This window comes from Pangasianodon hypophthalmus, chromosome 10 (genome assembly GCF_027358585.1).
Source record: "Pangasianodon hypophthalmus isolate fPanHyp1 chromosome 10, fPanHyp1.pri, whole genome shotgun sequence".
NCBI lineage: Eukaryota > Metazoa > Chordata > Actinopteri > Siluriformes > Pangasiidae > Pangasianodon > Pangasianodon hypophthalmus.
Window position 1 is genome coordinate 26,676,911 of NC_069719.1, and position 72,089 is coordinate 26,748,999.

At 39.2% G+C, this 72,089-nt stretch overlaps 2 protein-coding genes across 3 annotated transcripts; one reads left to right on the plus strand and one right to left on the minus strand.

Annotated features, from left to right (window-relative positions):
• Positions 1 to 568: 568 nt before the first annotated feature.
• Positions 569 to 42,786, minus strand: si:dkey-288a3.2 (protein phosphatase 1 regulatory subunit 37). Its single transcript, XM_053237324.1, has 11 exons — positions 42,332 to 42,786; positions 41,133 to 41,230; positions 34,907 to 34,952; positions 32,374 to 32,474; positions 31,738 to 31,857; positions 28,734 to 28,881; positions 25,206 to 25,361; positions 24,973 to 25,085; positions 22,281 to 22,422; positions 22,016 to 22,182; positions 569 to 1,449 (listed from the first exon to the last, which is right to left on the minus strand). Exons 1-11 carry the CDS (start codon positions 42,471 to 42,473, stop codon positions 1,246 to 1,248), a joined length of 1,437 nt encoding a protein of 478 aa, XP_053093299.1. The 5' UTR covers positions 42,474 to 42,786; the 3' UTR covers positions 569 to 1,245.
• Positions 42,787 to 43,869: 1,083 nt separating this feature from the next.
• vrk1 (VRK serine/threonine kinase 1) lies at positions 43,870 to 57,710 on the plus strand. 2 transcript variants are annotated; one of them, XM_026926048.3, is made up of 13 exons: positions 43,870 to 44,011; positions 46,146 to 46,311; positions 46,398 to 46,453; positions 47,148 to 47,217; positions 47,735 to 47,822; positions 47,908 to 48,016; positions 48,489 to 48,581; positions 49,650 to 49,782; positions 49,889 to 50,009; positions 50,961 to 51,019; positions 53,598 to 53,770; positions 55,809 to 55,902; positions 57,413 to 57,710. In XM_026926048.3, the coding sequence occupies exons 2-13, from the start codon at positions 46,152 to 46,154 to the stop codon at positions 57,556 to 57,558; spliced, it is 1,302 nt and encodes a 433-aa protein (XP_026781849.3). In that variant the 5' UTR covers positions 43,870 to 44,011; positions 46,146 to 46,151; the 3' UTR covers positions 57,559 to 57,710. The 2 variants fall into 2 exon arrangements, with proteins under 2 accessions (XP_026781849.3, XP_053093782.1); XM_053237807.1 differs by lacking the exon at positions 43,870 to 44,011 and adding an exon at positions 45,266 to 45,391.
• The last annotated feature ends 14,379 nt before the right edge of the window (positions 57,711 to 72,089 follow it).

A 72,089-nucleotide genomic window follows, 5' to 3' on the forward strand; every position in this document is an offset into this window, starting at 1 on the left:
GTGTGTGCGTCTTGATCTACACATCTACACACACTTCTCTACACACACCTGTCAATCAAAACACATCTGAGTAATCTGGGATTCTCCAAGACGAGTGTTTGAACCCCTGAAAACTGTACTTTTTTTTTTTTTCCTCTAAATTTGCATTGCATGGGATTAGACATCCACCGCTCAGAGTTCTGCCCTGGATGTGATTTTTTTTTCCTTCCTCCAGTCAAACAATTAAAGATCCATTAAGAAATGTCTCGGCTATAAATTCAGAATCGCTCCTGATAATCTCCTTCAACGAAAAATAATTAAACATTTATAGACAAATTGTTATTTAGTCGCTAATTTAATAACACGAGTTAAGAGAATGAAATATAAATGAATAAAAATTGCACTGTACTAATAAACACTAATTATACTACACTGTTTATGTTACAGGCTTGCAACTTAAATATGATATACTTAGCCCTTTTTCTATACAGAGAATAAATTTCATATTTTTCCAGGCTGTAAACATGAATCTGGTTTAATAAGTGAGTTTATGGAAGATCAGTAATTAAAAAAAAAAAAAAAAAAAAAATGTTCTGTTACATTCAGTAAATACAACGCCTTTTCCAAAAACAATACCTAGTTTTATAGTTACACACAGCTCCAAGTTTCAGTGGAGCTCATTTCTTTCTTTAAAGTGGCGTTCAGCGTGGAGTGTAACCCGCTAAACACGCTAATCGCAGTCTCAGATACGAGCTGAACAAACGAGCAGACGTAAACCGCGGCCTCCTCGTCCTCACATATGTTCGTCTTCCCACGCGCCGCATTTCTCTCCTCGAGCGAGTGAACAGAAATGTCGTTTTTCTGTAAACTATGCGGTGTTCTACTACATTTACGCACACACTCATACACACTCACGCACACTCATACACACTCACACACTTTGGTCTTTCTCTTTGAGCGAGCGAGTATTATCGAAGGTGGAAGCCTGGCAAACAGGATTGACTACACACCGCTCTAATAAAGTGATCTAGCTAGACTGAAAGAGCGCAAGAGAACGAAAAGGTTTCTGTTTGTTTCGAGGCCATTCACATTTGGAAGCAGGCTCGTAAAAATTGCTTTTTCTGAAAGTGGCACAAAAAAAAAAAAAAAAAAAAAACCTCGGCAGGAACATTAGGCTGGAAACAGCAGGGAGGCCAGGGCTTCATTAGGGAGAGAGGCTTCAGCTTTATTACGTGGATTTGGAGTTTAGCATTATTTGCAACGGAATTATTGTTCTTCTACGCTTGCAAGTGTTTGGGTGGGGACTTGGGGAGCTGCGGCTTCACCGTCATTATCTTTCCCGTCGTCGTTGTCACGCGTTAAAAGCGTAGCAGAGCGCCGGTCCGTCTCCGAGGCCGCCGCAGCATTCGCCGCACACAGATCAGAGATCCTGCTCAGTAGATTCTTCTGGGTTTCAATCAGAAACTCGTCCTGCGAACAAGAAAACAGCGTGAATATTTAACGCGGCGCGGCTCAGTCGTACCGTTTTTAGTTATTCATCAGTTTGACTTCAGGAGGGATTCATATGTGAAAGAACAAGGCTGTAAACACAGATGCTTCTGCTGAATCTGATGAAGAACAAAAGAAAGAAAGAAAAAGAAACACACACACATACACACACATACACAGTAGTAGTGGGTGGGGAGCTGGCTGGCGGACAGCATGGGCGACACACGCACACTTCCCTGCTCATAAATTATCACCGGGGATGACGAGGCCTCCGAAGCCACCGGTGTGTTTTTAGCGGTCGAACCCCACCGTGCCAACCTCCCGACCCCGGCGGAGCGATGCCATGGCGATGCCCGCCGTGCCAGCCTGTTTTCAGCAGAGCAGTTAATAAAGAGATTGATTATCAGGCTGTCAGGAAGTGACAGTTGGACAGGGGCCGCTCCCCGTGAGTGACAGAGGGCACGATCGGCTCGCTGCAGCAGCAGCGCCGCGCCACCCGCACAGTGCCAACGCGGGGAGGGAAACCCGCCGCGGGCACAGCCACCGCCTTCTGGAGCAGCAGCTCCACGGCTGCAAAACACACCTCCGCTGCCAGAGTCAGAGTTCGGCTCTGCCATGCGCTCCCTTCCGCTTGGCTCGCATACTCCTCACATATACACACTGAGCTTAGGCCTCGGCTGCTTCTCCAGGAGACTCATCAACATCTGGGCCAGCGCTCAAAAAGTTACGCAGGAAACTTCCCTCACAACTGCTGACCTTTTCTAGGTCAATTATTTGATTGGATGACTCGTGGTGGTTTGTGACCTTCAGACCAGGGCTCGATGCACGGAGATGTCACTGTCCCACGTTTTTAAAGAAAAGAAAAACCTCGTCCTGAAAAACAGGCATCTCCATTTTCATTCGCGTTGAAATTATATCATTATATCGCTAATTATCAATATTTTCATTCCATTCACATTCACAGCCGCATCAGACGTACGTTCTTCATTGTTGTGTCAAACCAAGTTACGACCCGACCCACTCTCCTGAAACCAATTCTGCGTTCCATTGGGTTCGAGGTCTCAGTATGTTTATGAGAAGATCCTACATAAACTACACTCTCTTTGTAGAAATTTCCTGACAGCTTAGAGGTGATTTCTCAACCTTCCAGTCAAAGTGGAATTACGGTCTAATTATAATCATTTATTGACACATCGGAGGAAACTGTTGACATTCCTGACAGTTGCATCTCACTTCCACTGTCACTGTGCCTTTACACTGTTTATATAAAAGATTTAATGGCGACTTGCTAGCTAATTCAGTCATTAGCTAGTTGAAACTCTGTATTCATATTTGCTAGTCGCTTAGCAACAGTGTTCTCACAACTTGAACCACTTAAATGGCGATGAATCGTGTTCGTCTTACATTGAGAGCACAAAGTTACAATTTACATTTGAATGAAACGAAGAAACTTCGCAAATCGACTGTACGCTAATATTATGAATGACAGATTTGCTAATGTGACTCTGAAATTATACAATTATTACAGGTCTGTAAACACGTTTAAACATTACACACAGCACCTTTAATGGTTAATTACACTGAGTTACTAATTAGCTATTACATTAGTAGGTTGTCTAGCTAGCTTCTTTCAGATATTCAGGGTTTTTGTGCCAACTTGGGCTAGTTTTGGAACAAGGATGCAGGTGGAAAAAGTGTATTTTTTTGGTGAATTTAAAAATTGTCAGCAGCCTTCAAGACCTTGTTTTAAATCAAACAATTGAAATAAAAACAAACCAATTTCTGCAAATAAAGAGAAAGTGGTAGCACAGACAGTTTGTGAGATTGGGAGAGGGAAGAAAGTATTTTGGATTATGGAGTAGATAGTGGTCATAGCAGGTGATGATTAAAAAAAAAAAAAAAAAGGCAAATTGCAGATACTTCAAATCAGAAATGCGTGCACACCACTGTGAACTTGCTTATCATGCACAGACTGAGGAAAAAAGATGAAAAATGCATCTCACTTTTGCCAACTTTTTGGGCTAGTCTTAAGTATTTTTGCATTTTTTTTCTAGATATAATTGGGCTGGAAATTTTGCTAAGACCTGGCAATAATCCCCCTTATAATTATTTTTACAATCTGACCACTGCTTTATGGACGCATCACAGCTGGGAATCTTGAATGTCATGGATTTCGAGGCCGTATGAAGTAGCGAAGGTGCACGCTGAAGACGAGGGAAGGATGGGGAGGTGTTTGGAATCGTCCTAATTAATGATTTAACACCTCTCAGGTACATGTACACAGTCAGACACACTTTCGGTCCTGCTTTGTCTGTCCTCTCGGTTGAGATGCTGTCTGCGCGTTACGGCAGCGCGTTTGAAGTCGCGCTCGTCTGTCTCCTGTTGGCCGCGTCCCCCTTTTTTTTAATGAAACATAAGCTTTAATAGCGTCACTGGGAGAAGCGGGTGATAAAAGGCGAGGCTGCGAGCTAGCGCGCCTGTTTCCTCACGAGCGTACTGTTCAAACAGCGCATTGTTCAAAGACAATGCATGCAAAAGACGCACAGAAGGGGGGTGCTGGGTGGGTGGAAAAGATGAACAGAGGGGGGGAGAAAAGCAGCACCCTGTCTTCAGCGAGATCAAACCATCTTGCAGGTAAAATATACAAAATATATATATATATATATATATATATATATATATATATATATATACAACGAAGGGTCTCCTGATTTGACCAGGATCACAGATGAGGAAACCGTCTAGCGTGACATGTTAGAGAGCACGAGAGAGACGAGTAAACCATCAGGCCTCGTGATGAAAAGCTGTGTAACGCTCTCCGGGCCTTTACGAACGCTTTGATGGGTTGTGATGTTAAGAAACTCTCAGCCTGTGAACGCAAACAGGAGAGGACACAAAGTGTGCGGACGTTGCTTTACTTGAAGTTTAAGCCCTTTAAAAGCTCACAAAGCTCAGCAAGACCACTTCAGAGGAACGTGCGATCGTGCTATATCTCCAGGTATCAAAAACATTCACTGGTGTCGCGAGAAGTCTTTTCAGACTTCGCTGAGCTTCACAGCAGTCGATACTTGTTTGTGAACATCTACAGGGAAGGCTCTCTATCCTACACCAGAACGACGCAGATGGACAAGAGGCTCAGTGGCATGAGCTCCTTCTGGCACCGTGCCACTTACCCGGGCTCTTTTTTTTTGTTTGCCAGGCTTCTAAACTAATCGGGATAAAAGCAGGTTCCTGCCGGCCACGAATTATAAAGTCATTAACGAGTACAAATAAGGCTGTGCGTTGAGGGGCAGCGAGAGCAGGCCGATGCAGAGCGCCAGGGGTTTCGGGGGTCTCAGAGCCGAATGAGCCTTTACACAAACACTCACAGGCAGTGCCAATCAAACACTATGGCTCTGTGTGTGTGTGTATGTGTGTGTGCTCACTGGTCCATTATAATCCATCCATATTTATTCTTGTAATAACTGATAAAGTATAAATCACTCGTATCTCCCATTATGTAATCTGACTGAACACAAACGATCAGCACTATCTCTCGGTATCTCTTCCTTCTCTTCCTTGATATTATTTAAGGTCTCCGTTGCACAGCGGCGATAAAAAAAAAAAAAAAAAGGAGATGTTTAAGTTGCTCTGCTCTGGTCTTGGCAACTAAACTAGCTCATTTGTTAGCTCTGCATTCCCTCAGACAGCCTTATAAATGGAGGCACTATCCAATTATTACAGGGGCTAAAAGTAGAGCTGCGGCACGCCAGAGCAGAATCTATCACCGCCGTATATATATATATATGTGTGTGTGTGTGTGTGTGTGTGTGTGTGTGTGTGTATAGAGTTGTACATACACAAAGATTTAAAGTAAAAATCTAAAGTACACATGCTCCAACTGACATTACTGATCATGTATTCATCGATATATATGTGTGTGTGTGTGTGTGTGTGTGTGTGTGAGTGTGTGTGTGATGTAAAAGGCTACTTTGGAAACTTTCTGATAATTGGCTTCTTAAAAAGAGGGCCTCATTTTTAACTGTGTCACCATGGCTGGTGGATGACAATTAATCTGTTTTCCACTGTTTTCTTGGCATCTGTGCCAATTACTTTATATGCTAATATATGTAAATTACCAAACATTTCAGATGCCAGTAACAAGTAGGCCTACGCATGCGTCGCGTTTTATTATTTTTATTTTTTGCATTTAAAAAATGCGTTCTGTCGTTGCACTTTTATCCACGTTAATGTCAGTATGGATTGAATAAGATAGGAGTATGACTTAAAAAGAAATGTAGCTGTTATTTGTGAGAAATAGAAATTATTATTGTTATTATTATTATTATTATTATTATTATTATTAATTTTGTTGAGGAAAATAATGATCTTATTTAAGACGAGTGCTTCATTGCCACTCTATATAATACAGTATAATAATAATAATAATAATAATAATAATAATAATATATGAAAAAAATAAAATCCACAATCAAACAAGCTGCAAATTGCATTTTTCCTCATTGTTATTAAACAAGTCTTAGCTATTTTGTGGTGTTTGATTGTGTTGTGACTTTATTATTATAAGACAGAAAGAAAAGAGTGGCTGATAAAATGTAGCTTAAATAAAATGTACTTAAAATGTCTGGATCTTTCTACTCAATAACATAAAGAGCTGTAATTACCAGCACTTTATTTCCTCCTTCAGTCTCTTCTACACACACTGTCGTGTTTATCTATCCATCTTATTCCACATATACGTCGGAAAGCGTCTCGTCTGCCTCCGACTGTAGATGTCACTGTTGTACACGAAATGGATGTTCAGGCACAGGATCGTGAAATGGATGTGACTCGAAATGAGATTTGTGGGTGTTTTTTTTTTTTTAAGTGTTTCTAATTTGATCATTTTTTTCACTTTTAAGGTAAAAGTAATTTTGTTTGCGAACATAAGTGTCCACACAAATACAGAGAGAAAGTCTCAGTATACAGCGCAGCTGTCCAATCTTTATTTAATTTGAAAACGTAGCCTACTTTAGTCCAACTTCAATCATTTTTTTTTTTCAATCATTATTTGAGCTCAGCTCAAATCTGTGTACAGTTGCAGTTAATGTTGTGAAATGTCCGGAAAACAAGTTATCGCTTACGTTATAGCAGCTATAAAGAGTCGTTCCCGCACCAGGCTTTCTTTTTTCTCTCTTGAAGTTAATAAAACAAAAAAACAAAAGCAAAAAATACAATGTAGCATGTCATGTTACCAAGAACTAGCAAAGAATCCTGAAGACTTTACTGCGGCGGAAAACCTCCTGCTGCAAAGTGCTGACACTTTTCCATAAATGTTATAAATAAATAAACAGAAAGCTGCCCCATATCAACATTTACATGTTTTTCTTTGTTAAATAACAACACAGTTTTTAAATATAGTTCATCATTTGTAAGTTTTTGCTATAAAAACGACAACGTATTAGAACCAGTACATTAATATGAACCTGTGCAGCCGGGACTACTGAACTGTTGTCAGAGCTGCTGTTGTAGAATGTTAATCAACACCTTCTGACCAATCAGATTTGAGAATTCAACAGCGTTGTGGTGTAATAAAGTATAAATGATGCTGCTGTAGACGCGGAAAACTGTTTCTCAAAAAGAAAAACAAAAAAGCTCACTTCAAAAATGACACACAAAAGTTTATAAAATGCTTTTAAACTTCAGCCAACCCAGATGAATAGTTAGTTCCATTTTATTTCATGACTGATTCTCATAATTAGCACATTAACATATTGTTAAGGACGACGGGAATGAAAAAAAAAAAATCTGATAACTGTTAGTAATGAGGACACTCGCAGAAAGCGTGGCACGCAAATGTGACATCGTGTCAAAATAAAGTTACTGCGATGAAAACAAGTGCACTGTTCCTGAGACATCGTATCTCGTATTTCCCATCTTTCAGATACATTCACATTTCAGCGCACGCACCCAGTGTGTGAATGATGTGCACTTCACGAGGTCCAGCCTCTGCTCTTTCTCCAAAAAAAAAAAAAAAGTATCTTTCAGTCGTCTATTATCAATTTGCTTTCATCTGTGCATTACATGCGGTGTGAAATTTCACCCCAGCACCAGTAATTAAGGTGAGCCCCGGCGCTTAAGAGAGCCGTGATTTGCAGCGATTATCAGGCGCGAGTGCTGGAAAACGACCCCGCTGTGACCTCTGGGGCGGACTCGAGTGCTACCGACTGCAGCCGCTGCTTATTTAATTGATCTCCACAGCTTCACATTCAAATATCATGGCAGAACAGAGAAGCTCCAGACGGGTTTTGTTCCCCGAGTGTGGCGGAGAGAGATGATTTTTGTCGTGCAGTTTTGACCTGATGGCTTCTCGTGCTGCAAAACCCTTTTGTTTGTTCACCCCGTGACTCGCGCTACGTTTCTAACATCAGTCTCAGACATTTAATGAATCTCAGGTGGTGAGATATTAGCTCGAGGAGGAGATGGCTATAATTGTTTCTTGAAGCAAGTGAATGTAAAGGCCAGATGTTGTTATTCGCTGGGCTTTGAAAGGAATAAAACACTTCGAGACATGCTGTTATGGGAAAATAATCAACGGCAGGGTGGTGTGATAAAGCAGAGTCACTGTTACCACACTGATGATGATTATTTTCCAAGTAACAGCACATCAGAAAGTGTGGTATGCCTCTTCTACCAGAAAAAAAATCACCATTATGTAATTTTTAGTTGAAAAACAAAAAAATCGTGCTTTTTATCTGTTTATAGTTACATTTCATGTCCAAGAAACAAGTTAGTTCCTGTTATCACTTAGCAGCTGTTCCCTCACCAGACTCTCTCTCTCTCTCTCTCTCTCTCTCTCTCTCTTAAAAAAAAAAAAAAAAAAAAAAAAAAAAAAAAAAAAAAAAAAAAACACAGCTTGTCATGTTAATGAGAAACTGTAAAGAATAAACTCCTCCGTCCTGAAGACTTTTCCATGGCGGAAAACCTACTGACCGTTACAAAGTGCTGGAACTGGAGACTCCTTCCATTAATGTTATATAAACATCTCCTTACAAATATCAACTTTTATAAGTTTTTTTTTGTTAAATAACAACTTTTTTTAAACCTGTTTATTAGGCTTAGATTTTGGATATCGTTCGCCTGTGAATGAGCCGTTACTATAGAAACGGCAACGTTTTAAAACGAGCGCATTAAAATAAACTTATGAGGTCATCTGATTGTTAAAAAACAAAAGTAGCACTGGAATTCAGTATAACAAAATGTAATATTGTACTCAGCAGTGAAAAAGACTGAGAAATGAGAGATAGAAAGCGATGAGCATCGTGCATTGTGAATAAGGAAGAGAGGAAGCGATGGAACCGTGGTGCTGATTTTAATGACTCATTTTAATGCATGCCATGAAGATTAGGAGTCAGTGACGGCAAAGCACCATCTGTGACCTGGATGTATGTAGATATATGTTCCTTCTCTCTCAGAGAGCGTTGGCATGGCAAGGTTATTTCAGGTGGACGACTAAACATGAAGAGACTTCATTACCAAGAGCAATACTGAGGCTCTGAACTGACCAGATCTTTGATTTCTGTAGAGAATATCATCTCTAGGAAAGAGTTTTGAGCACGAATTGTCATTGCAGTGTGATGGGTTCGGCTATGAAATCCTAATGCTTGATTACATTCTGTGTATTTTTTAGTTGGATGAAAAGTGACACAAAGTGAATCATTCAGTGAAAAAACAAACTTCCTGTCATTAATTATATGGAAGAAAACACTGATTTGCCAGGTAACTCATCATTAAACTCTGGAACTGTGTTAGGAATGCACGCTCTTTAAAAGTTTTCCTTCACGATACACAATATTGATCACAATTTTTAGTGTCACCAAATCGAAAAAAAACAGCATTTTATACAAAACAGCACTCATGAAACTAATAAAATGTAATCGTGATGTTAAATGTAGCAGGTAGGTGTGTAGTAGAGTCTGCAGCGAGAGGGTGTGACGTGACACACCTGTATTTCACATCCAATGCCCTATTTATGCTCTCTCTCTCTCAGAGCAGTGTGTGTGTGTGTGTGTGTGTGTGTGTCGAGAGCTGAGTAAAGACGAAGCCGAGAGAGTTTTACATTGCTGCCCGCTGACAGAGCCAAGGGGCATGAGAATCAATAAATAAAATCCCACATGCAATCTTAATCTAGGTCTGCTACATTCCTTGAGAACACATGCTGTTGAGATTTTTACATTAATATATACCACAGCACTGTTTAATTCTCAAATCTGATTGGTTGTTTACTTTCTCTAACAGCACCTCTGTCGGTAGTTCCGGCTGCAAAGCAAATCACAGGTTTGTGTTAACGCGCTCATTCTAATACATAATATATAGATTTCTATAGTCAGGGAATTACTGTATACTGTATATGATATGATTGCCATTTGACATAAACTTATTAAAAGTATGTGTAATTGTTGACATGGTGAAGTTTTCTATAAGCAGACATTTATTTAACTTGTATGGAAGGAGTCTCCGGTGTCAGCGCTTTGTAACAGTCAAGGATAAAACTTTTTGAAAGAAGTTTTTCACCACAGAAAAGTCTTCAGGACAGACGAGTTTGCACTTTCTGGTTTCTCGGTAACATGACCCATAGGCTTTGTGTTGATTGGTTTTTGTTTGGATGGAACGACTGTTTGTAGCTGCTATAACACAAATGATAGCAGGATCTAACATGTCTCACGAACATTCCACAACATTGAATGTAACTATAAATGGATAATAAAAAAATAATAAATTGTAATCATCTGCAAATTGCTGTGGTATAAAACACTTCCTGACTTGTTGTTATTGGAAAATTAATCACACCCTCTATCGATAATTATTTTCCTATAACAGCATGCCCCATTGTGTTTTATTCCTCACATAGTCCATCCCTAGAAATATATATCTTTTCTCAGTAAAGCAATTATTATTATGATAGGTTTGTAAATCCAATAAGCTTGTAATACATACCTCCATTAATTGAATAACTAAGTAACTAAACGAGCGGCTTAGTGTCCATGCCCTCTTAGCAGGAAAATAAGCACCAATTCCATCCTTAATAGCCACAAAATATGTGCAAGCCACTTATATGACTCCTGGTGAATGGAGCTGGGTTAATATGCACTTGGCTGGATTTACATAAATGAGAACATAATCAGGTTATGGACATTTAGTCCAACTTAACCATGCAAATAAAAGTCTACATGAGACCCCAGAGCCCATTATATCTTTGGTATTTAAAATCCTATAACACATCGTCCTTTTGTAACAATTTTACTTCTTTCCCCACCGAGTTTAAAACCATGACAAATTTCATAGCCAAGCAAATTGTAATTTTCTGCTTATATGTATACACACTCCTGCTGATGAGGTTTTTATCACGAGTGTTTATCCTGTAAAAGACATAGCTGTTAAGGAACTCTTCAGGTATTCATTTGAATAGAGCACGCTGAATGAGTGTGTCTCTAATTGATCCCTGGGGAAACCAAGATGTCTAGGCCCGAAAAACATGTTTTCCCCAATTACGGACACTCATACTACTCTTTTAAATCGAGGCCAGGCAGGCAAACATGCAACCACGGATCAGCTACAGCTACCTCGTGTTTCATATGGGATAGAGCAAGCCCATGAATGTATTTGTCTTCACAATTTACTTAAGTCTTCTAACACAGCTAATGTGTGTATCCTATTACAGTCACAATAGATTTTTCTTACAGATTTCTCTCATGTTCCATGTTTCTATAAACACAGGGTTATCCAATAAGATAATAATAAGTTATCTTCAGATAATAATTGTTTAAATAAAACTCCCTCGAAAAAACAGGATTCTGATTGAAACCATAAAGAAATATAATTTACACTTTTTGGGGGGATTTTTACTCCCATTTTCTCCCATTTTCTTCATTTGCCAATTCCACCCACTACCTAACTCTACTGAACACTCGGAGGAAAGTGCTATCGGCCCTCTTCCGCATACATGACGCTCTCAAACACCCACGATTGGCTAGCATCGCTCTGGTTGACAGGAGAGAGAGTAACTACCCACATATCAAGGCCAATTATGCTATCTTGTACTTCCAGCCACGGATGGCTCTGGCATAATCAGAATCAGATTTCGAATTCCTGACAATAGGGCGAACTCTTTTCCATTGTGCCTAACACATATTTCCATGTATCCCAAATTTCATTTGAAGTCCATGTTTTGCTGCAGTAGTTTGTTTTGCACTGGTGCTGTGACGCTAATGTAGGAAATGTAGCTACGTAATTTCCCCCAAAATATTTGCTGATGTAGTTTTAAGTAACGTAACATTATCGAACCAGCCATTTTTTAAATATAGACTTTCCCTACTATTTTACCATATAAGTTACTTAAAAATGTTTAGCATATTTTGGTGATTTTGGTCAGATAAACTTCCATTAGTTGTTAGTTACTTTAGTATTATAGCTCGAGTTTAAGGATAGTAAACATGTCTTGGCTGATCAGTCAAATTATGTACATTTTTCATTGAACTATTCCTTTAACTTTCAAGCTACAGAATAAAAGGAATGGTGTGTGGAGCGTGAGAAAGAGAAAATACTGCTCTCTGTAGGACATGGCACGCAGCGAAGCGATGATGGAGCGATGGACAGCGAGGGACTGATTACCACCGGGGCGTCTCACCTGCTAGCCCATCATCATCTCAGCCCAACGCCAAACAGGTGCCATCCACGAGTATGGAATGGCATGGAGCCGTAGTGTTGGCCTCCAGCGCCAGTGCTGCCACAGTGCCCAGCTCGGCTCATGAGTAAGAGGGCCAGAGGTCAAACCCATGCCTCCTCGCTCAATCTGAACTGAGAGTTCTGGCGAGCCAACTAATGATGGATGCCCACTCTTGCTCCCCTCTGGCCTGGCGTTGGGACACGGGCGCTTGAACAGCTGGCCTGCTTCTGCCCGCCTGGACGTGACAACCTTGGCACTTTATTAGTGGTGCCCGCCATGCCAGCTGATCCTCTCGCAGGGTCCCTGTCATGCTGATGTCTTCATCGCTAAGCAGAGCAGACGCCCGCTCCTGGCAGCCGCTGGAGGTGACAACAAATCCAATTATCTCCCCTCCATGGTGCCCAGGCAGCCTGGGCCGGTGTGACAGGGACAGGGACAGGCAGTGCCCTACTACCTACCCCAGCCAACCCCCTCCACAGATACCCTCTGTGGTCACGCTAACACACCAGCGTTCTGCCAATTCAGTCAGGTGGGACAGTGGAACAAATACAGGACTCCTGAGATCCATGCCAGCGATGAGAGACGAAGAGAAAGAAACGGAGGGCGAAAGCGAGAGTGTAACAGAGGCAAAAAAAATCCTTCTCAAAGTCACACCGAAAATGTGTCAGCTGAAAGGTGATGGTGTTAATTCATAGCAGCTCTGTTCTTCTCAGCCATTGTTTAGGACTGTGAACCGAGCGCGCTTGCTAGCGACACCGGATGCTCATGTGAGAAGCGGCAACGGGAGGGATAGAAATGATCTCAATTTAACTTCTTCTGTCTATGATTGATCTGTTCAATTGTCACGATAGAAAAGAAGTCGAAAAGTTAGCTGTGTACGGAGACTGAAGACACGGAGAGCGGCGTTACACTTCAATCAAGGTGTTTTTGCTAACAGACAAAACAATTCCACGCAGACGTGTTAAACGTACACAACACATGGTATTGTTGTGAAACTTTCCTAATTCAGACACAACACAAACCACTGAGCCTTGCATATATATCGATTACTGCTTTTCAGCTGTGGATAAAAGGGAAAAAAGATAGCAGAAGTGATGGGGATTTTATAGTGATGAGTATAATAGAACTATTAAAATATTAACCATTGGTTTATTATTCAGTTATTCATCTTGAAGTACATTTTTCTGTCACTATAGTGAAATCAATAGGAAAGGTGTGTTAAGCGAATTAGGCAAATGTGTCGTTGATTATTTTCCTATAACAGCATCTCCCCAAGTGTGTCATTCTTCACATAATATATGAATTTTTTTCCCATCATTTATTAAAATTGCATGAAGACTTAAGTTACAATGATTTGAGCTTGTTTTCAAGGTATTTCTCTTTTGATTAAGAAATGAACATCCTAAAAGAAACACATTAGCATCATTTTAATCTCATTCAATTTAAGTTGCCAGTTAATTAAGCTTATATCTACAATAACTAATTAATAACTACAACAACTCTAGACAATTATAGTTGATAGTAACCACTGATCGTGATCTCCACCATCATCGTGTTATTAATATTATTTAATAAATATAAAATCACGTGAATTTAGTGATTATTTATCAGTCACTTCAGAAAGGAAGCTCATGCCGTCTGATACCCGCTTCTCAAACACATGACCTATAAGTTCTCGACATGATTATGATGAAGCTAGAAGTTCTGCTGAGTTCCTCTCAAGATGAGATCCTCCCTCACTCACACCCCGAGATGGGCATCGCATCCATATTCAAAATAACATCCATATTCAAAAAGGGGGGATGAGGTGCTTCTGCAGGCGTGGATATTTGAAAGGGAAAGGAAAGTTCTCGCTGGATGAAGCCCCCGATAAAAAAGCAGTGACTTGAGGGCTTCATGATATTCAGATGAGCCTCAGAGCGGCTGACTGGTGACTCGGAGCGCTTGAGCGTAGAGTTAGAGGACATGCCCAAAGGGAAATACAAAAACTCTGATGGACCGGCTCATCCGACGGGCCATTTCCAGCTGAGGAGACGGAGAGGAAGATGACTCTCCGTCATATCAAAATATGAGCCATAAGAGTATTTCAGGAAATGCTGAAGTAAAAATATTCTTCTTCTTATATACATTTAAACATCTACTTAGACAAAACCTCAAAAAAGTACCTGCATTCAAAAGATTTTTATACGGGAATTATGCCATCTTATCAATTATCTACTGCGAAGTTATTATTCATGTGCTATATTACATATTTGTTGAGTATGTCATCTTATTGATTTATATTTCTGACACACAGTTGTGACATGGCCTTTAAAAAAATCCCGTCTTTCACACACCAGTTTGTCTTTCTGACTTTCTTCCGCATCCTTCCCATCCTCCCTCCATCACTATCAAATGAAGAAGAAGTAGGAAAAAAAGCAAGCTCCTTCCTGTGAAACTGTAGGTCACACCTCTGACTGCACTGATGGGGGTAAAGTAGAGCGATTAAAATGACAGGGAGACAGATCGAGTGTGACACATCAAAGGGCTCGGAAAAAGCTGGAAAACTGAGCAGCACAATCTCGCCTCATCCCCCTCTCCAGCGGGGGGGGAGAGAGAGAGAGAGAAGAAGAAGAAGAAGAAAAAGAGAGACAGAGAGAGAGAAACAAAGCCGACAAGCATGCACCGCATGGTCAACACGAGCACCCAGAGACCCCCGCGTGCTCCCGACGGCGCAAACACCCGACCCAAACACTACACGGCCAATGATTACACTATACACGCTCGCGCACTCTGAGGGGCTAATTAATGCTTTAATATGCAAATGAGCGCCACAGTAAATTACACAGCTGGCAAATATGCCTGTTTTGCCCCTGAAAATAAACCAGGAACTGAGCAAGACTGTTTGGATCGAGGGTGCAAAGAGAAAAAGAGAAAGAGAGAGAGAGAGAGAGAGAGAGAGAGAAAGATTTCTTCTAAAGTTTTTGGGCCAATTTCAGAGCTGCAGGAAAAGATTTGTAATATTTTTAACCTTAAATGTTCCACTGCCATCGAACCGCATCAGACCCTTCTGTCATTTATCATTCTTTTGCTTTTCATCTCACCGAGGATTCAATCATCCGAACTTCACAGGAAAAGTTACTTTAGGAAATACAAGACCAAACAATGCATTTATCATGTATGAATTAGTAGGCATTGAAGATGCAAGCGGAAAGTCAGTATAAATGCGTAGGACGTCTTAAAAGTATGAGTTTCCATGTGCAACAGATTCATTCATTCATCTTCACTAAAAGCCAGTTTGTGCGATTTCAGCTGTCTTATAAGACTATTACTCATTACATTGTAAATCATGGCCTAATTCTATATTTGACTATATTTGATTCTATATTCGAATGCTGTAACGTCTTCTCCGTGTCAGATTATATGATGAAGATACTCTAACGATTAAAGACTTGCTATCGTGATCCAGAAATCAGTTTGTGCAGAAAACAGACATGAGATTGAAGTAAAAAGGATTTTTTTTTTGTCCATTAGCATGTTTTATTTATATTTCACCATACCCATTACTATATTTTTACATCATGACTTTTGCATCATCCCATACCATCCTCTTATTGATGGCTTTTAAATGAGCATCGTAGCCAAATCACACTCTGAGATTTTAATAAAAATTCCTCATACTGCCCGAACTTGATCGTCAACTGCATTTGGTCTCAATGGCACTAAACCGCCAGTGAGCACGTCACATTATGCATTCTAAGACCAATCTCAAGTCACGATCAAAGAATTATGTTACGGTGTGCTATTTTTACATTATAAAATCACGCTGAAAATAATATTGGGCTCAAATTTTTTTTTTGTTCAGCCGTTGGAATCTCAAGCCTAACAACATTTATGTCAAATTTGGATTGTTATTTTTTTTTAAATTACATGTTTGCTGTAATTTTAGCATACTACTATATTGCTACTATAGTAACAGGATATGAATGTGGGTTCAGTTTCATGAATATTTTTGAGCAAACTGAGCCAATGAATTTCGATAGGCTTTATGGGATATGCAGTAGCATTTCAATGTAGTGCATGCTGATATTCACAAGCTGGAAGATAGATTAAAAAAAGGAAAAATGTCCACTGAAGTTACCTGCTTTTGGTTTGGATTGTGGTGTTTATTACTTTCCTGCCACCAGGATATTGATGGGCCTGGCTTTGGATTTGTTGCGGAGAGCCAAGGTGAAGTATGTGCCATTAGCATACTTTTCTCTGAGTATACATTGGTATGCGTGTCGTAAACTTGGATAAACTTGTTGTATACTAAACAGAGGTATAATGAATCAGACTATAAGAGTTGTGTATTATTAGTACATTAGTCACAGCTTTATCCAATGACTGAAGGATGTGTGTAAAACAAAATATCACACCACAGTTGATCCCAGAGCCTGGAGAAACAACTAAAGTACAAACTCCAATCCAAACTGCTCAACAAGACGAGATACACACTAAACAAGCTGTGAGGGTGTTAGCCAATTGAAGCAGAAGTGGTGTGAGAAGTCTCCGAGGGCTGATTTTGATGAACACCTGAATGTTATTTTTCCATATCACGCCTGTTTTCATGCCCCAGAACCTGCCAGGGAAGGATTCAGAGGAAGTAGCGCTATGATATGGAGCACGCTTTCGGCTCCCGCAGACGCACAACTTGAGAACATAATTCGCAATCATACCATCGTTTAAAAAAAAAAAAAAACAGCAAAAACTGCGTTGCTGTGATTGCATTAGCTGTAATTTTGGCTGCATTGAATGTAACTAATGTAATCAGCGCTAACGTTGCTGATATCTGCAGTTCAGTTGGAAGTTTTTCATAATAACGTGTGTGCTGTGTGTTTATGGCAATTTGTGTGCATGCATAAGTGTATTTGTGTATGTATGCGTGGGTGTGGAGTCAGTGCATAGGCCATATGTGAGTCCATCCATGCAGTTCACTGTGTGTGTGTGTGTGAGTGTGTGTGTGTAAATAGTCTGTTCCATAATTTTTGGTACCCTGCAAAGGAATAGAAGAAAAAGATAGTATAAAATAAATGCACAGTTTATTAATTTACTAATTTCCTGTCCATTTTTTTCTTTAAATGATTGCATTTTGTCTCCCAAACATGACGTGGCAATATTATTTGAACCCGTAAAGAATATTTAAATTAAATCTAAATACAAAGCATCCATCACCATGGCGTAAAAACCTAAGAGCTTTCAACATAAACGAGGCAGATGGTTGTTGACCTGCACAACTCAGGATATAAAAAAAATACATAATGACGCCAAAATACCAGGTGAAAATATGCCAACAGGAGGAAGTATGAGCAGACCCGGACCATAGTTACCTCTGCCAAGAGGTTACGAGCTGCAAGTAGGTGGATCTTTCAATAACATGATGCCAAACATGCATCCATATTGACACAGGAATGATCACAAGATGCAAAATAAAACTATAAGCCAAGAGAGGGAGTGTGATTTTATCATGGGTAAGGGTTCTTTGGGCTGACACAAAGCAGATAATTTAATATATAATTGTTCAATAAATAATGTACTTTATTATTAATAATATTCGCAATAAACATTTCTTCTGCCACACACTGCAGGCTGTTAACAGTAAACTTCGTGGGTTTATTGGTTTAAAACCTAGTGCATTAATGCAGAATTAAATTCTGGTGATGGAGTCACAGGTAGTGAGGATGTTACAGTGGCGTTGAACAATAATATCCATATTATAAACAATGTTTATAATGATTTGAGCTCTTTTGATGCAGTGTGGTCTGAATTAAAGACAGCATCCACATGCACAAAACTTTATGTATATAGAAGAGCTTGAAATGTTGTGCATGTAAGACAGATCAGTCCATGAGTTTCTACAAATGGCTTCAACGTTGATAGATGCTCCAGGAAGAGGTGCTGTTTTTTGGGGGGTGCCAATACTTTTGGTATGAGCGTTTTAAGTAGTGAAGCAAAAACTACTACTCGAAAAAAAGCTATACCGTGCGTTTTATATGTATCATTTCCAAGAAAGAAAAGAAGGGTGCCAATAATTCCGGAGTTGACTGATTGGCCCATGATGTGTTGATCTGTCATCAGTGCCGTAAGAGATGTGCTCTCTCTCTCTCTCTCTCTCTCTCTCTCTTTCTCCATCAGAGATTCAGACACCATGACCATCCTGACACTCCCCCCCAGACGTCCCCGAACGTCTCCGAGCTCTACACACATCGTCTCCCGCAAAGCCCACTTCCTCTCCATGTGCACTTAGTGACGCTTCTCACGCTAACACCGGCAATTACGATTACGTCTCTGCGAGCCTGAAACCCACACCAGGTTATCACTGACCACCTCCATACTAATGTTCAAGTAGCAAACACACACACTCGCTAAAACCTCGCAGGACACAACCCCAGCTGAGGACGATCCTGATGAACATCGTTCACCCGTCATGTCAACACAGTCCTCTGATAAGAAACACAAACAAGAAAACGAGAATAAACTACCTTGCTACAGCCACTGATAGCTTGTCCTTGGAATCCTGCATTTCATAAAACTCCCTCTATGAATATTTTAGACGGGTAAATAATTAATAATTCACGCCAACAAGGGGCCGATGATCAAATGAAGCCGAGCATCGACACGCATGCCAAATCAGATGCTGTAAACAAAGACCCGAGGACCGACGTTTTCTCCCCGCCACCTTCCTCCCTTTTTAAACATGCGCATCCCAAATTGCGTCACACACACATACACATACACATACACACACACACTTTGTCTCATACACATTTCATTTGAAAGATGATTTTTTTTTTTTTCACTTTTCTCAGGCCAGAGGGAATTCCACAAGACTGAATCTCCGAAACACTCGATCTGATCGCCTGCTGATTTCTGATGATAAGATTTACTTAATACAAGTGTCACTCGTTCTGCTATGTTGTGCCCTGACCTAGACAAATCCCAGTAGTGTATACACACTCACACACACACACACACACACACACACATGGCCAGAGTAAAATATGCCTGCGTAAAATGGCTTAAAGAAATAGTTTGGCGGATTTTACACAGTTTTCTCCTTAACCCCTACAATCTATCAGACAAAACATGTTTGTTGATCCTATAGTTTTGCTCTAGAGCTAAGATAATAATTATAGCTAGCTAATAAATAATGTAAGTCTATCGTTTCCGTAAATACACAGCAAACATTCAGCACACTGTACCCAAAACCTTTATAATTCAACGTTCTTTTATGGTTAAATGAGAACTGACAAAAAAAAAAAAAAAAACGATTGACAAAAGTTGCTTAAGCAAATCATTATGAGGCTTGCGTTATGGGGGCGGCCATCTTGGACAAATCGAAACATTATTTTCTTACTGCACTTTAATGTTACTGGTAAAATAAATGTAAAATAAGTTACAATGTATCGAGGACTTTTGCTTTTCTAGTTCTCATGACGTAAGTAGTTACATTGCTACGACGAAACGTTTGTAATCAGGAAACGGTGTGGCTATGCAACGACCACATAATTTGGTTAGCTAACATTATGGGGCGGCCATCTTGGACAAACGGAACCACTATTTTCACTTACCGCAATTCGATATTACTCAGCCAACTATAATAAAATAACAACATAGTTATAATATAGAACCTAAGTGTGTAAATACAGATTCTTTCTGCCATTTTATAACAATTTGAAAAATATTAATATACGTAGCTAAACATAAGTAACAAAAGAAACAAGTATGAAGATTGTATGAAGATTTGGGTTCGTACTTATGGAACGTTTTTGGGTGAGCTAGACTTCCATATAGTCCATCTTTCCTTTTTTTTCCACCAAACAACTTCTGCAATCCATCATTTTAAAAAATGATTATAATATGCTGTTGTGTTTCAATGGCATTTTAAATACGGCACCTTTATAAGCGACAGATGCTCCATCTTTATGAAATATTATAAAGCACAACTGATTGACAGGGAAGGAATTCACGAAAATACATCAGAAATCAAAAATAAAACCGTTCCGTTTCCAAACGAGAGCGAAGGCTTTGGAGTGTGTTTTAAAGTGAGCGTTACTTTCCTTGGAGAATTTAATTAATGCTTTAATATGCAAATAAGTTAGAGGAGATAAAATCATGACAAACAGATGGCAACTGAGCTTAATTATTTTTTCCCCTAATCGAGCTGGGGCGTGCATTAAAGCCGCCGCATCATGGTTTTTTTTTTTTTTTTTTTTAATGGGGGAGGGGGGGGGGGTTCACAGTCTTGTTGTATTGGCATATCTAGCAGGTCTGTGAGTATCGAAGCTGAAAGTTTGGGCTTTAAACTTTAAAAGAGAGTGTCTCACCCTGAAACAAGGGATCGCACGCTTGAAGAAACAAGCTGCATTGTCTAACCATTAAAACTCCACACACAGACTAAACTTTAGCATTAGCTTTATCTTAATATAATTATTTGCCCATCACTTTATTTTGATGGTTCTTCTATAGATGTCCCAGTGACAACGTTGCAGCTAGACGAAACCACCTTTGTGAGTTTCCAAGCTTGCACACTCTCTACAGTTTCCTATTGGCTGCCATGTTCGAGTACTCCAGTGCTGCAAGTGATGCTATTAAAATAACACAACAATTTCCATGACGACAGGAAGACGACTGCTTGTTGCGAAGTACAGACAGCATGGTGTTGTCAGAAGTTCATAAACAAATGGTAGATATAAATATCACTTTATATTTTTGGTCCGTTTGTAGATATCCTGACTACAACATGGCAGCTACTTCCAGCTAGTGCTGTCCTGTATTTCATGGCCATCAAGTACTTAAATATTGTTGTGCAATTAGGGAGACAAATAAATCAGTTGAATTAGACAAGTGTGAATCCAGAAACTTAAAGGCTTGAACATAGAAGGCATCATTGGTTACGCAAAGATGAAACAACATCGTTTTTGCATTAAGTATGTTAGGGTCTTTAAGTTACGTTACAGCACAGTTTCGTCTTTGCGTAATGAACATAGTCTACGCGTTAAGTACTTCACAAGCTTACAAGCTCACATTCTCAATATGATTTCGCATTAAAATTCTAATTTCATGACAAGCTCTATGACTCCAGGACAGAGATTCGCTGCTGCAAAAGATGTTGGAAGTGCTTAAATGATAGAATACAAGCAAAAACAAAAGCTGCTTATTTTGTTTTGTATTTACAAAGCGAAAAGGAAAAGAGAAATAAGACGCAGGTGTAATGTTAGACCATTAAATAAATCAAGGGTTGAGGATGGCGAGATTAGCATGCTAGTGAAAACTGTGCAATACTGTGCAATAATGAACTGGGTTATGCGACACTCCTAATTTATATCGACCAATCACAGGCTTAGTCATGTAGTGTGTCCAGCCGTGGAGTTTGCTAAGCCTCCATGTGCACGACAAAAGCAAGCGAAGCCAGCCAAATGTTATTCTCACATGAAGCCTTAGTCATGGAGATGATTGACAAGATTACATGTTATGGAATGACTCATAAAGTCATACAAGAGTCACTGGCATTGCAACATTTACCATTGGCTTGAGTCACCGCTAGTGAATTCTCAAAGTGAACAGACTTTTTCCCACTAAATAATTAACAGAAGGCTATGTATTAAGTATGAAGTTCCAACATATTAAGTCATGGCCTCAGGTTACACAATTCATAGCCAAGACTTTGGTATCTTCTGATCACAACATGATACTTCACAACCATGACATTTTGAGATTGTGGATTAACTTGAGTCTTCAATTTATTATCTTGTAGCCACACTTTATACATTGTATGAGAAGATTTTTAATGCAACATAATGTAAAATGTTCACATTCCCTCACCTTCTCCTCTTTGGGATTTTGGTCCAGGTCTAAATGAACAAGAGTGCGGTTGAGCTTCAGGGCCAGAGCGAAAGCCATCAGGCCTCCAGTGAGGACGAGGTTCTGCCTCACATCCAGAGTTTGGAGGAACCGAGACTCAGCCAGGAACTCGGCCAGCACCACGGCACCTGAAATGAGCACCAAACGCCGAACAGGAATCACTGGAGGTAAAACCTGAGGTATTGATAATAACACAAAATGAAATAGGAAAGTGGATGATCCATACCCTCACATGTTATTCCCACTGAAGCCAGGCTGAGTTGTGTAATAGAGCGATTACTGATGAGCGCCTCCTTCAGCGTGTGCATCCCTCTGTCCTCTAGGTTGTTATCGCTAAGGTCCAACGCTTCCAGCGTCCTCAACAAAGGCTAGGAGATGAATTAAAGTGATCGATCAGACAAAATTTAATTTACCCTAATTAACCCAAATATAGTCGATTAGTCAAAACATCTAAAGCTGGCTTGTTTATTTCTGTGCCGGTGCTATGAGGCTAATGTACTTAACCATTAATCTTAAAATTGTTTAATAATACCATTTGCAAATAATCAGTTTCATAACATAGCAGATGTTGTGAGGAACCAAACTCTTTACTTCTCACGGGAATAATGAAAATACAACCCTAACCAACAAATTAGCACTAGAATGGCTTAACACATCACAAATATTTGAACATCAAACAAATATTTGGTGGATTTGCTTTTAACAAAATAGCAGAAACTAGTACACTGAGAACACATTAGCATTGTCGTTGTGCATATTTTTCTGTTTTTTTAATTACAGTAACATTAAGAGAACGTCAGAGCAATGGCACACATTTACGTGACATTTCAGAGTGTATCGTTTGTAACAGTTTGACATCCACGGTTTGGTTCGTGATTAATTAAAGCAGTAGTATAAAACACGGCCAATGTCATTAAGGACGTTTACCTGATACATAAAGGGATTTCGCAAACGTCATGGGCGAAAAGCATGATTTAATTAGCGTCGACTGACACGAGCCAGGCTCTATCGTCTGACCGACTAACCCATTTATCCCTTCTGCTCTTGCCTCCTTTTAAAGGCGCCCCGGAATAAAGAAATGCAAAAGAAAAAAAAACGGAGAGGTTAATAACAGCCCTTCCTGTGTCATATTCGACACGACCAGCCATTGCACTAATTATATTCATTATGGTCGCATGGATGTCTACTTATCCTTCTTAATGACACAGCGCATGGAAAAGCCCACTAAACACATATCTATTATTTAATCAAACTGTTCTTATTTAGTGCAGGCGAAATGGAATGAGCCAGCTTTATTTTTGGCCTGGATGGATTCACGGCGAACGTGCCAGCGGCCGAGAGGAGACAAAAGCGGCCCTTTAATTTGTACCCTTTTGATTTGGATCGCCATTCAAATGACAAAAAGGTACAGTTTATTCTGACAATCAGAGCTACTAAAGGGGAATGGATATTATTAAGGATTACACATAAGCCATCCAGTGAGGATAAGATAGACGCTTTCTTTTTGTTCCCCGTTCTTATCTGCCGTTCTGTCAAACTCTATCGGAGACAAAAGAATCCAGGAGCTGTCACAAAGACGTTTAAGAACTTTCTCTATTTTAAAAAAAATGATTTGTAAGGAACTTGAACCTATTAAGGTTGCTGACAATAATTGTGCAAATGACTAAACTAATTATGCGCAGACATGGCACAGCTTGAAGAACAATCTTTATGGTCACAGTGTTGAAATAAATATCAGCCAAAGCAAATTATTGCTGGATCATCCACATTGTGGCATAATAGGCATGACGTGTAGGCTTGTTTTATTGTATTTAAAATAAGACTAAATAAATAAATACAAGGAAAGTTTGATCATTTCCTTGTTTAATTACCAAATATATTATAATTACGGTCTCGAATATTATTCATGGGAAAGCTTTCCCAATTTAGTTTACCAATTTCCCTATTTCCAACTTCTATAATTTACCATTTTCTTTGGTTTACCAATTTCCCAAATCCTAGTTTCTATAGTTTGTCATTTCCCAGTTCCTAATTTCTATAATCTCCTAATCTCTATAGTTTACCAATTTTCCCAAATCTCAGTTTCTATAGTTTACCATTTCCCAATTCCTAATTTCCATAATTTCCTAATCTCTATAGTTTACCAATTTTCTCAATTCCCTTTTCCCGATCTCTGTAGTTTACCAATTTCCTAATTCATAATGTCTATAGTTTACCAAGTTCCTAATTCCCAATTTCTATAGTTTACCATTTCCCAATTCCTAATTTCTATAATTTCCTAATCTCTATAGTTTACCATTTTCCCTATTTCCAATATCTGTATTTTCCCAATCTCTATAGTTTACCAATTTCCTAATTCCCAATTTCTATAGTTTACCATTTTCCCAATTTCCAATATCTGTATTTTCCCAATCTCTATAGTTTACCAATTTCCTAATTCTCATTTTCTATAGTTTACCAATTTCCCAAATCTCAGTTTCTATAGTTTACCATTTCCAAATTCCTAATTTCTATAATTTCCTAATCTCTATAGTTTACCAATTTCTGTAGTTTACCATTTTCCCAATTCCCTTTTCCCAATCTCTGTAGTTTACCAGCTTCCTAATTCTCAATGTCTATAGTTTACCAATTTCCCAACTTCTATAATTTCATGATTTCTATAATTTCTCAATTTCTATGAGTTATAAAGTGGTACATGTATGGTACATTCCAGACTAACTAAAAACACAGTCGTTGTTAATATTTTGTAGTATTTAAAAGGCTTGGGTTTTACATTGCTGCTTTAATTTCTTTTTTTAGTCTTTGCATTTGTCTGGAAAATTGGGGCATAATGTATTAACATATTACGCACTTCATCAGACTAATTGGCAAACGGTGCTGCATAAAAGCGTTCTTAATGAACACGCACTGCAACTCACCAGAACACTTTCTAGATGAGTCATGCCACGGTGAGTAATCTGGTTGTTATGCAGCACTAATGTTCTCAAACCAGACTTCTGAACTCTCAGACCATCACAGAGCTCCTCAAGACCTGCAGCATGAGAAAGGAAAGTGTTTGGGAACTTAATGTAACATAACTGTGTTATGAAAGCATAGAAATCTGAGGTAAGTATTCGTGTAGGTCCAGTTTGGGACAAAGAAATGGCCATACCTGAGTCAGATATGGCGTTATCGCTAAGGTCGAGGGTTCGGAGAGTGCGGTTGTATTTGAGAAGCTCTCCTAACTGCATGGAGTCGTGGAAGCTGTTCAGCTCGTTGTCACACAGGTAGAGTTCCTGCAGAGCGATGTTCTTCTTTAGAGAGCAAACTCCGAAGAACAAAGGGGAAATAATTTTAACATGTGGAGCCACTAGGACATATTATTTTCAGATAATGATATGCAAAAGGGGAATCTTTAAGTACTAGGATTCAAGTAAGAGGGAAAAAAATACAGACCCTGAAAAAACCAGATGCACATTCAGAATAAAACTCACACATTTTCTAGTCTTTACTATTTACATCACTGAGGTCATCATCGTAATCAACATCATTTTGTGTCCTTTCAGAACAGGGACCCCTTTCATGGGCTTTTTGTCCGTGGCCTCACACGGTCCTGCTGTCTGGATCAATGCGGCAGATCCGATCAGACCCTTTTGGTCGCATGCCGAATGCCAACATGGCCATCATGCACAGCAGGAAGTGAATAGTGGGATCATTGGATTGATCGGACAGACTCCACTGTGCGAGCTAGCAAGTCCCTTAATCAGGGACGCGCCCGATCGATGGCGATGATCAGCAGCTGGGCATTCTACTGAGAAGCACGGGGGGTGCCGGCGCGGCACCAAAATATCAAACAGATCCAGGCTCTGCTTTAGAGAAACAGAGCAGGATGTGCCGCTTGAGTCCTCCCGCTCATTTAAGGTCCTCTCACACTGCTCTCGCTAATGGACCATGTCCAGAGCAGCTCTCGCTCTTCTCCGCTGAGACATTACTGCGATCAAACAGATGCAACTCAGCTCGATGTGGACATTAAGCCAAAGGGACAAGGGCTTGACAAGTGTACATGCAATAAAAGCTTAAGAAAGAGTGATAGCTATGAAAGTGAGAAGTTAAGACTAGCAACTGGACTTCTTCAAATTCTAATCATCTTCTTACTCCTTTACAGCCATCTGAACGTCTCGTCCAATACACATTCTTTTCTCACTCTCCTTTATACCCTAAACCCTAACCATTAAACACTAAGACATCCGTATTCTCCGGTCTCCTAACATTCATCCTTTGGTCTGTAAATCTTAACGCCTAAACCCTAACAACAACCACGACCTCTGACACTAGTCCACTTTATACCCGAGACATGAGGTGTTCTAAAAATGTCCAGATACATAAAATTCCTTGCTTACAAAGGAACTACGGAGCCCGCACATGACATGTGGGTAAAAAACAATATATCGTGGCCACGAATTAAGAATTCATGACCATGATACATATTTTTTTCCCGCATGTGATGTGTGGGGCTCCGTACCGAACAGCAACAACAGTTAGGTTTTATTTCGCTACTATTGCTAGCTCATAGCTATAAATAAGACAGGTTAAAATGGTTCTCGTAGCTGTTTTGTTCTCTTTCCCTGGATGGATACTGGAGCCACCAACTTCATACAATACAAGTGTAAATATGGAGTAAGTAATAAAACGTGAGGGATAAATCACTTCAGGATGTTCTGTTATGGGAAAATAATCAACGACAAATCAAAGGGTTGTGTGATGAAGCAGCCCAATGTAAAGCAGCGTTACTGTTAGCATCCCGAAGTTGATTATTTTCCAACATTAGCACATCCCAGTAAGGTGTTTTATTTCATTTATACTGCAGTAATTTGCCAATTATGATAGTTTATTATAAGAATGACACATTTATCCATTTATAGTTACATTTAATGTCATGGAACGTCTGCAAAACAAGTCAGTTCCTGTTACTCCTTACGTTATAGCAGCTATAAACAGTCATTCCCTCACCAGCCTCTCTTTTTTTCTATCTGTTGACGTTGATAAGACAAAAAATGTGACTGAAAAACTGGAAAGTGCAAAAAAAAATTGTATTAAATATATACAATGGGTCACGATGATGTGTCTCCAGAGCACTCAGTAGTCAGTGTTGTCTGAATTTAGTCCTCTAGTGTCTTTGTCACTGCTGTCCTACACAGCTCTCTGTATAGAACTGAAGAGTGTATACAGGAAATAGAGAATGAGTAAATAAAGGAGCAATTTCAAGCACAGTGAGAGTTTCAGTTAACTAGTTATACCTTCTTGCACCTAACAGCACTTCCACCAGCCGCAGCCAAGTATTACATTCTTAAAGGAGAGAATATTACTGTTACAGTGGGCGCTCGCAGCGAGCTGGCCGCAGAGGCTCACACACGGATCGGTGCAACAGCGTGTAAACTGACAGGCAGAAGATTAGGACATCTAATCCTGGCCGAGTCTGACTGTTAGGGTCACGGGGCCAAAATCTGCCACTCCTCTCGCTGTTCTTCTTCATCTGTTCCTGCTGGCTGGGGCCGCGTACATACAATGCTTGCACACATACACACACATACACACATACCTTATTCCAGGCCTATTACCTAGCCAGCAGGGGCAGGAATACACACAATAGAGAGTCAGAGGCCATTATTTGAACAATGACTATTTAACAGTTATGATTCAATTTAGTGCAAATCTTTTCTAAAAGGAGAAGATGAGTAGCACTCCCTATAAATCCGATATTCATGATATTCATAAGACATTATAAATACATTTATATATTGTTATATAGCGTACATAATATGTAATAGGTATATAATGCCTAAAATATTTATGCATAATTGCTCATTAACAGGGGGGCATGGTAGCACTGTTGCCTCACACCTCCGGGGGGGTGGGGGCTCGGATCCTGTCTCCGCCCTGTGTGCCCGGAGCTTGCATGTTCTCCCCATGCTTCGGGGGATTTCCACCGGGTACTCCGGTTTCCTCCCTCAGGAAATGATTAGACATGCATTGTGGGCTGATTGGCATTTCCAAATTGTCCGTAGTGTGTGAATGCGTGTGTGTGTGTGTGTGTGTGCAATCGTGCCCTGTGATGGGTTGGCACCCGTCCAGGGCGTCCCCCGGCCTTGTGCCCCGAGTCTCCTGGGATAGGATCCAGGCTACCCTGGGACCCTGTGTAGGATAAGCGGTACAGAAAATGGATGGATAGATGGATGCACATGAATAGATATATTTGTCTGCATCACACTTTACACTTTATTGAGAATATGATGCATGTGTATGACATCATTAAATACAGTATGTATGGAGTGGAACACTTAGGGGCGTGCCGTTATAGTAAAATAATCCACGACAGTGCAGTCTCTCAGTGTAATCACTGATATGGTGAAGCTTTCTGTTAGGAGACATTTACGTAGATAACAGCTATGGAAGGAGTCTCCAGTGTCAGTGCTGTTCTTTCAAGTTTCTTGGTTGTTGTTTTTTTTTTGTATTAACGTCAAGAGAGAAAACAAAAAGAGGCTGATGAGGGAAGGACTGTTTATAGTTGCAAGAACGTAAGTGATAACAGGAGCTAGCTTGTTTCACGGACAACAAAACATACTTTTTCATACATTTTCTAAGGACAATTTGTTGTTGTGAGTCTTCTCACAAGGTGTGTGTGTGTGTGGGACATGTATACCGAGTGTGAAGAGCGGCTTTCCACTCAGTCCAGTGTTTTCAAGGTGCAGTACTGTCAGTCTGCTGCTAAGGAGGGCTCTCGACAGGGCCTGTGCAGGATAATCCTCTATGGGGATGTTACAGGCATCCAGCCTCCACAAGCATCCGCTCTAAAGAGGTAGAAAAAGTGAAAGAGAAAAAAGAGGCCTCATTCTGCCCTTTTACTGTGGCCTGGCCTCTCCGTCTTCCCCCTTTTCATCCCAGCACAACCTGTCTGAAAGAGCGAAACGTCAAAAAGTAGAAAAACAACCCGTGACAGGAGGACGCCGGAGATCTAGCGGCCATCGTTAGTCTCCATCCCCGAGTCCACAGCTTCAAAAGTGTCCAGATTTTTTTTTCATCCCTTTCTTTTGTTGTTGATGGAAACGTGATTGATCTACTATAATACCGCCTAAGAGCATGCCTTTGGTTTGACCGTCGAAGTCCACAGAACCACGAGGGCGTAGCTCGTCTGTCTTTCATCTAGAGACGCCGCTAATTGAACATAATATCGCCGTGAACTAAAGTGAAGTGTAATGATAGCCATTAAAATCAAAGTGTGAATACAGCAATATCCTGCGGTGCGAATATTTTCGTCTCTGATGCATGATAATTCATTACTTCCACTGCACTTTGAATACAAATCAGATCAGAGGATCGAGTGTGAGAGTGCAGAAAAGGCATTGAAAAGTGGCTCTGTGCCTTCTGACTTATAAATCAACGCAAAGACAAAATTACATGTCTTATTTTTCATTAAAACTGTGTTAAATATTTATAAAAAAAAATACTAGATTAAGTGGAGCAGGTCTGCAATGTCACATGAGGAAAAAAAAGGCCAGGGCATTGTGGGAAATCAAATATTCACAGTACTGCTGTTCCCAAACTGTAGCTAGTGCACTTAAAGTAGCCATGAACATCATTTTCTTCAATTAAAAATAATCTTTCTTTTATTTTTTTAAAAAAAATCAAACTATTAAAATCAGAAGATCTCTACAACATCTTTACTCCATGTCATAAATACCAGGATTAATTAATATACATATATAATTAATATGTAATTTGGAAATGGCCTCATGTCCTCCTGCCATCCTAATTAGCTTAATATTACTAACTCATTAGCTAAGTTAACACCAAGTGAGTAAATTAGCTTGCATTTGTGACAGGTTAACATCAGCCGTTTATATCACATTAGCTAAACCAAAACAGTAAAATAATAATAATAATAATAATAATAATAATAATAATAATAATAATGATAATATTAGCATAACACCTAAGATTTTGTTCATCGCAAATTATTAGCTAGCTTAATACACCGGTTGACTTGGATAGCTAGACGTAGCTAGACTTTGCGTTTACGTTTTTTTTTTTGAAAAATAAATAAATAATAAATAATAAAATTGTGAACATAGTGCTGTGTTTGTCCCAAAATAAATCTAAGTAATCTATAGAATCAACTGCTCAAGTGAAACAAACTGTTTACAAATCATATTTTTAATCTCAGGGCTACTAAATGAAGCACGTCAAACAGATGACTGCAAAAAAACACGTTACTGATCATTATTTCTTGGAGAGGATCCATATCATTAGATATAATTCAGTCACGATATGCAAATGAAGCTAACTAATACACATTTGCTTAGCAACATAGCTAGCTAGCTTGGCTTTCTGTGTTATTTCTGATCATTGTCTTGACATTATGTAAACATGGCTTATATAGATGCTTCAAAGTATTAAAAATACTTTGATTTCTAAAGTTGCATGTGTTTAAAAAAAAAAGGCAATAAAGTGTGTGGCTGGAAAGTGTTTGACTTTAAGTGAGCTCCAAAATGATTGGCACCTGTCGTAAATACTGTATGTTTAAAAAAACATTTTATGAAAAAAAATTTCTTTCTGGTTAATGAAATTAATCAAAATCTCCAAATCTCATGAGAAATCAAACTCCCTACATGTAGTACTTTGCCAATACAGCAGCACTGGCTGTTCTTCTATAATGTTTACTGAATTACAAATCTTTTCTATTATATGTTAACAATAATATATATATATATATATATATATATATATATATATATATATATATATATATATATATATATATATATATATCACACTAATGGGGCATGGGAATTTGCATCATTAACCAATAGCAACCAACAAGGGATTCAAAATGGCAGATGTGCTCCTTTTAATAGTTTCAGCAATTTTAGCAGAAACCATGATAAATTATTCCATAAAAAACTTTGCAGTATGCGGTCAGTCAAGAGGCAAGATTAGATGGTTAGATACTTTTATGGTTTTGTTACTGTTCATGTTTGGCGAGTTAGCAAGCTTGCTAGTAATATACAACATTTACAGTCTATACAATGGACTTCATTTGGTTCCCCACATTAAAACAGTTGAGTTTCATTTATAAAGCTGAAAAACCAGAAGTTATCCTCTAGTTTCGCAAACCAAACTAGCTATAGCGTAGCTACAGAGTCTGGTATATATCATCAATACATGCGTCCAAAGTTATTTGACTGACATGGTGGGTGACCAACACCCATTTACTTCCCATTAAGTACTTTTAAAAATGAGATTACAAAAGAAAAATTAAAACTGAGATTACATGAAGTTTTTTTTTTTTTTGTTCAGTGACTATATCTTGCACCAGAAAGCTCATTGTGTCACGGTGTTGTCTGTCACACAGAAGTGCAAACACATGCAAGAATGAAAAGCCAATCAGATTCCTACCTTCTGCCAACCTATATTCTGAATGTTGTGGCCAGAAAAGCGCACAAAAGATATCAGACCCTGTGCTGAAGAGATACGGAGCATCTGTAGAATCTGAGCACTTTTTGTCCACTTTTCTGGCCACAACATTCAGAAAGGCTGATTCTGTTAATCCTTAATCTCTTAAAGCTACACTGCAAAAATGTCGCTTCTTTAAAGACCGAAATCATGTTCAATATCATCTGAAATCCATCCATCCGTCATTTCCGCACCTGTATGAGTAAACGTGAGAGGGCCTGCCATCCCGAGACTCCCATACTCGTATTAGAGGACACATCCAGATGTGTGGCTGATTCGTAGTACGAAATCATATCCATCAGTGACGAGGCTCCCTACAGAAAGAAAGATAATGCATGGTTTATTCCTCATATACCACAGCAGTTTGCTAAGGCTAAAGGCTATTAAAGAATGACACATTGTACTTTTTATCCATTTATAGGTACATTTAAAGTTGTGGAATGTCCCTGAAATAAGATAGTTTGTCTTATCACTTATGTTATATAGCAGCAGTAAATACTTATTCCATCACCAGCCTTTCATTTTCTCTCACTTTTAAAAATAATAAGACAAAAAAAAAAAAACGCAGCTTGTCATGTTACATGAAAACCGCAAAACGTAAACAACTCTGTCCTGAAGATATCGGAAAACTTAAAGTTACGGCTTCACTGTAACAAAGCACTGACACTGGAGGCTCCTTCTAAAAATTTGTCTAAGTTGTTACTATAGAAACGATAACATAGTAGCACAAGTGCTTTTATATATAGCATTCTTCCGACCAATCAGATTCAAGAATTCAGCACCAGTGTGGTATATGATAATATAAGAAAGACTTCTTGGAGTGAACTTACATTTTCCTCGAGCTCCGCCCCCTGCAGGTTAATCAGATTAAACCGGACAGATTTCAGAATCTCCTCCAGAGACTCGCACGAGCGATAATCCAAACGAACACCTGGGGGAAGAAAATTTCAAAATAATCGGAATAAACCAAACAGCCAGTCTTACTGCAGGAATCAAAGTCATAAAATCAGTATATGACAGCGACACGCTCATCGCAAAGCCAGCGACACACACTTTGAATTCTGCGTCTCTGCAGATGTGACTTGGTGGTTGGTGTTCATTAAGGAGCAAAGGAACGTTCGACACGGATGCGATCACGTTCCCGCCACGCAGAGGAGAATCAAAGTCATTTTTCAGGAACTTTTTTTAAACAAAGCCTAGAGAAACACTTTGATGGTCACAGCGGTGAATCGTTATTGGACCCCCATCCCCTCATAAACTCTTATCTTCGTGGTCGGGGACAAGCCAGATCTCTCACAGCCATGTGCTGGAGAGATGATAATTTATTCATCATTAGCATAATCATTTGTAAATTTTTTATTTTTTTTTAACAATAATCACTTAAGTGCACCCTACATAGGGGGATCTGAAATCCCATTTTTCTAATCCCCTCTGCCGTTCTCTGATAATGATACTGCGTCTTGGAGTCAAGATGTCATCAGTGCGTGACAGGGAGCAGGAAGCTGCAAGGCGCTGACCGGCGTTTAAATCTGCCATCCGCTCATATTGATATCAATAACCGCTGTTCCCCTCATCAAAGGGCCTGCGCTTTAATCCGAGCCCTGCAGGATCCGGGTGCAGATTTCAATTAAGAGGCTTGACGAAGTTTCTGATGGTATCTCGGTATGCAAGATTTGGGTCCAGTCCCGCATGACGGGATCAACGAGAAGCGGCCGTGTTTCCAATGATGAAGCCTCCAGAATGAACAAACAAACATGGAGTAAAAATCTGAATGACAACAACCAAAAATAAACGACAGTAATGTCCTACGGCAGATGCTGTAATCCTGGTTAGGAGGCTCGAAGCAGACCTGATCTCCTCATTACTTTTTGCTATATCTATATTTGTCCGTGGAAATTACATTGCAGATTGCTGATATAAATCCTCTCCTATGTTAAGCGCTAAACTCTACAGGTCGGGTTAAAAGCTACACTTCAAGTGCACTTTAAGTGGATGTTGTAATCTCTGCACAGATTATAGTTGGGAATTTTTTGGGGTGTAATCACATACGAATACATTATTAGGAAAGAATGTTTTCTAAACGGATACAAATACATATACAGATAGCAGACACTCTAATTTTTTATATATTTTTTTTAGAACGTTTCGCAAGGCATCTGGTTGAGAATTGAAGCTTGCCCTGGGACTGAGATGCTCCGCATGAGCTTTCTACTTTCGTGCAGACGCTAGCAGGAGGTCAGGTGAGAAGCTTGCAGGACTAACAAACACCATATTCATTAACACGAATCCTTAGTAACTGCCTGGTCAGGATTGTAGTATTTTAAATTAAGCTACTAGTTTGTTATGTTTTGGAAAATAGACCCAACTTAAGCCAAAAACTGAGTAAAGTCCAGTTTAAGCCACGCCCACTTACAGATATGGATATTTAGAGTACTAAAACGGATACAGGTACAGATGATGTCATTGAGGAACACATTTAATATTAAAGCTATTCAACATTGCTGGGAAAAAAAACACAATCCATAGATATTTGTTGGGCATTTATTTATTTATAGGTTAATTTGCATGTAATTGCAATCTAATTCAGGCTAATATTCTACATATGAAATATGGGGAACTTTGAATTAGAATAATATCATGTGATATTCATTCATATTTATGAATTTTTGTAAAACTTTCCGGCACAGAAAAGTTATATCTCAAGGAGTCTCTAATGTCAGCGCTAAAGCTGCAACTTTTCTGACATGAGTTTCTTAGTAACATGACAATCTGTGTTTTTTTTTTTTTTTTTTTTTTTTTTTTTCAAGAAGAGAAAAAAAACTGAGCCTGGTTGTGGAACGACTGTTTATAGCTGCTGTAATGTAAGTGAGAACAGGAATGAACTTGTTTCGCAGATGTTCCACAACATTAAATGTAATTATGAATGGATAAAAAGTGCAAACGTCATTCTTTTAAACAAAAATAAATAAATAAATTGCTAGTGTTGACAAAAAAAAGCTGTTGTATAAGATGTTAAGTTGTATAATATTAGTTATTAATCAGTATGGAATTTTAACAGGTGCAGATTATTACTTTCTGCCTTCTAGTAATTAATTAATTAATGGGAACTAAGTTTAAAGTGAGATTATAATATTTACAATATATATAATAATAAATATAAAAAAAAAGGATTCGATCAGATCGAATAAGCTGGTGTGGTAGCAGAGCACACGAGAGCACTAGGACCAGGAAATGAAGGAATAAATTAAAAAGAAATAATGAAAATGAACTGGTTCTTTCTTCCTCAGATGGAATTAGTGTAATTATGCTATTTTAGGCTTAATAAGTTGTTTACAACATTAAAAAAAAAATCAATTTACTCACCCTGGAGATCAAGGCATCTGGCTCTGTTACTCAAGCAGGTGATTTCCTGCAGGACAGACAGACAGACAGACAGACAGACAGACAGATAGATAGATAGATATGATATGATATGATATATGATATGATAAGAAGGTTCATGCATTTTCACACTAAAAAGCAAATTATGACTCACTTTACTGTCGATGCGAATGTTCCATATTAATTAAAGCAGGCTTTATTAATTAGAAACAGCTGGTCATCTGTTGACGCATTAATTAGCCTCGTTGTTCGCTGTGCATGAATCTAATCTGACTGCATCTGAATGAAAGTGATGGAAATTGTCTTCCTCTGATAAGCACTCCACCAAACCTGAGAGCGAAACCCGAGTTAAAATGAAAAATCAAATAAAACGTGTCAGGAAGCTCAGGATATACAGTAGGTATAAAGGAGTGGAGGTGGTACGCTGCTTCGTGTGTTTTTTTTCTTTAAACATTCATATTCAGAGCAGCTACAGGATTCACGAGCGATAATGATCTCTGTTATTCACTACGTCTTTATTCACCAGAGACAAAAACAGAAATTGTGACTACAAATGGGCTAAAAATACAAAAACAGTAAAAGAAAGGAAATTCTACAGTACGTCAAACACAGGCTTGTGTTTGGGAATCACATATGTGATTGTAAGATTTTTATATTTGATTATGTGAACACTACTACTACTACTACTAATAATAATAATAATAATAATAATAATAATAATAATGAATGTGCACTCGAGTAAAACGTGACATCATGTGAAAAAGATTTTTTTTTTTTTAATGTGAGATAATCACATGTGAAAAAATCAAACCACGTGCCTTACATGTGAAATTTTAACACAGGACAAGAAATGAATCTTGTGAAAAATCACATGTGGAAGAAATGAGTTCCGTAAACATCACATGAAAATGCATCGTGTGTAAAAATCACATGTGGAAAAAAATGAATCGTGTGTAGAAATGACATGAAAAGAATGAATCATGTGTAAAAATCACATGAAGTAAATAAATCATGGGGGGGGAAATCACATGTGAAACAAATGAATCGTGAAAAAAAATCACATGTGAAGAGTCATGAAAATAAATGAATCATGGGTAAAAGTCACATACAAATAAATGACATTTGTAAAAAAAAAAATGATTCGTGTCAAAAATTCACACGAAAAAATGACTCGTAAAAATCACATTTGAAAATAAATGAATCATGAGGAAAAATCGCATGTAAAAATAAAAAACATAAAAAAAATGAATCGTGTAAAAATCACATTTGAAAATAAATGAATCATGTGTAACAAAAGAATCATTTGTAAAAACCAAATGCAAATATAAATGAATCAAGTGTAAACATCACATGTGGAAAAAATGAATCATGTGGGCATAATTGAATCATTTATATATAATACCGTGAAAATAAAATGATTCGTGTGTAAAAAAAAAAAATCAATAAATAAATGAATCGTGTAAAGTTTACATGTGAGAAAAGCAATGGTGTAAAAATCTCATGTGGAAATAAATAAATTGCGTGTGAAAATAAATGAATCGTATGTAAGAATCATGTGAAATTAAAAACACTTATATATACAATATATATATACAATATATAAATATAAATATATAAAAACAATTATATATAAATGATTCAATTATGCCCACATGATTCATTTTTTCCACATGTGATGTTTACACTTGATTCATTTATATTTGCATTTGGTTTTTACAAATGATTCTTTTGTTACACATGATTCATTTATTTTCAAATGTGATTTTTACACGATTCATTTTTTTTATGTTTTTTATTTTTACATGTGAAAAAGTTCTCTAACATATAATAGTGAAGTGTCTAAAAAGCACATGTGAATCATGTGAATCATGTGAATCATGTGAATCAAGTTCATGTGATCCTTCTGTAAGTGGAATGAAGCATTCACATTTCAAAAGTTCAATTTTTAAAAGTCAAAAATGCTGAAATGTTATTGATGAAGACTTCTGTACAGCAGACGTTTATCTAGCAGACAGACAGCAGATGGCTCTTAGCAGCTCGTAGGTATCGGGCTGATCAAGGTCCTGGATCAATCTGCTATAAACATTAACAACACGTCTGATTGCAGTGTGTGTGTGTGTGTGTGTGTGTGTGTTAGGAGGAAAACAAATGGAGCTTGTGAACGCTCCCCAAATCTCGACAGCGATGACTCCGAGCTCTGCATTTGAACCTTTTTTTTGTTCGACGCTTTTCATCTTAATAAATGTGGAGCGACGTCCCGCGCTGCGTGCTGCTGAAAATAAAAATGGACAAGTGCCAAATGTGGTGATGTGTCAGGAGGGAGAGGACAAAACGGCGAGACAAAACGTGTGGGACGCAGTTTATCAGCGCGACTTTGACACAAACCATCTCTAGCGCATTTCTCCTTCTTCTCCAAAAGAGCTGTATTTGTGGTGGCTTTGCATTAACGACTGTTGTTTTTTTCCTTGCCGTATTAATTAGTCGAAAAATTTCTGAATTTACAGGAAAAGCTCACAGGGGTTAAAAATCGCTTGCACATTTTCCTTTCAGCATCTTTTCTGCAATAAAGGATAAATTATTTAAAATAACACGACCTTTTATCTCACACCCTTTGAAGGCAGCAAATTAAAAATGCAAATGGAGGTGCTAATTAATATGCAAATATATTCATTCCCAGTTAACAATTAGCAATTAAACCCGCAGTGTCTAGAAAGAGCACGGACAAAATGGGTAACTTAATTTATCATTAAAAAATTAAAAACATACCCAAAATTTTTAATTGACTTTAAAAAAAAAAAAAAAAAGGTTCCCACATCTTGCTCTTTGTCTCAAAAAGTGGACAAAAGGACATTTTATTTATTGTTAATATGCATACAGGAGGTGCAGATTAGCCGTGAGAAAGGATGTGCATGAGGAATAAACACGTCTCCGGCGTAGCGGAGACTTTAATCAGGGAATCAGGACGGTCCAGGGAGCATGATGCGCATTAAAGTTTAAACGTGTGACAGTTATTTATACTCTGTGTTTATATAGGAGTGAATTTTCTCTCCGTGATGAAACGAGAACAGTTCAGATCAGACAGGAAGAAGCTTTCTGATTAAGAGAGAGGAGCGTCCAGGATGTCTGAGTGTGCTTTCTCTTCTAACGGAAAATGGCTCTGAAACTAGAGCTGGAATATGTGAGGTATAGAACACTTCACGTGACGCTGTTAATGGAAAATAATCAACGACGAGTTAACCATCACATAACCATCTGGAATTTGATTATTTTCAAAGTTAGTCTTTTATTCTTCTTACAACATGGCAATTTGCCAACGATTACAGTTTTTTTCATTTATTAATCAAATGACATGTTGTACTTTTTATCCATTTACAGCTACATTTAATGTCATGGAAGTTCCTGTTATCACTTACATTATAGCAGCTACAAACGGATGTTCCTTTATCAACATCTGCTGTTTTTCTCTCTCTCTTGAAGTTAATAAGACAAAAAAAATGCAGCTTGTCATGTTACCAAAAAGAAAAAAAAAACACAAAACGCAAAACAAAACTCATTTGTTCTGAAGTGCCGACACTGGAGACTCCTTCCATAAACATCTCTTTACAGAAAATCAATACCACATCAAATCAATGATAACCTGATTACGTTTTTTTTTTGTTTGTTTGTTTGTTTGTTTATTATTAGACTTCAATAACGTTGATCGTTCGCCGCACGAGTCCGCTGTTACTATAGAAACGATAACGTATTTGAATGACCGCTTTAATATAAACCACTGATTTGAATTACGGCCTGAATTAAGTTCGGAGCTTCTGTTATAGAAAACGAATCAACACCTTCTGACCAATCAGATTCGAGAATTCTACAGCATTGTAGGATAAATGTTATCATACAGTTATTTAATCTTTTTTTTCTTGCACTTTGTTAGAAAAGTGAAATCTTGAGCTACTCCGTGTTTCATGTGTATCATGAAAATGCGTCATGGCGAATAAAAAAAATCTCTAATATTAAATGTTAAGTATTAATGAAATATATTAATGAAAAAGCATTAGAATGATGTAACAGGAAATTTTTATGGTTTTACGGTCAGAGAAATGATATACCTGAGATTATGGAGAGAATCAAAGCATGTAGTGTCAGCTGAAAATAATAATAATAATAATAATAATAATAATAATAATAGTGGTAATAATAATAATGGTGGTAATAATAATAATAAGATTATTAGGCTCCTAGCCCTCAGGTTCGTTATTGTTCCCTTCGCTCTTATGAAGATGTAACCAAACGCAGCGCTGTTTTATCCTCTTACAGCATCTCAAAGCAAAGTAAAAGCCCGTGGGTGCGATAAAAGCTTTAAATAGTTTCCTCCAGGGGCCGTCCTGCCTGAAAAGACCTAATTTGATAAATTTGCTCTTTAAGCAGCGAGCTCCATTTTGCATAGCCTTATTAGGAATTCAGCTAAATATCTCTGCTGCTTAGCTATACAGTTTTTTTTTCTCTGTTTTTTTTTTTTCCTTCTTCTTTTGGGTCGGACCACCTACATTTGTTTAAACGCACCCGTGCTCATTAGCACCTCAGAGCTAATACTGAGCGTGCGCTTCATGTAAGTACCGCTAAGTCTCTCATTTTCTGCAAATAATTCCCCTTGATCTAATCGTCAATTTATGCAGAGGGGAAAACGATGCTCTTAACATGGCTGGTCAAAGGGAAGAGGAGTGAGCGCACGCTCTGAATTATGCATGCACGCCTGTGAGTTTGTGTATGTGTGTGTGTGTGTGTGTGTGTGTGTGTGCGCTTGATTCTCTTTTTACTTTACTGTCCTGTTGAGCCTGAAGTTTGGTAAGCATGAATTAGTCTCATGAATGTGCACATAAATGTTTTTAATCTTTTTTTTTTTTAAATCCAGTGACAACAGTGACATTTTGAACCGAAAATCACATAAATCTCACACTTCAAATTAACGTTATTTTTAAATACTTCACAGCTAAAACCTTTCGTAGTGCATTTGTGCATGAGAACATGATTCATTGTTTCACATGTGATTTTCCAAATGAGTCATTTATTTACTCATGATTCATTTTTTTCACATGTGATTTTCCAAATGATTCATTTATTTACTTACGATTCATTTTGTTTCCACATGTGATTTTACATATGATTCATTTATTTACTCATGATTCATTTTTTCACATGGGATTTTCCAAATGATTCATTTATTTACTCGTGATTCATTGTTTCACATGTGATTTTACATATGATTCATTTATTTACTCATGATTCATTTTTTTTCACGTGATTTTCCAAATGATTCCTTTATTTACTCATGATTAATTTTTTTCACATGTGATTTTCCAAATGATTCCTTTATTTACTTATGATTCATTTTGTTTCCACGTGTGATTTTCCAAATGATTCATTTATTTACTCATGATTCATTGTTTCACATGTGATTTTACATATGATTAATTTATTTACTCATGATTCATTTTTTTCACATGTGATTTTTGTACATGATTTATTTACTTTTGCATGATTTTTTTATTATCTCATGATTCTTTTTTTTCATGAGATTTTTTCATATGATTCATTTATTTACTTGTAATTCATTTGTTCACATGATTCATTTGGTCACATATGATTTTTCTCATAAAAAGCTTATTTATTTTTAATAGATTCCTTTATTTTTCCATGATTTATTTTTTCACATCTGATTTTCACATGATTCATTCATTTTTTCATGATTTGTTTTTATATATGATTTTTCACCATTATTTTTTTCCCCACATGATTCATATATTTTCTCATGATTCAGTTTACACGAGTCATTTACTTACTCATGATTCATGTTTTTACATGCGATTTTTCATATGATTCATTTATTTTTACATGATTCATTTTTCCATACATGATTTTCTTGAATTTCACCTGTTAATATTTCATGTGGTTTCACTTTTCAGATGTTATGTGATTTAAAAAAAATAGCAATAGATTCATTCTTTAAGTGTTTTTATGATTTTGCTCATGAAAGGGTTAATTCTATTTCATAATATATATTCACATAATATATATCACATCATGTCATGTGAGGTCACATGATCAATTTCAGGGCATAACTTTTTAGTTTTTACACTTGATTATGTAGATTTGCATATCGAGCCTCATGTGTGAGACCTTTTACACATAAATCAAATAAAGTGTTAATCCGCTGTACCTTTATTTGGTCCAGTGTCTTGGGATCGGGTGCGACTTTGTGCTTTATGCAGCTCTGCTCGTAGGCCAAAATTATATCTGTCAAGGTTCGACTGTCGCCTAAAATAGAAGTGAGAAATAAAAGGCTCAACACACAACAACAACAACAGCCTTTCATTCCTTATCCACTAATCCAGTGTTTATTGTGTCTTAATGAGCGCTCTACAATTAGCCCTACTGATGAAAGCGCATTTTAAAAATGTTTTCTTCCTTTTTTTTCTCTTCTAATACACTTCTCAGTGCTTCATTAACGCAAGGTAAATGCATTCAGCGCATCTCGCAGACATGATGAACTCCTGATTTACCCACAGTTCTAAAAACAAAGACAATCACGGAGAAGAAACTTTTACCAGAAGTACAGAGGCAGTCGTGTGTGTGTGTGTGTGTGTGTGTCGTGGTTTTACATTGCACAAATCCTGGACTTTAATTAACATTCATTTTTCTTAATCCATCTCTTTCAAAACATCTAGGTCACCGCCGGATGAGCTGCTGAAATTCTCTTTATCGTGTTTGTGAACACTGAGATTAAAAAAGAAAAAAAAAACAGATCTGCAACCCAGTCGATCCTTCTTTAGTAGTGGCTTTTGTTTATACGTGGGATGTGCTGGTATAGGAAAATCATCAACAACAGGGTGATGTGGTGAAACGGAGTTTCTGTTAAAACCCTCACGTTGATTATTTTCCCATAACAGCACATCCCGGCGTGTTTTATTCTTCTTCCAGCGACACATTATACTTTTTATCCGTTTCCAGTTGCGTCGTGGAACGTCCATGAAACAAGACAGAAAAAAACAGTGAGAAAAGGAACTTGCTCTTCAGATGTATATTAAATGTAACTATAAATGGATAAAAAAGTATGACCTGTCATTCATTAATAAATAAAAAAAACTTCCAAATGTCAGCAAATCATTGTAGTGTAAGAAGAGTAACACTCTATGGGACATGCTGTTATAGGAAACTAATAAACTTCAGGGTTGTTATGGTAACAGAGCTTCACGTCACTGTGTCATGGATGAATTTCCTCTAACAGCGTTCCCCCAAGTGTTTTATTCCTTACGTAGTCTACACTTTCTGAACAATCAGAATGAAGAATACAACAGTACTGTGGTTTTATTATTATTATTATTATTATTATTATTATTATTATTAAGGATTTATTACCGTCCTGCCGTGCGTCCTTGCTCTCGGCAAATCCCGAAACCATCTCCTCATCCGGAGGAAACGAGACGCGCTTCTCCCCTCGGCTCTTTCTGCCAAGCAGACGTGCCACTTCCTCTTCCTCAGCATGGCCGCTCATCGTCATCACTACTGCCGATCAGATATTAGCAGCTTCACTCGATTGATCTGAATCCGTCCCGCAGCATCGGAAGTCATTACGGACAGTTTGGGTCCACGAGAGCAGCTACATGTCCAGTTCCACCTCGCAGGACACTTCGTAGAATCGGTTCCGTGGTGGATCCAGAGCAGTCAGGTGGCACAAGGAAACCAGAAACCTGTGCTTAAAGCATTTACAAAGCTGCTACAGGACGCCACGCCGTCAATAATGAATGAGCCGAGCGCTTCGTGGAGCTCCGTGTAGTTCAGCATCGGATATACACACCTTTTTCAAAGTGTGAAGCAAAATACAACCTGGAACCAAGAGAATCGAATTGTGGATACCGAACCATGATTCACTTATTTCCACATGTGATTAATACATGATTCATTTGTATCCACATGTGATTAATAAACGATTCATTTATTTCCTTATGTGATTTATATACCTGATTCATTTATATCCACATTTGATTTTTATAAACGATTCATTTATTTACACATGATTTTTTTCATGATTCATTTATATCCACATTTGATTCATACACAATTCATTTATTTCCACATGTGATTGTTATACCTGATTCATTTATTTCTACATTTTTATACATGATTCTTTTATTACTGCATGTGATTAATAAACGATTCATTTATTTCCACATTTGATTCATACACATTTCATTTATTTCCACGCGATGATTTTTACAATTCACTTGATTCACATGTTTTCCATATGTGATTTTTATACACGATTCATTTACTAATTAAATTTATAGCTACAAGACATTTGGTGTGTTAGGTCTGTAGACATTCTTTCAGTTTTACAAGATGGTTTTGTGGATAGTTATCTTCTTGGATTGCTATTTGTATTGTTTACTTCTCTTTTTTTTTTACATGTATTATATGTGCATTTTATTTTTTCACCTATATGCCAAGGAAAAGCATGCAGTCTTATAACAAACCTTAAAAATACTTTCAAAAAATTTAAAATAAGTAAAAACCGGAGGAAATCCCTAAAACAGAGTGTGAGTTAAAGATGACTGTAGCCTACATGGGTGATATTACTTATTTTACAGCTATAGCCTGCTTAAAAAGAATGTACAAATCAGATGCAGACCTGAGTTTCAGTGTTTACTGACAAATGGGACCAATATTAAGACACACATCAAGAAAACATGCACAAACATAAAAAAGACAACTAGAAATCAGATTTAGGTCCATATTTATGTCTGAAGTGTTTGAAAAATAAAAATAATAAGAACTATCCATATCACTTATTTTATTAGTGAACAAATCATATATGACAAATAACATGACACTTATTTTGAACACTGTATATAATGAAAGCGCAGGATAGATTATAAAAACAACAAGTCCCGGCTCGCATTGCGCCAAACTGGAAGTTGCGTATTCCCGTGTTGTCCAATTAGGTGCTTCGTCATGCTTCCGCTCTGAGAGTTGTGCGGGAAGTTTGGAGCTGCTAAGCGCTTGTATTTATTTGCACTTTGTAACTACTGTTGTGTACAGGTTTGTGATATTTTGTGCTTGTTTATGGATAAATATTTGACATCATGTTTGTATTTATACACATTTTGTGATGTAGGTTTGTTTAAAGTATGAGGTTAGGTGTGTCGTATTTTAAAGGCAAGGGAGTTATTGAAGTTGTTAGCTAAGTTAGCATAACAGTGTTAGCTTAGCGAGCTAACATGAACCGACCTGAGCAGTAAATTGTCGCATGCGTGGATATTAAAACTTTATTTCAAATATATTTCATATTTAATAAATAATACGCTTTCTACTGTCAGTGAAAGAGTCGTTGGCTGACTACTAAAGCTTGAATGCTAATGGTAGAAGAAAAGTGAAACTAACGTCACGTTTATAAATGACAAGTAAAGCTGCTGTCTATGCAATAAGGTCGGCTATCGTCTTATCGCGAGATTTCGCGATATTTAGCTTTGCTGCGGTTTTGATGACAACAATGGCGGTGTATTGTATAATACTTTAAAGTAATACAAAGTATAAATCTAAATATTTAATACATTACATTCTACGCAGTGTTGCTGACTCTTTTCAGGGGAAAGTAGCACCATTAAAGGTGTAATAGTCGATTTTTTAAAACTGTTTAATTGTACAAATAACCTGTAGAGTATGTAGAACATGATTTAAAAAAAAAAAAAAAACTTTAAGCCATGAAGTCAAGACAGAAGTGTCATGTGGCTGAGAAACTCCATTAGGAAAACTGACTTCCGGTCCGGAATGCTTGCTCGTGTTTAATGGGCCTCTGTAGATCTTGGGGGCGGAGCTTTGCAAACATGGGCGGGAATTGGAGGGTGGGCTAATTTGCATATTCAAAGAATCATCATGGTCATTTGCATATCAATGTGTGTTACATTAAAAAGGAAGATTTTCTCAGTTATATAAGAATAGTTCTCAGTTTTATCGGAACAGAAAATAAGTAAGGAGTAAAACATGATGAGGGCACGCTGTTATAGGAAATTAATCCACGAAGTTGATTATTTTCCAATAACGCGACATCCCGAAGTCTTTTATTCCTCTTATACCGCTGCAAATTGCCAACAAATACAATTTTTAATTAATTAATTCAAGATATGTCCTACTTTTTATCCAAGTATAGCTACATTTAATTAAGTTAGTTCCAGTTATCTCTTACATTATAGCAGCTATAAATAGTCGTTCTTTCACCAACCTCTGTTTTTTTTTCCCCCTCTCTCTTTTGAAGATAGATAAACACACATCTTTTCATGTTACAGAGAAACCGCACCACGTAAACTGCTCTGTCCTGAAGACTTTCCTACGGTGGAAAACTTACTAACTGTTACAAAGCGCTGAGACTGGAGACTCCTTCCATAAACGTTAAACAAACACCTCCTTATAGAAAGCTCCATGGTATCAATGGTTGTGTGTTCTTCTTTGTTAAATAACAGCATGTTTTTGTTTTTTGTTTTTTTAAATCCGTTGTTTATTAGTCTTAGCGTGTGCAAGGCGTCTGTGATCGAGCTGTTACTATAGAAACAATAATGTATTAGAACGAGAGCATTAATATTAACCTGTGATATGCAGCTGCACTGCTGTCAGAGCTGCTTTTATAGAAAATTAATCAACAACGCCGGTTAAACCATTAAAATCATTTGCTTTTACACATTTCTGTCAGCCACGCAAACAGCAATGCGCGCGTACTACTGTAATTACGGTAACCGTGGGGGGAAAAAAAGCAGAGAGATGCACTTTCTCTGCAGTAATTTATTAATTTTGGCCAGCGGATCTTCACATGATGACAATATATTATACTTGTATTTTTATTATGCTGTTTCTTTTGTACTTCTTGGTAAGAAACAACATTATAACAGCCTGTAACATTGAACAGGTGAGACACTGAAACAATAAGATGCATTGCAGAAGCAAAAGACGTCCGTGTTACATACAGTATATGAACATAGATGACAATGTAGTTCTCCCGAGTACTCGAGTCGACAAAATGAGCAAAATGCCCATCCCTAATAGATGTTGCGATATGCTGGGAAATATGGGCACTGGTACTCGAGCAGGCTATGGCTAGACCTGGACTCATATTAATAATTAATAATTAAGTGCCATTCAAAGCTGATCATCTATACATTTCTGTAATATTTAATGCAAACAGGTTCAGATGCCACCCAAAGCCAAGGCAGCTGGGAAAGCTAAAGGGCCGGCGAAGAGGAAGCTGGCCGAGGAGTTCCCGCCCGGAGAGGTTCTAACAGACACGGCGAAGAAAAGCTGGAAGCTCGGGACGCCTGTTGGTCAGGGAGGCTTTGGCCTGTTGTATCTGGGTAAGAGTCTCTGCAACCTTCGAATCTGTCCTGAGACATAATCACGTTTTCAGCACAATAACTACAATAATCTTCTCCACATTCAGCAAGCGATGATACGTCCAGGGCTGTCGGAGCCGACGCACCTTACGTCATCAAAGTGGTGAGCAGGAACACTTTCATTCGAGGGTTTTTTTTTTTTTTAGCGTGGCTGCCGAAGCGCTCATTCTGTAGCATCTTGTAGCTTTTTAACGTAGAACACTAGAGTATGCTTCAGGTGCCTACAGGGCATGCTGTTCTAGGAAAACAATCAGCGACAGGGTGGTGTGATGAAGTGGAGTTATTGATGAGAAGTTGATTATTTTCCTGTTTATAACAGCACATCCTGTAGTGTTTTATTCCTCTTACACAACAGAAATTTGGCAATGATTACAATCTTTTTGTTTTTAAACCACAGCACTGTTGAATTCTCCTTTCTGATTGGTCAGAAGGTTTTGATTAATTTTCCCTGACAGCAGCTCTGACAGTAGTTCCGGCTGTAATTCAAACTACAGGATTATATTCATGCGCTCATTCGAGCACGTTATGGTTTCTATAGTAACAGCTCATTCACACGGACATGCATGGAGGATTTTACGCATAAGTTTCGTTCTTTAATAAGTTCATAATCGGCGAATTTGACATGGTAACAGCGCACACGCAAGTGTTTTAAAGTCTGACCACAGATCGTATACAGTACAACATAAAAGTTGAGATTGAAATTGAGAGTTGAGATTTACTCCACTGTTACTTACTTCTGTAAGTGTGACTCGCTGTTAAATCTGTTGTTTTTTTGTTTTTGTTTTTTCCCCCTGTAGGAGCCAAGCGATAACGGCCCTCTCTTCTCCGAGCTGAAGTTTTACATGCGAGCAGCCAAGCCTGATCTAAGTACGCTCTCCTGCCTCCCAACACACACTCTCAGGCTTTATGATTTACTCTGATCGAGGAAAAAGAGCTAGTCCCTTAATTAAAGAAAGTTCCAGGCTCGGCTTGCCGTCCTTGTGGAGACGCACAAACGCCGACTGGATGCCTTCGGTGCTACTTCTGGTCGCCCCGAGGTCACGGCAATACGTTTTATTTAATAACAACCCAAATGTCACCTTCCCTTGACAATTAACTGTTATATTACTAAGCAATGCTCATGGTTTATTCATTAGGATATTGTGACGTTGGTAAATATTTGTCCCGCCAGCAGATTGGCTCGCGGCTGCCACTCTGTCGTCCCTGCGGGATTCTACCTTTATATTGTTTTGAGGAGCAGCAAATGATTTTGCATGCAGTAAGACTTTAACTCCCAGAATGCTGATCTCACGAGAAGCTGTTATTACGATTTCTTGATTATTATTATTTTTTTTAATATTTATATATGTTTATTTATAAAAGGCCGTTCCTGACTTTGTTTCAGTCGGCGCTTGGATAAAGTCCCGGAAACTGAAATACTTAGGGGTGCCAAAATATTGGGGCTCAGGACTTCACGAGAAAGGAGGAAAGAGGTGAGATGAGTGCCGTATCATGGCCGCTTTTCTATCCTTATGACTCCCTGATAAATAAACGCTACGTGGTGATGTGACGTTTCAGGTACAGGTTCATGGTCATGGACAGATTCGGAACGGATCTACAGAAGAAGTTCGAGGAAGGCGGAAAGAGATTTCCACGGAAGTTGGTTCTTCAGCTTGGCCTTAGACTTGTGAGTTATGTTGAAAGAAAAGTGAAACAGTTCCTCCATTTGTCCTCCATTTGGGCATCTGGCAATCAGCCAGCTCACTCCATCATACACCATCTACCAGCCATGGAGCGTGAAGGCTGACACGTGCTTCCTCATGCAGCGTAACACACTTGGAGGAAAGCGCTATCCGCCCTCTTCCGCATACATGAGCTATATGAAAATGTAGTGGTATATAAAAACGGAATGGTGTATTAAAAATAAAAAATAAAGAACGTTTACAGGAGCCAGTTAGTAGCTAGCCATGTAGATCTACATCAATACATTTCTAATTTAATTTTTTCTATGTAAATAAAATCATTTCTGTATAAAAAAACTAATACTTAAAGTATCTTATTTAAATATTGAATATAAATATATTTAATTTAAAACCATTTATCGCTCCATTAGCAGTAACCTCTTTTCACCTAATGACTTTTCTCTGTCTTCCCTCCAGCTGGACATCCTCGAGTACATCCACGAGCATGAATACGTCCACGCCGATATTAAAGCCTCCAACCTCCTACTTTCCCATAAGAACCCCAATCAGGTCGGTTCTGCTTTCTGCTCGTGTTGTCACACTTCTGTACAGTAAGTGCTTAGCAGGCAGATTAGCTTTAGCCACTGGAACTAGGGATTTCTTCTGGCATGAGGTGTTTTGTCCTCATTTCTTTCCTGCTTAAATGGGAATTGTGCAGCACAAATTGAAGTCGTTAGCGGCGATCTGGTGCAGTTTAACTTTTTTTTTTTTTTTTTTTTGGCAACACTGTGAAAATTCAGTACAGTAAAATTAACACTGTAACACTGTAAAATTTCAGACAGCTTTAATATGCTCATATGTTGTTTGATTTCTCCCATCCAAGTGTGTTATTTTGTGTAGATTCATGACATGTAGTCCCAGTTAAATCTATTAATGCGCCTGGTTGCACGATGCTACCACCACCATGCTTCAGCCTCTGCACAGTGGTGGAAGCATGATGCAACCAGAAACTTGAATGAAACGTGGGATATTTTGTGTTGATTCATGAAGTTAAGTCCATTGAAGTTCTAGGTTGCATGATGCTACCGCCAGCATGCTTTGTGTAGATTCATGACATTTAATCCTAATTAAGTCCATTTCTGATTGTAAAGTTGTAAAGCTAGAAAGGGATAAAGGTTTGGGGAAGACAAGGAGCTGTGTGTGTGTGTGTGTGTGTGTGTGTATTTTTATATCCCAACTCTTGCTGCAGACATGAAAATACAGTTACATTTGTGAAGCATTATTCTTATACCAAATCTCTGCCAGACTTTCTCTTTTTGTGCCTTCCCTTAATAAGACATAATTTAAGCTTTTCGTGCTTAGCGTGTAAACAGTCGATATTAAATGACTGCTGAGACGAGTCTGAAGCAAATAAAGGGAAGGGGGAGGCTGAGGCACGGCCAAACATTTAATTTAGAGATTAATAATGTATCAGCGGTGTATTATTAAACCGCTATTTTAAAACTAGGATTTTAAAAGTGGCCTCTTGAGATTAGTGGCTCAGCACTGCTGATTTTTCTGATTTTTAATTCTTTTGTTTAACATCACTAATTTATCATCCTGACATTGTACGCATGTATTTGTTAATTTTTGCGGCAGGTTTACTTGGTGGATTACGGACTGGCCTACAGATATTCGCCGGAAGGTGTGCCGAAGGAGTACAAAGAAGACCCGAAGAAATGCCACGATGGGACCATTGAGTTCACCAGCATTGACGCACATCATGGAGTCTGTGTGTATATGCTTATAGAATCTTTAATCAATAAAGATGGACAAATTATTCATATGTTAGCTAGTTTTGTCGTGATCAGTTTTGCTAAATTCATGCTTTTTCACAGCTCCTTCCAGAAGAGGAGACCTTGAGATCCTGAGCTACTGCATGATCCAGTGGCTGTGCAGCCGCCTGCCCTGGGAGGATAAACTCCAGGACCCGGTTTACGTCAGAGACTCGAAAATACGGTGGGTTTAAAGTTCTCGCTGGGTCCTAATGGTTCCCAGACCAGGCCAGAGTGACTCACAGGCTCAGGATGTAATCACGATGATATCTTTATTGACTTTTAATAATACACCTAGGCTGAGGTTTAGAGACACGTTCTGAAAGTAACTCCAAAAATAGCCTAAGCTAGCTAGCTAACTTTTTGTCATGGTCAGATCACTGTTGTAATGGTGATATTATATGTTGCCTACCGTCAAATAAATAAATGCATCACTGAGAATATGACAATGCTAATTCATATATACTGAAATCCAGTCGTGACAAACGCCAGCTAGTTGTCCTAGCACTTAGCCAGCTAGTTGTCCTAGCACTTAGCCAGCTATTTGTCCTAGCACTTAGCCAGCTATTTGTCCTAGCACTTAGCCAGCTATTTGTCCTAGCACTTAGCCAGCTAGTTGTCCTAGCACTTAGCCAGCTAGTTGTCCTAGCACTTAGCCAGCTAGTTGTCCTAGCACTTAGCCAGCTAGTTGTCCTAGCACTTAGCCAGCTATTTGTCCTAGCACTTAGCCAGCTAGTTGTCCTAGCACTTAGCCAGCTAGTTTTCCTAGCATTTAGCCAGCTAACGTGGACTGTCACTGAGCAGTTGCCCGATGTTGGTCGACAGATGTTTCCTCTTTGAGATTCAGAAATTAAGGTCATTTTTTGTGATGCATTTGGCATGGCAGGACAACATAGGGTTGTGTCTAATTTACATAATTTACATATTCATGCATATTCATACATTCTTGCATTATTAATGAGAGAACAGGTGTTCCCAGGCCATGTTTAGTCATTTCTTGAGTATTAACAAAAAACAATTTGTTATTAAACATTTTAATATTTACATATTTAAGAATAATAATTAATATTACCGAATAACGAAACTTTAATAGCAGTAAATGCTTACGTTCCAGTGTTCTTGTTTTCTCTCCCAGATGTCGCAACAATATCAGAGATTTCATGAAGAGCTGCTTCACTACAGGACATGAACCAGGTGAGAGACGCTCACTGAAACACAGGCGCTGGACCTGTTTAATGTTTTGGGAAAAGAATGAACCTAATTTACATAATTTAACCCCAAACTGTGACACAAAAGTTAGACAGCATTATTACAGATGAAAGAAAATGAATTCCGAGAGGGGACGATTCTGTCCCCGTCCCCCACCCACTCCAACATCGTCTCCATCCTCGCCCGTTCCATCACTGTCCCCACCCCATATGCTCCAACACTGTCCCCATCCCCCACCCATTCCAACACCGTCCCCATCGCTTGTGCTCTCCATCTCACACTGTCCCCGCATGCTGACCCCCCTCCCCCCCCCCCCCCATGTCCCCGCAATTTTTATTTATATATATATATATATATATATATTTTTTTCCTGGTTGGCTATATCAGCAGCCCACTGCCAGGAAGCTATGAATAAAATACTCGTAGCTGGGATTAATTCATTAAAGCCAAGTCAAAAATCTGGACCAAACTCCGGGGCCCTTAAAAAGCACCTGTGATGTGCTCAGATGAGGATGAGCTTTTGTGTGTCAGCCAAGCATTAATTGGTCTGAAGCACTTCCTGATCCATCGCGTAAACAGCAGCGTGGAGCGTCCGTGCTCCCGTAATGAGTGCACAGCCGTTGATTTAGCAATAATGAGAGCTAATGGATCGCCCCTGCGCTAATTCCCTACAACTTCTCACTCCAACTTTAGAGAGCGTGTGACCACTTCACTGTGGATGAGGAAGGCAGAGGAATGTGTGTTTGGCTCTCGCTCATAATGAACCAGTCATTGTGTTACACTTGACGCTACAGCGCTGTTGAATTCCCAGTTGTGATTGGTCAGAAGGTGTTGGATTTTCTGTAACAGCAATTTTGACAGCATTACATTTAAAATATTATACATTACCAGGCCATTATATTACCACGAAGTGAGCATATGTAGTTAATAAGAAGCCATTTAGGATTCATCCCAAAACTGTATGTTGGAGGGACTTTTTAAAAAAAAATCCTGTTGACAGAATTCTGTGTGGATCTTGGATCATCACAGAGATATTTCCGAATCAAGCTTAATATCAGATACAAGAAAATAATATTACAATGTCTAAAAGATTGAGAAGGCAACATAATTTTCACCCTCTGTGTTTAACTACTTGGCTTTGGTAGTATAAAAATATAGGCTCCTTAATATTCACATATTTAAATAGCTAAATTATAAGTGCAGATTTTAAAGGGCGTGTCCCGAATCCAGTTGTTTTGTGAAAATGACTTCAATGACTGAAAACCTTAATGGACATATGTTTCATCACTTTTTTTAAGGATTGTATCACTCCTCAGTTCACTCCACATAGTCACTCTGTAACTTGCAGTAACTTTTTTTTTTTAAATCAAAAGCGTCAGAGGAGCCGTTTGCTCGCCGTATGATGCGATGGCACTTCTGAAGCTCAGTGACAGGCGCACAGCAGAAGGAGAGATCCCTCCTCGGGCTGTTGTCTTGCTTGTGCACGTCTCGTCCCAACGCCGAGGTGACGGGAGGCGGCGCGCTTAGCGAGGCCATCATGGCTAATTCTGTTTGGTGTGACAATTTGAGCAGCCGACGATAAACAACAGTTTGCGAGCAGCGAAGAATAAGAAACAGCGTGTGATGTTTTGTCGCCCTCTTTTTCCACTAAACTTAGCCTGAAGGTCAGAGTGCCGGCGCCTGCTGCGTGGAGACTCCAGTGCAGGAAGTGCGCTCGATTCCCAGTGCAGTGTTAAACACACACCTTCCTCTTTTATCAGTTTGTGAAATGGAAATGGCTCTTTACACAGAGGCGGGCAGAAGTTCTACTTTCTGCCAGTCATAAAGTCCGTCTTATCTGGTTCACTGATGCATAGCAGCACACAGGATTGTAAAATATGCATGGAATAATGCATTCAGAGGCGTGCACTTGTAGGAAAATAATCACCGAAGGAGTGGAGTGATGTGGTAACAGCATGTCAAGAAGTTTTTTTTTATCTGTTATAGCACTAAAGTTTAAAAAAAACAAAAAAAAACCACACAAATTCATCCTGGAGATATCCCATGTCAGAAAACTTAGCTACAGCTTTACCTCTGACTGTTATGAAACTCTGACACTGGAGACTCCTTCCATAAATGTCTCCTCAAAGAAAAGTTACACACATTTATTAATCTTTTAATTAATTTATTAATCCCAGTCAATCAGTTGTTACTATAGAAACAATGATGTGTCAATATAAACCTTATAAATTTGCCTTAAAGCCAATTTTACATATTGTAAAATATTTTTAACAATTTTTTTTTTTTTTTACAGTTTTTGTGGTGCCTGGTCTTAAACAGATGATTTATGATTGATTATTAAAGCAGAAAGCGAAGTTGCTATTAAGCTGCCGTGACGTCTATAGGGATCTATAAGTAAATTTCTCTCGTGGTGACACTCAGCGGTGTCTCGGTTAAATCGTGAGCAGTGAAAAATCAGAAATACACACAAACAAGATGTAGTCGTTCTGTCTAAATGTCTAAATCAAACCCACTCTCGGAGAGCTTTCTACCGAATCCCAACCCGTTCATCTCCGTCTTTCAGAGGAAATGATAAAGTTTATGGAGGAGGTGAAGGCGCTGGGCTACACGGATAAACCCGACTACACCAAGCTGCGCAGCATTTTGCAGCAGGGACTAAAAAGCATCGGCGCCACTGACGATGACAAGCTGGACTTCGCAGCGTCTGTGTCCGGTGCAGGGCCGTCCTCGGTCAAGGTGAGACCTCTACAACATCTTTTATTCATCCTTTAGAGAACTGCAAGCTCTGCACCTCATTTATCAATCTTTTAGTGAAGTCGTGTGGTAATTTTTTTTGTGTTTCAAACCGAACCAAAAATTCTTTCCGTATCACAAAAAACTTATGTGCAGAAGATGAAAATCAACCGTAAAGACTATAAACACTTTCACATACTCTGTGTTTTTTCCGTTTGAACGGAACCCTTGTGAGTTCTCCACCTCGGTGCGGTTCGTGAGAATGTAGCAGTCACTCGGATCCGAGAGCATTCGAACGAGGCAGTATCGTTCTGCTTCCAAGTGAACTCAAGTGAGAAAGTGATTCGACTCTGAATCATTTCAACTTCAGGAAGTGAATCAACACCCAGTTTGTTTTTGGTTGCAGTATTTTTTTTTTTTTTGTAGTTGTGATCTGCTAAACTGGAGCATATGACAGAGCTGTAGTGCTGCAGAAATTCCACATTTTAGATTTTTGAACTGACGAACTACAAGGGAGGAAAAAAAAAAAAAAAACCTTGGGCCAAACGAATCAATCTCCGAGTCTGACTCGGTGAACAGATGAATGTGTGTGAAAGCATCCTCAGAAGCATTAACCAGGTTTGAGTCTGATGCTGTTTGGAGTATGTGTTACACCGTGCTATGTGCTGAGGAAGAAAGTGAGGGGGTTTTTATCTCTTTGACGACTGTTTGAGATAAATCAGTGCTCAGTGCTCACAGAAGTGAAGTGCTCTCTCTCTCTCTCTCTCTCTCTCTCTCTCTCTCTCTCTCTCTCAATTCACAGCATTTTTAATGCCCATGCTCGGTCATACTGCTCAGTTCACTCAGATCGACCGTCCATCAATTGATCATATCTCTGTTGTTTTTTTTTCATCGTACATTAGACTTACGTCACATAGTATCACATGGTATCGGCGGTTTGTTTCAGAACATTGATTATGAGTAAATGAACGTGTTATCAGATACCTGTATATTGAGAACTTTTGAGACAGTGTCCAGCAAAAAAAAAAAACCTTGTGAACAAAGACTTCAGTTCCTCCCCTTCTCCTTCGCTCCCTCCCTCCGTCAGGTCCTGAGTGCCTGTGTTTATTCCCTGCTAATGTATCACAAATTTGCTGACACGGTAACCTCGGAGTGAGCGCGGGCCGGCAATCAGCGCGCGCACTCGCGACACGGGAGGCGACGGACTCTCCTCGCCTTCCCACAATGCCGTTTGCATATGGAAGGTGCCACCAGGGAGCTGCCCTGTGCCAGCTGAGGGTTACCTGCCCACTGCAGTTATTGTATGTAATTATCGAGCCAATCTGTTCAGCTCAGCGGGGTCTGGATGGTAATCATGAGGCAGCAATTGGCAAAATGGAAGGGAAATGTGAGGAGGGGATGGAAAGGAAAGAAAAGGAAAAAAAAAAAAAAGAGAGAGAAGGGATGATGGTTCGAGTCCGAGAGACAGGCGAGCATTCATTACGCAGTCTGAGTGGAGGATGGGGGGAATTTGATTGCTGTCGTTAAGTGCATCTTCTAGCTAACCCTGGGTTCAGTTTGTGTGATTTCCTCCCATTCGCTCCTCTCTCCATCCCATGCTCGAATTAGCACGGAACAGGATCCGAAACGGAGGAAAGCGTTGTAATAAATGAACTCAAAATATAAACGATTGTTTGGAGGTTTAAAGCGTGGAATGAAATTGCGTCTCTGACCTGTAATCTCGAGTCACGGATATAACCTTGAAAATCCGAATCACTCTAAGCGGTATTAAAATAGACCTATTGTGTTTGATATTTCAATGATTTTTTTTTTTCCCCCCCCTTCCCTCGCCAGATTTTTTAGCCTTGCTGGAGAGCTGGGGAGCAGAGTCGTAATTACATTTGCTCAGACGTCACGCTTAAGGCTTAAGGCACACGTAATAGTTTCCTCGCGTATCGCCGAGGAAAGGTCCCTTTTTAATATTAGATACAAGCTCCCCCTAAGGATGCTGTAGGCAAGTGATTTGACCATTTCTTTTCTATCCCTCTCTCTTTTTTTGAAGACTCCTAAGCGAAAAAAAGCAGCAGAAAAAGAGGCATCTAATGACGAAACTGATAGCTCCTCTGCAAAGAAGAGACGTCCGGCTCAGAAGAAGGGTAAGTGCTCACTTCCTGCAGTCAGCTTACCCGGGTTCTCCTACTGACTACTTTACATTAGATCTTTTCTCTACTTTAGATTAGATCCCTGATGCACTGAATCAGCACGGGGTCCAAGTTACGAAAGCAGTTTTATTTATAAAGTGCTTTTAACGATAGGTAAAATAGTGTCGCGAAGCAGCTTTCCAAAAAATCCGAATGTAGACAGTGGTGAGGGAAAAACTCCCTGAGACTACATGAGGAAGAAACCGTCTTTATGATTACTGTAGCAGCTCTTAGGTACGTAAGTCTAGGGGTTTTTTTTTTTTTTTAATGAGAATTCAATGCACAAAAAATTCAGTATCTTGGTGTTTAGTTTGAAAATGCGTCTTTGGATTGAAAATCTGTTCGCTGTACCGCACACATGTAATATGCGCAAAGGCTCCTAACATGTGACGACCAGCTTCCTTTGGTGTTCAAACGTTCCCAAAACTAACACGGCTGCTTAAATAATTAGACACGGTATTGTTTCCCTACTTTCATCACTTAAGGGTAAAAATGGGTCTCTATGTGTAATTAGTGAGTTTTGAGCGAGGCGGCTCGTGCACCCATGACTCACTCGCCTCATTCATTTCAATTCGTTTATTCATCGTTTGTTTAATAATTGGGAATTTAATCTTCAGAACATAATAGTAAACATTAGTTTAGGATAAATTTGTTGCTTCTCACTACATACGTCACTTTCCTGACGTTGTCTCTCCCCTTTTTCCTCTGTAGCTTCAGATGCGTGAGGTCACAGTGGATAAGGAGGAAGAGTGACGCTCTGTTTTATGTGACGAGTGCAAATGCTGCAGAATTCATGCAGTTCTTGAATTAAATTCCACTGAGAAACGAATCGAGATCATGATTTTAGTAGGTTTTAGACGTTTAAACTGACCGTATGAGAGACTCGTAGATTATTACGTGTGCTGTTTCTAACATTCAGAAGGGACTGGGTTGCTTGCTGACACGGATGTATTAGTTATTTAAAAATGAATTTGGCTGCTGGTGGTTGGTGGTTGGTGATGGAATGTATTGCGCTGATTACTAAGATGTAAATGTGGTTATTTTTTTTATTATTTTTTTTTCCACAATCCAGGTACGAGACACAAACGTCTTGAAGTTTAAGTGATCGAATTTAAACCAGTTTTAAATGGGATCTTTTTTTTTTTTAAATACATATTTCCTGTATGAATATTGTACTGAAAAGGTGTTAATTTGATTTTAGACCAAGTCTAGAAAGTTCTATATTTATATTTATATAAAAATATATTTGGGATATTATATATTTAGATCCCAAAAATTTTAGCTTTATACATTAAACTACCTTTGTTAGAAATCCTTAGAAATCCTAATGCTTGCAATACATATTTGCTAAAAAATAAATAAATAAATAAAGATCTAGCATAGGTAAGACTATTTTCCAGACCATGTCACAGTGAAAGGAATCAGGTTTTCTGTTTTTCTGTTTTCTGTTTTATCATCAATACAGAAGTGAATGGCGTGAAGAGGACCGGCGTGAAGAGGACCGGCGTGAAGAGGTCCAGTCCGAAGAAGCGCGTCGTAGAGACGGGAACGCAGACTTCCCCCATGGTGGAAGTAAAGAGAAGCCGTGGCAGGCCCAAGAAGACCGCATAGCTCTCCTCTTTTAAACTGTTACAACTTCTTTTCCTCTTTTTAAACTTGTCTGGATTATTTCCTAGCTGTACATTTTCTGTTCCTTAACTTTTTTTTTTTCCACAGGATGTTGGGTACATCCTCAGTAAAATAATAAATAACAAAAAAAAGTACGCTTGCTTTGAGTAGCGAGTTATTTTCATCCCCTTTGTAATGGCTTGAATAATCAGGCCCGTGCCGACGAGGTCCAGAGGGGATTGCTTTGCCCTCGATAAGGAAATCCCTGAAGGAGCTCGCCGAGTGCCGACTCTTTCCACGCCGCATCCCACTCTTCTCTCGTCACAGAATGAAAGGCGAGGTGCGGCTGGCGCTCTCTCTCTCTCTCTCTCTCTGTCTCCCTCTCTCTGCTCTTTGATCCCAGAGCTGAGACGCTCTTCAGGGAAAGAGGCTGCGTGCATGTGCGCCTTACCTCTCCTCTCTTCCGCCATTTGATCAGGAGAAGACAAAAGGCGAACACTTGGGTCCCGCTGTTTGTCACTCCAGAGCTCGAGTCTTCCTCTCCCGCTTGCTCACAGAGCGATCATTAAAAGTTAGTTGTGGGTGCATTACTTGGGATCGCATCTTGTAACTTTGTTATTGGGTTTGATCTCAGGCAGAGAGTGTGTTTAAGGCTAAGCACCAACTTTCCGACATTGAGAGGGCAAAGAATAACTCGGAGGTAGATGAGAACAGATCAAACAAATGCTCTCGTGTGTATTAAGGTAAAAAAAAAAAAGTGTGTGCAGAGTTTGTCACTCTGGACTGAGATGACATTTTGTAGAAAGTTTTTTTTTTTTTTTTTTTTTTTTCCTGAATAGTGATGAATCGAATGCAGATAAAGAGAGATGGGAGATGTGTTTGGATTGGTTGACTTTGCTGTGATCTGGGATTGAGGAATCGTACCGCATTAGAATGTTTCCTCGTCTTTGTCCAAAGGACGAGTGTAATTAAGTCAAATCCGAATCGGAATAAAACTGATTCTTTTGATTCTTTAGACTCTTGGGGGGGGAGAAAAAGACATTCCTTTTTAGCTTCTTTAACAGGTTATAGTAACCCTCCCTCATAGGGAAGACCTTTGCTCTAAGGTCTTACATAGAACGTTTAAAGGTTTCCCCAAAATGCAGAACAAAACCAAAGAATCTTGTCGTGTGCTAGACGGATTCGAATCAGAATCGAGTCCACAAAAACTACCTGCAGAACTGTGTGGATGGGGCAGATCTGGAACTGTGCTTGCAAACAAATCTTTTGCAGGTGTGTATATAAATTTTGGGACTAACCCAAACATAGGTTAGGTTAGAGGTTACAGATCCGGTACAAAATGATGGACAGATAAATAAGATACATATTTCTAAATACAAATCTATATAGCTAAATATGTTGAAACAGAAGTATTTGTGTGCTTTCCATTTTTGTTCATTCCACAGTTCATTGTAATTCCGTCATAGTCTAGCACATCACCGAGCATCACGCCTGCCCGCGTGATTGTTTTTTTTTTTTTTTTGCTACAGAGACGCAAATAATGGCATCATTCTAAGCAATACAGCCAACTTCTGTCGAAAGTGCTACCATGAAACTGTGGTTTGTTTTTTGTTTGGTGTTGATCACTTTGAAACAATGATATAGTAATTAAAATTGATCTAAAAATGTTTTCATTCTTTTTCTGATTGTCAAATTGGCACAGGGCAGTTGGAAAAAAAAATACAGGAATAAAATAATCATAATGTTCTAAATCTGATTTTCAGTTTTTGTGGGTTTGAGAGTGTTTTTATGAGTTTGTGAGTGTTGTGATATGTTTAAGTGAAAAAAAAATAATTTTCAGGTTGTATTGGTTAGGTTGTGCTAAATTTAAAAAAAAAAAAAAAAAAAAGTGCTACACCCTCGCATGGTAAACATTTTTTTATACACGGGTAATGTCAAAAGCGTAGCTCTAAGGGTTAATTTGAACTACGGTTCTCTTGGAACATGGGATAATCATGATCTTGGTCCAGTTCACACTCTTATTCACACCTGGCCAAAATGATTGCTTCGAGGTGGGAAAACACTGAGTGCTGCAGGTGCTGAGCCACAAATTGGGGCAATTAGCAAAAGACCTAAGTAGCCAGATGTAGAGACCACTGTACAGACCTTGTGGTTTATAATCGTAGGAAGACCACAGTCCTGCTTTGTTAAATCTGCTTGGCCACCAAGTTGGGCCTTCGAACAGCAGCGGGGAGAGAGAGACGTTTTCTCCTAATGTTTGTTTTCAGAGCCGAGCTGCAGGGGCGCTATCGATCGCTCCAGCCGTGCGGAATAAAGTGCACCCCTGCGTGCTTTCTTCCCCCTTCTTTACCAGTGACCTTGGGGGCGCACAGCCATTGCCTCGCAGTAGGGGGCAGTAGCACATAATGATGGCACACTCAGGGCACTTGGGGGGGCAGAGCATTTAAACACAACTTTACCACCTGTTCCCTCCACCGGCCACACACGGAGCAGACACGCAGCTTTGATTGGCCTGAGCGTGGCCATTGATTGACCCGTGTTTATATCCAGTGCTCTGCTCTGTGTTTCTCTGTAACAGTGCCGGTTTGGTGCAGGGGCTCCATGCTGAACCCTGAATCTCGCTCAGCGGCGGTTAAACTGCGCCCGGGACCCCCTTCGTACTTTTAGTAATGTGGATGTCGGATTCGCTCGTCTCCAATCCAATAACGTTGTGTTATCGGGTCCAATTTGCACTGTATGTAACTCATCTCTTACTGTAGAGCCTGAGTTTGAATGACCTTATTGAAAGTTCTTCAGCACTTAAGAAGAATTGTTTTGAAATTGAATGAACAAGGCAGAGTGCAGTACGTTTGTTCATTCAGTGTTTAACTGTACGTTTTGAAGAAACTGCTCACCAGATTTCTGTGCCTTGTACATACGGTCGTCACGTTAACAATTCCATGCGTACTCCACATGCCTCATTTTAATACAATCAGATTGTTTTGATCTTTATTATAAGCAGTGTGCTTGAGCATTAGTAGGTCACATGACCATAACATGTAAGTCAGTACCTTATCTAAAACCCCAGGAAGCGTCACTTCTCTGACACGTTCTTTTAAATGTCTATATTTTATTGTTTAAACATTTTAAACTCGGCCAATGCTTGTTTTTATATTCACATGATATAATGGATGTAATATTTCCAGATGCATAGACACGCAAAATTTTTAAATAACTGTATATTAATAATTACATCACCCACATCTCCATGTAAAACTAATCCAATCCCAGTAGCACTTTACTGTCATCTAAGAAACATGAGCAATACTTCACCATCTAGCTGAATGCTGTAACATTAATGGGGACTCCATCTTGGACAATTTAGCATCATTCCACCCCCTGATTTATTTTTATTTATTTATAAACATAAAATCATTTCCAAATCTCAGTTAAAAGTGGCATTCACATAATGTTCATACATGTTCACATAATTTTTTGGTGCACGATTTAGCCATTAAACTGGAGGCCTGTGGGCAGTTATCCAAGATGGCCACCCACATAACTGTACAGTCTTCAGTTTATAGGTCACAGTGTGTCCTAAAGCGCATCAGCAAGTCCGTGTGTGATTTTACAGACAACACTGGGTGAGATAGCCCAAAATCAAACAGCAGACACCAACCGACTTCACAATCACAATGGAAAAACTGCGTAAATTAGATTTTTGTTATAGCTTCTCCTTTAATTCAACTCTTTACTGTACTTATCTAACAATTTCCTTTACATTAGACATTTTTGCAAAAGCAGCTTTAGAGGAGACCGTCTTCCTGCCCTTAATGAGCAAAGTGAAAGAGACAGAAACAGGACAAACTCAGCAACTGAGAGTTAAAATGGGAACCCATCGTCCTCTGGGCTACGTAGTGAACTTATAGTATGTCAGCGTTGATAGTGAGGTTTACATGAGCAGAATTAAATAGAGGTAGATGATGAGTAGAAGGATCTTTTGAGATAAAACCAGTGAGCGGGAAATGGTAGAAGTCGGAACGCTACTGCATAAATGCAAATAAAAGGGAAACGGTAAGCCAAACTATGGTTAGTACAAATAGAGAGCAAGAAGGAAATGTTCTTGAGATGTTCTTGGGACATTCCTGCTTCCAAAGCAGTTGTGCTATTGGTCAATGATGCAAATTCCTCTGTTAGTTCACCATAGTGAAAAAACCTGACCCAAAGATTCATTTGCTGAGGGTATTTCTGTGTCATGATTATATTTCAGTTGTTTATTAAACTGTTTCAACTTTATTTGTGCATCGACTGATAGCTCGATTTGCAATTTGTAGAGACGTTGTTTAATTTTTAACTTGGTTTGTATTTTTTATTGGCTGTTCCGTAATTTATGTCCATTTTCCTCAACAAAACACAACATCATGTCTCTGTCCTCGACACAAGGTGAAAACTTACACGAAAGCATTGTGCGAATTCTTAATTTGTTCAATCTGTACATTCTGTAAGGGGGAAATTCGGTTCTTTAACAATTAAACCAAGACACCAGGTAAGCATTGTCATGGTTAATTCCTCAGGTGTATTTGGAAAAAGCAGATAATGAAAAACTGGTGCATAATGCTAATTTTTAAATATTTTTTTTCCTACTGCAAATTTTTTATTTACTAATGGTAAAATTTAATTTACAGTTAAACCAATACCTACAGTGAACTCTCACATTTACACACATCAAATGTTAGGACATTGCAATAGTAAAAATCTCAGTATACATGGATTAATTGTGATAATAATTGTGATAGTAATTACTTTGGATGAAAAATGCGTAGTGGTTGTGTTTTAGGAATATAGAGACTTGTAAGTTAAGAGTGGCTCATTGGAATCCATCATAAGAAAACCATAAGTCATAAGTTTGCTGTGTACAAGTCCGTTTTAAATATGCAAAGTAGTAGTACTCCGACTCTAAATTTTGTCTTTTCTGATCCATTTTGGATAATGCTCCCCATAAAAAAGATTTTCATGCTCATAAATGTATTTTTTTGGAGATATGACTAGTGTGACAAAGACTTTAACATGGTCTCAATGTCTTCCTAGACTAGAGCTTGTTAAGGCTCCTAGTGGACCATCCAGGTAGCCCAAAGTGATAAAGTCATGGACTGGTTTCTCATGTGTCTTCATAAACTTGACTGAGGAAAGTGACTATGATAGGTGAGTGATTTTTCTACAGGACACAGAAACAGCGAGAGCTCTAGTGTGTGCCAGTGAATAAGCTCCAGATAGAGCGCCTTTACTCTGATGTAAGGGTCAAGTCCCCCGTGCAAAAACCTTGATTAGTTTCAAAGGATTGTGAAAGCTGGTGTGATCAGCATGGTAGGGTGATGTCCATCAATCAACAGGCCTTAAGGCACTGCACTCTGATACCTCATAAAGAAAGGCAGCTTTACACGGGTAATGCTATACCATTCACAGGGTCATGGGACCGCACTGTCCCCATTCATATGCACTTGATAAATGGTGTTCTTGACATTGAATTGTTCAGATATGGGACCAGGGGGCCGTGCAGATCCGATCAGAGGTTTATGTCAAGAGCAAATGGGCGGAAAAAATAAAAAATTCTTTTGAAAATATCAACTTAAATTGTGTTATACTTGAAAAATCTGTTACGTTAATCTATTGTGTTTGGAAGAAGAAATGCCATCTCATATCTCATTTTCATCTCTCTAGCTTCATGAATTTAGTCTTTTTTGTATCTCGTTCTTATTTAGATGAAAATAAATTTCACTCTCATTGTGTTCCTATTTGTCGTCGCACCCCCTGTGCCCTCCATCTCGAAAACACCCATGGAAAAAACTATATAGCCTGATTTTAGGCGGCTGACAGAAAGTGCTCTTTCAATGCAGTTATGGTACATTTGCGATTCTAGTTGTGTGTAAATATTAGAAAACAGCAGGTTCTCACATTCGCAGAAGCGAGGCGTAGCAGTGGGGCTAAGAGGCGCGTTCTTATCGGTATTGTATTCACACTACACCGTTCCTCCTGCTGTTTCTAATCTGCCGCTGCCGCTGCGAGCAAAACTGGACAGGCATTTATTGTCTCAGCAGGGGGATGCTTGACAAGAGAATGTTAAACACTACCACTACCTGCAATTTTCAAAGGCGATACCAGACATGATAAAATGTAGATACACGTTTAATTTCTGTTTTGGGTGAAACGATGGAGAAACTCCACCGAAATAAGCAGGTAGGCGATTCTTTTTCTTTGCTTCCACAGGGTGCCTTGTGAGTTTATACTACACTGTTTTTTGTGTGTGTAATTTAAGGGAAAGGCAAAATCTTGTCTTTTAATGCCTCTGATCCAGACTGCTCCCAGTCGAAACTACAACTGGAGGCCGACTCAAGGCTTTAATTCAGTTCACCTGTGGTGGCCGCGTTAGGATGTTTAGTGGGCATCGGAATACGTGTTTGAACGTGAACCGTCCATGGTCGACATTCAAATAGCTCATCTTTGTCTTTGCATACCAGCAGGGCCCCCTCTGTTTGCTTCTTCCAACACCTTTGTCTTTTAATGCCTCTGCTCCAAACTACTCCAAGTCCAAACTGAAACTGGGGGCCGACTCGAAGTCCTTGAATTCAGTTCCCTTGGTGGCAGCGTTAGGAGGTTTGTTGGGCATCAGAAGACACTTGACAGCATAAGTGAGACATGAAACTGTCCATGTCCAACGTCCAAATGGCTTCTTTGTCTTTGCCATTATATTTGCTGTTAATGCCTCTGATCCAGACGACACCCAGTACAAACTGAAACTGGGGGCCAACTTGAAAAAGCTTGAATTCAGTTCAAGGCTTTGGTGAGCATCGTGAGAAGACGTGTTTGGACGAAGTAAGAACATCTCACTTAGGCTGTCAAAGTCCAAATAGCTCATCATTCTCTTTGCATTTAATGCCTCTGATCCAGAATACTCCTTAACTGAAACTGGGGCCAACTCGCAAAGCTTGAATTCAATTCGAAGATTTAGTGAGCATCAAAAGACGTTTTTGACAGCATAAGTGGGACGTTCTTACGTCTCGCTGTCCAAGGCTAACGTCCCAATATCTCATCTTTGTCTTGGCATACCAGCAGCCCCCTCCATTCGCTTCTCTCAACACCCTCTGTGTTTCTGTTTCTTGGATAAATGATGACTTCCAGACATGGCCTTGATAACTGCTGGAGGCATCAGAGGAGGCAGTCATCTTAATTATCATGACACTTGCACACGCCGAGATTTCCACTGTAGTGCTGGTCGATATTTATTTATTTATTTATTTTTTTTTGAATGAACTCTGAAGGAGGCCTGAAGAGAATGTTCAAACTTGCGTTCCAGACCGTTACCCCTTGATCACCGCCTTTGTGATATCAAAATTGTGCTGCTTCTAAATCGGCTCGTGTGCAAGTCTTAAATTAGGTCGTGCTGTCTAATGGACTTCATGCTGGGAGCGCCATTAAAGAAGCTTCACGGACATTTAATAACCAATTTAGTTAATAAATTCATTTTAATAACCAGGAATCAATTACGTTCTTGATGAAGGGCTTTTAACACTGAGAGTTGTTCTGATAGCATGGTTCATGTCTGGCACTGTGTATGGACGCAGAAATGTCCATTATGTAGTTATCTACTCCTTTTAATAGGTGTCGTGTTCGAGTGGCCCGGTCAATCAAACACCAGTAGAAAAAGACAGAATGGATTTTGTCTATTCCTAGGTCTTCACTTAAAGTGTCTTGCTAATGCTGCTTTTTGTGAAAACAGCAGTGGAGCAGTCCACGATGGGGCCCTATAACATGCCTTGGGCAATTTCTCACACTACTGTGGTATGACGGTATGGCTTTGTGGTCTGGAACACCACCATTGTGGTCATTCTAGCCGTGGCGCTTACAGGGCATTCATGGTTTCTCACACACAACCTTTTGTGTGGTGTTCTTAGCTATTAAATTCTCACCACAGGTGAAAGCAGTGTTTGTGGGTGGCATGTTCATGGTCACTAAGATTGATGCGTCTGTTTTAACATTGAAGTCCATTTGTTTTACTTCATAATTTAGCTAACTTAATAGTACTATTCTGTTTATTTCCTGTCCCTACTAGAAAATTCTAGTTCAAACTTCTTTTCAACCATGAGCACATATTTTGATAAATCGGATGTGCTTTCTTTTAATAAGCTCAGCCTTGGTCTTGCTCTGTAAAACAGCCCTCTGGGGCCTGATAGTACACAGACCTCAGCTGGCTGGGAAACATGCATTAGCATTGCCTTTGGTAAAAGGAAACCGACCGCCTTTTTGTAATGTATTTCTGGACCATTTTAGTAGAGTGTGCCCCATATTTAGTCTGATTCCTGCCTATTCCCAACACATATCGCATAAGGTCTGTGTACCCCCTTAGAGAAGTGGTTCTCATGGGATGCGTTCATCTGTCGCTTCACCTCCCAGTGGTTGCTGTTGAAGGGTTTCAAACGCTCCCTGCAGGTTCTATTGTGGTGTCCGTGCTGTGGGGAGGAGACAGAGCCGCCGGTCCCAGCTCAGGTTTCACCAAGCACCGCGCCCTGATACAAAAAACTAGAGCAAACCTTGCTGCCCTCCTGCCCTCTCCCACCATTGTGTACCTTCCTCATAGCTGCTGTGGCTCCAGCCAGCAGATTGGCTTGCTCAGGAATGGGAGAGGACGTCGCTGCCTCCCCATCTGTCCGAGCCGGGATCGAATAATAGGATTTTCTGTCCTGGAATTGAAGATAATTGTGGTCTCTATCCCGCTCCCTAACTGTATGGTATTAACCTCGTGCTCCGGAGCCCACACTGGGTCCTGACCGAGGCCAGATGGCACCGTGTTTTGATATCCGATCCAGGCTCGGAGGTCAAGTTGAAGTTGAGATCCGAAGGGTCGCGCCGTAGTTTCTCTCCGCACAAGTAACAGAGGTGTCATTCAAACAGACGGCCCCTTATCTGGATCAGGATCTTCACGGGGCACTAAAATAGTGGCCGCAGCAGCACTTATACAGATGCCATGCCGTCAAGGCCGGAGCTGTAACTCATTTATACGCACTGGGAATGGGCTGCAGGTCAAAGTCAAAGTTCTTCTGCTTTTAGGACATGCAGTGTAACACTGAATAGCTTCAGTATCAAAGGTGCAAAGGCACAATGGAAGATAGATGAACCAAACTATTAAAGTGTCATACGTGTCCTCAGTCTCATTGGACGGGTTGAGAAGGAAAAGGAAAAATGACTCAAGCAGGAGGCATTGCTTTGTTCGATCGACTCTGAATGGGCTATTTGAAGAAAAAAAAAAAAAAAAAAAGAGTATGATGATGAGCCTGGTGTGGAGGCCTCCCGTGGTGCTGAAGCCATGGTAATAATGTTCCCTCTCTCCCTTTCCCTCGCCGTGACCCGGGCCTGGTTACAGTCCCCTTGGTAACGTTCACATTCGGAGAGCTTTAAATACACTTTAAAACCCTTGCTGTAAGTGTTCGGATTCTGTCAAAGCCTGAATTACCCAAATTAGGAGCTTCATCCCCTCTAGGCTTGTAGTCTAGCACCATTTTAAATGTGTTAGTAAGCACTTTATAATTGAAAACAATTACGCTTCCAGGCAGGCCTGGTGCATATCTATTTTTAATTTATTCACGTCCACTTTTTTTTTTTTTTACACTTTAATTTTACCGTAGCCTTTTTGAGATTTTTTTTTTTTTCTTTCCCCCATGGTCGTTTGATACATTGCTACATTAATAAGCACACTTTGAAACCGCTTGCAGTTCATCGTGTACCTGTGCATGTGAGATTATTATAATTTCATCCCCGTCTTCCTGCTGGTTCCTTCTCTTTCCACAGAGTGCACTGTGGCTCTGCGGATGGACGCCTGAGAGTGCAGCGTCATCCTAACATCCTAACAGGGACGTCATTAATAAGGGTTAAATCTGGCTAATTGTAATCCAATTAATAACAGACACAATGATGTACCGCCTGCTTGCTTTTCGGAGGACCCAGCTGTAAAGCCTCGTCACCCCTCCGCCACCCCCTCCGCCACCCCCACCACCCCATTCTATTGTTCCTTTAATGAGTGTTTTTTTTTTTGCTTTTTTTAGGATGCAAAGGTAGCCGTTACCAAAGGAAAACCTTCAAGATGAGCGTCAAGGCCTCCTTATAATTTCCCATGGCTTTGTCTTTGCTTTTGTGTCTTTTTTTTTTTCCCCCAAAAGTGTAACCCCGGTGTCATTATTTACATCATATTTCTTCCAATTACACTCCGCTTCCTTTACATTCCAATTTAACCCGGCGAATCATCAGGACGAGACTTTTATTGTCAATGATCTATGCCGTGGCACTGAGTGAAAGAAAAATAGCCGAGTGAAACTATTTGTGTTTATGGCTTTAGAGGGAAGGAGATAAATGACCTGGCTTTTTTTATTTAGTTTTAATGAAGAAGGGATTGAGGGACTCCCCTGTCCCTGTGGCATTAATGTGATTTCGTTCTCGGTAGACGCCACCGCTTTTCCTCACCGCATTTGTTTGTGACCTAGTTGCTGGTCGAGGCGAAGGACATCCAGCCCGGAGTGCCCTCCTCCTCGCTCATGAGGACCCTAATGTCTTTTTCACTCACGCAGCCGGACGGCACTAGAGAACGAGCGCCCACTTACAGTAAATAATCAGCGTCCCTCGGTATTACGCGTCCCTCCGGCCACTGGGCTAAACGATGGTTCCATTTAGACCATCTTCAAAGCCCGATCATGTCCCAAAGCTTCGCCTCATCCTTCCTCCCTACTATTACAAAGCGCCTACAAACAATATTAGCCGAGTCACCTTATGCTCTCCACACGAGCCCCCTCGGTTGTTCAGCATTAATTGGATACTCAGTCCCCAATTACGCTCTTGGCCCAAAAGGCGAGCTCGAAAAAACAAGACAGGTTTCGCTTCCCTTCTGTGGGACTTCATTAAAGCGGCTAGTGCGCCGGTTTCCTCAGGGAGGGAGGACAGCAACACACACACACACACACACACACACACACACACACACACACACACGCTTACACACACAATAGCCCAGTGTCAGAGTGCTGCAGCATGGGGACAGTTAAAGCACAGAGAAGTTAATTACACACTGTGTGTGTGTTTGTGTGTGTGTGAGACTGTGTGTGTTTTTCTCCCTTCTTCACTCTTGTGAAATATTTGGAATTAATTAGTCGAATCAATATGCATTTCAAATCATACGACATGCATACAGAGCTGCAGCGGGTAGATGTTGTACAGTTTAACGTGTGTTATATTTGCCCTCTGCGGATGGAAATGTGGCTTCTGACACGCGTGGCTTTCTCCGCCTTCCTTTTTTTTTTCTTTTTTTTCCTTTTTTTTTTCTTCTTGGAGTTTGCACATACATCTGCCTCGCATATGAAAAATGTGCAACTGGTATGTCACGTATGGACTTGTACCGCAGCGCTGGTTTCTGGATTCGGAAATCTTGAACGTTCAGAAGACGTTAACTTTCAAGTTCCATCTGCAAGACAAATCACAGGTTTATATTAAGGTGTCATTCTAAATACGTTATCGTTACTATAGTAACAACTCATTCACGTGGCGGAACGCTTGACATAATCTACAACTAATAATTAAAAATGATAGCAAAGGAGACATTTGTATACAACATTTAGGGAAGGAGTCTCCAGTGTCAGCACTTTGTTTGTAACAGTTTTCCGACCGAGGATTTCCGATTTCTTTGTGTCATGACAAGTTGTGTTTTTTTTTTTTTTTTGTAGCTTATTAACTTCTAGACAGAGAAAAAAGACAGGCTTGTGAGCGAACAGCTGTTTTATAGCTGCTATAACATAAGTGAGAACAAAGCTATCTTGTTTTACGGATGTTCTGCAACATAAAATATAGCTATAAATGAATAAAAAGTAACGTGTCGTTCTTTTATTTTAAAAAAAATGAGCAAATTGTTGTCGTATAAGAAGAATTAAACACTTCAGGATGTGAAGTTCTAGGAAATTAGATACTAGATTATTTTCCTAACACAGCACACCACCAAGTGTGTGATTCAGTACTTCTTTTGGTATATTATGAAATTGTTGAACTGTAGAAATGTAGAAATGGTGCTTTTGAGCCAAATGATGTTTTTTGAGGCAAGTGTGTGATCATTTCCAACTTCACGCATGTCTACATTTAGGGAACATTATGTAATGTATATTTCATTTTTAGCAGAACTGAAACATGGCGTCATCTGTGACTTTAGTCAGTGTGAAGGGGGGAAAGTGAATGGCTGAGAACCTTTAATGGCGCTATAAATATGTCATTAATTAGGCAATTAGCTGTGGCTAACAGAGTGTTTATCCACATGAAGCTAATGGCGTGTCTGGGTTGTCCGTGTTACTCCACACCTGATTGTCCACTCACTCTCTTCTCCTTTTACTTTGTTCAAGGCCGCATCAATGCCTGCTTCTTTTTTCCCCTCCCAATTTCACCCCTACAACCTGAAAATCTTCTCACTCTTCTCACTGTTTTTGCTTTATCCTCCTTTTTTGTTAGTCCTGCTGCGAACATGCAAACACACCCGCACGCGTTTCGACGTATGCGCTCGGAAACCACTCCTTTTGGTCCCCAGGCTAACATCAACAGCTCTGCTTGATGACACGTATACGTGTGATCTCCCACGTCTGTTAATCACCTCTTCACACACGCGGGTGTGCGGCTTGACTGGCAGTGCAATCACATCCGCTGTAACAGCCGCGCGCATCTCTCCAGGCAGCCCGAGCCCTGGCTCAGACCCAGAGAAATCTGCTTTCTGCATAGGTATTAAAAAAAAAAAAAAAAAAAAAAAGGCAGAACCAGTAGCAGGCTGATTCAGAGTGAAGTAACCTAGAGAGGCATGTCCATCATCATCATCATCATCATCATCATCGAAAACTTGCTAAGCTCTTAGAATTGAGCTCTAATTAAAACTCCATTACAGTAGACACCAAGCTTTAGTTCAAACATATTAACTTCCATAAACTGCCAGTTCAGTGGCTACTGAAGGCAACGCAATGAGAAAAGTTAAACAAGAAGTAAGGAATAACACACTTAGGGGTGTGCTGTTTTAAGCAAATAATCAACAAAGTGCTTGACTGTTTATATTCCAACAGCAAAACATCCCGAAGTGTTTTATTCCTCTTATACTACAGCAGTGTGTCCATTACGATTACCATTTCCACTTTATTAAAGAACGGCACATCTTACTTTTTATCCATTTATAGTTACATTTAATGCTGTGGAACGTCCGTTTCTGTTCTCTCTCCCATTACAGAAGCTATAAACAGTCGTTCCCTCACCAGCCTCTGTTTTGAAGTTAGTAAGACAAAAAAAAAAAAAAAAAAAAAAAAAAAAAAACCTTGAGCTTGTCATGTGACCAAGAATTTTAAATAATTTACATTTAATTTTATTTTTTTTTTAACACAATTAGAACTTTTGTTTAAGGGTTTTTGTTATTTTCTTTTTTGTGTCATTACTATTACTTGTTATTTATCTATCTATCTATCTATCTATATTATTATTATTATGATTATTATTATTATTATTATGATTATTATTATTATGTGCCTGTTTTGTTACTTACATTTTATTTTTGCCTACTGTATTTTTCTTTCTTTCTTTCTTTCTTTTTTTTTCTTCCCACCGTATGTGAAATGGGTGCTATGAAAAAAGGTTATTATTATTATTATTATTATTATTATTATTAGTATTATTATTATTATTATTATTATTATTATTATTATTTAGGCCACACCTCCTACCTGAGTCTGATGCTTTATGGAGCTAAATTGGTGTCTATAAGTTTCCATTACTTGTTAGCAACATTAGTGTAGCTCCAGGACACAACTATATAATAGATGACTAACTAGAACATAATGCAGATTTCATTTTTTGGCTAAAGGGTGACTTTGATTTTTTGATTTTTTTTTTTTAAACACAGTCCTAATTATGAGTTCATTAACACACCTGCTGCCGTTTTGTCCGTCAGTGCTGATGTAATCACACATGTGCTGTGTCTGAGCATGAACTAGTCGCAGCGTCTTCATTCAGCACATTGGATTTTTTTTTCCCTTTCCGATAGCTTAATTGTGTGCGTGCTCATCGTTTCTCTGGCCTGGCCCTCTGTCGCTGTTTGTGTTCTGAATGTGGTGTAATTGTTGTGTTTGTGCGAGTGTGTGTTTGCTGTAAGGGGGGGTTGCTGCTGTGTCCGTGACATCCTTGGAGATGCGTCTCCTGCATCTTTCTCTTTAATGAAGCCCCATAGAGGGCAGATGGAGGGAGAGGACCTGGTTCCTCTGGGTCACCTGCCTTTAATTGGGCCTTAGTTGTGTATTAATGGCACAGACTCCTCGACCTCCTGTGGCCACTTTGCAGCCACTTTGCAGGCACTAAACTGGCGTGGCACACTGGGCTGCGCAAAACAACAGGGACCTGCTCGGCCTCGCTGCAGTGTGCATCAGGGCCTGTGTGTGTGTGTGTGTGTGTGTGTGTGTGTGTGTGTGTGTGCGCGTGCGCTCCATGGCCATTACTCTATGTGTGTGTAT

Coding starts and splice junctions, on each gene's coding strand:
- si:dkey-288a3.2 (XM_053237324.1), bottom strand. CDS start 42,473: ATGACGATGAGCGGCCATGCTGAGGAAGAGGAAGTGGCACGTCTGCTT. Junction 41,231..42,331: donor CAAGGACGCACGGCAGGACG/GTAATAAATCCT, acceptor CTTCTATTTTAG/GCGACAGTCGAACCTTGACA. Junction 25,362..28,733: donor AAAGCCGCTCTTCACACTCG/GTATACATGTCC, acceptor TGTTCTTCGGAG/TTTGCTCTCTAAAGAAGAAC.
- vrk1 (XM_053237807.1), top strand. Junction 48,017..48,488: donor TTCAGCTTGGCCTTAGACTT/GTGAGTTATGTT, acceptor TCTTCCCTCCAG/CTGGACATCCTCGAGTACAT. Junction 55,903..57,412: donor ACGTCCGGCTCAGAAGAAGG/GTAAGTGCTCAC, acceptor TCATCAATACAG/AAGTGAATGGCGTGAAGAGG.